The sequence below is a fragment of the Saccostrea echinata genome, unplaced genomic scaffold, assembly GCF_033153115.1.
Source record: "Saccostrea echinata isolate AGI-Se365-2 ecotype Australia unplaced genomic scaffold, CSIRO_AGI_Sech_v1 ptg000054l, whole genome shotgun sequence".
In the NCBI taxonomy this organism is placed as follows: domain Eukaryota; kingdom Metazoa; phylum Mollusca; class Bivalvia; order Ostreida; family Ostreidae; genus Saccostrea; species Saccostrea echinata.
This window is the reverse complement of record NW_026889803.1, coordinates 42,015,345-42,087,433: the sequence shown is the minus strand read 5'-3', so window position 1 is coordinate 42,087,433 and position 72,089 is coordinate 42,015,345. Positions and strand designations below refer to the sequence as shown.

The following is a 72,089-nucleotide window of genomic DNA, read 5'->3' as shown; positions in this document are numbered from 1 at the left end:
ACAGTCTGTTGAGAGACTTCTAGTTTGCAAAGACATATTACTTTATAATCCTCTAACTTGAAATCATTGATCTGCCCATTTTATTACAGACTTTATGTTGATGAAGTGGATACAGTTTCTCATCTATCCTTTATTGAATTAAAAATTGTTAGTCTTCTCTACAAGCATTTTATTTTTTTTCACTGCAGAAGGACATAATTGAACCTGTGAGGGCAGCTCTGGAATACTATACGGACATGCAGAAGGCGTTGGAGGAAGAAAAAAGGAAGAAACGAGACACTGTCAAACAAAGAATTGACAAAGATGTCATCAAAAGCAAGATACAAACGTGATACCAGTTTATCTTAATATAGGGTAATTTGACAACTGATGAATGGAAAAAAATCTTTGAAGACTTTATACTCATTAAATACCTCATCTCTTTGAATTGGTAAATTGAACTGCTGTAGATAATTTTTTTTCCAGTGTTCATTTAAGTCGTATAGTCTTTTTGCCTTTGTAATTGTATTGTAAAGGAGAAAAAGTTCTGACTGAAGTGCTTGAGGCATGGAATTTGAAGTAATCTATTGTTTATTGTGGATTACTAATTCTTTGACTTATGGAGGCATGTTTTGCTCTTGAATGCAAATTTGCTAGCATTTTTTTAAAAAGAGATTTTGCTGATTTTTTTTTTTTTGTTTTGCAAATTTGAAGCAAGCTGAATATATTGCTTTTGGTGTAGAAATTATCATATTGATTCTCCACCAGTTTTCATGTTGTATACTTTGACATTATTGTGAACATTTTTATGGTGTTTTTTTTAAATGGCTTTAAATATGACTAAATTTTTACATGCTCCAAAATATTCTTCCAATGTGTTCAAAAATCGTTTTCTGTTTTACTGTTTTTTGTCTGTCAGCATAGATGTGATTTTTTTATATTCAGGAAACCTTTTTGAACTCAATAACTGCAATATTTTTTTTGCAAGAATGGATTATGACATGTTATAGCAAATTAATGTAGAATGGATCTTGACATGCAATAGCAGATCACTGTCACTTTAAGTATAAACTCTTCTCTCTCTGCATTTTAAACTTCAAGGCCAACTTTAAAATAATGTTTGTTTGCCCTCTCCCGACTCAGGATAAAAAAAATTGGGTCGGTAGGTAGGTGGAAAAAACTTTTTCCCTAGAAAATTTCAACATCAATGCTGATTTTTTTTTTTTTTTTTTTTTTTCCAGAATACATAAAAAAATTATTTCCTGGAGGAAAAAAAGGTCTTGAGTGGGGTTATTTTTAGCCAGTTGGTTGGGATAGGGCAATCAAACATTTTCTTTAAAGATGGCCCAATTTTGAAAATAATTAAGGCCCTGCACTAATTTGCAGATGCCTTAAAGTTATCACTGGTGTTTCTTATCAGTCAAACAACAAATTATATTTCCAAACAACTTTACGCTTGATCATGATAAGTAAAATGTTGTTTTGCATGTGACAAATCTTGTTTATATGCTAAATTTGGTTCAGAATGTAGTCCAGTAAGGGGGTAGGGGTTGTGAGAATCTTTATGTACTAGTATTGGAGTGAAACGGAAAAATGTGCAAGTTTTAAAAAATCCTTGCTTTGCCAACATTTATGGAATGGAAAGTATTTTTAGTCCTTCCCATGTGATCAAGTAGTTAGCTTTTACAAGAGATGAAGACAATACCATTTGCCTAGAGTTAAAAAAATTAATTTTATGAATCAGGGGAGAATTGCTCACACATGACTGGGGTCTGGATTCTTTATTTTGTATACTAAAGAAATGTGCATAGATGATTTGATTTTGTTTTAAAAAAATAAACAAAGAAAATAACAATTTTTAATACTGGAAGTTTTTTTTTTTGATAGGAAGAGGATTTAAGACTTACATTGTATAGTTTTTATAATTGGTTGATTACTTTCAAATTGATCTTTTCTTTGTAGATATATTTCTTGAGTGTGCAAATAAATCATTACATTTTCATTCCCCCCTTCAGCACAACCACCACCACCACTTCCAAAAGATTTTTTAAAGGAACTTAGCTGATTAATCATTTTTCTTTTTCTTTTAAGGAGATATAAGTTTGTACAATTTACAGGCGGAATCTCTATTAAAGCAGGAGAATACATTCAGTAATTCTTATCATCCTTTATTATTCTACTACGCATGTTATTTATTCGAATTTGTCTGCCAACTGTGTTGGTTGTCTATATATTAAAAACTTTTAGTAATTATTTTTAAAAAAAATGTTGTTAGCAGATAAACTTTCTCTTTCACAGCTTTATATAAAAAATATAATTGTTTACATTCTGTTTTCCAGGATAGGGCACAATGTCAATGTTTTAAAAGACCAAAATACATTTATCGTTATACAAATATACCATACACTGAGTAGATATTGTTTTCTTTTCTAACACTAATTTTTTTTTTTTTAGAATTAAGGTATGTTGAGAGAATATTTGTAGCATAAATGTGATATATGGCAATTTAGTTGTGTTTCACACATTTATACATTAGATTTTATATTATTTATTCTTAATTATCCGGTAATAGCATATTTTGTTTTCTTTGAAATAAAGAATTTGTTAACTGTTATGATATTTGTTTTTATTCCAACAACAATTATTTGTTTTACTTTTGACTTTTATCATAAGTGATTTGGGAATATGCCGAACTGATTCTAAACTAACGAAAGACAAACGATGTAAAAATAAACTGTCTTCTGTGTCTGTAATTCTGAAGCTGAAAAACAATTCTTAGCTGACAATTTTATCTTCTCTAGAACCATGGGGCAAATTTGAACAAAAATTGGCACAGAGTATCCTTGCGTGAAGGGCATTGAGGTTTGGTCAAAGAGTCACACCCTCTTTCAAGGGGAGATAATTAAGAATTGGTGAAATTTTTAAAAATCTTTTTCCTAAGAACCACTGGGCCAGAAAAGGTGAAATTTATGTGAAAGCTTCCTGGCTTAGATTTAATTCAAGTTTGTTCTAATTATGACCCCTGGGGGTAGGGTGGGGCCACAATGGGCAATCAAAGTTTTATTAAGGAATATATAGGAAAAATCTTCTCAACAACGGCAAAGCCATGATTGCATGGTCATATTTATATGGAAGCATTCAGATAGTGTAAATTCAAGTTTCTTTAAATAATGCCCATGGGCCTCTTGTCTGGATTAAGTTTTTTTCAATAATACAATCATTTCAATACTTGAAACTAATAGCTTCATTTCACCATGCCTCGGACACAAATTAACCATGCACCGAGCATTGTCCATTGCATGGATAATTAAAGAAAATAATACCAAACCGACAGCTGTTTTTGCAGAAATACTACAGCAATATTTTCAGAATAATATACTTGCAGTAAAAATCTCTCTACTACATGTACGTGGCATTACCACTACTTTGAAAGAAATGGCAACTCATTACCACTTCTTTCACCCTGAGTTCTATTCAATATGTATTCGAAGTACAATCATTCTGTTCAATATATTTCATTTAGCCTGTAGCCAAAGTACAGTATAGTCAGTTAAACGACATGGCTTACATTGATAGTTTTTGGTACATGGCAATGCATGTTTAATCATTAATGGTTACCAAAATTCGTAAAATTAAGACTTTCCGGAATACAATCGCGGAGCTGCCAACATCGTAAAACGAAAAATCGTAAGAATAGGTCCTGGGGCCATTTATAGACCCGGCCACTTGAAATTTTTCCATTTTGTTTATGTTAAGATGTTTGCTATCATAAGTAAGCATAGAATCGGAAAATGACAGTAATTAAAGTAAGCACTGTACAGTGTAAGTAATATGACCTTTCTTCTTCATAGCGAATAATAAAGACAGACATATTAAAAATGCTGGTATTTCAAAGTTCTGACGAAGAGAAACGGAAATAGTAACTTAGGATAAATTGCAAGGCGTATTTTAGACTCTCAAACTTAAGCCTTACGCCAAAATCGTAAGGGTTTGCAGCTCTGGAATTGTACATGTTGTACTTTATACGTGCACAAATATAAGATGCTGAATAATGGAAGAAGCATTGTAAAATAACGTATACGTATAAATATAGCGTTAATGAATACTATTTAGAAGCGGTAATGAGTATGTATAGTTGTAATGTAGCGCTCCCCAACGAGTTGTGATTTGTTTGGTGCTTCTTTGGGGATCAAATTTTAAAACTAAATTTTTGAAATTTTTCTTTGCCAAATGATAGTTGACAGCTTAAGATATCATATCTAAAAAATTAAGTTAAATCTGGTGGTTAATTTGTGGTTAATTTGTTGACCCCCCAGCCTCCTTAAACCGCTGAACTAATTTCCGCCAATTTTGGTATATGGCATCTATAGGTTAAGGTAAACAAATTATGAACTTCGTGGTACCTGTCCCCCTGGGACCTAGGAAGTGGGGCTAAACCCATCAAATTTAAGCAATCATTAAAAATTTTCTTTTCTTCTGGACATCAAGCAGTGAAAATGTTGGCATGATTGTAATAAGCATTGAACCCTCTACCAAAATTGTGAAATTCATGCCGCCCCCGGTCAGTAGTTCTGGAGTTAAGGTGGGGCTTTGTTGATCAAATAGTTAAAATGTATACATTCTTTAAAATCTGTTGGATATAAAGCAAACTAAGTGCATGGTTATAATAAGCAATGATTATGATGAGCAAGGGTGTCTCTTCCAAACTGTGAAATTCATGCCACCTGGGTCAGGAGTTCTGGAGTTAGGGTGGGGCTCTGTTGATCTTATAGTGAAAATTCATGAAATCTTTGAAAATCTTCTTTACTGCTCCTGGTTACCATGCAAACTCAGTGCATGGTTATGATGTGCAAGGGTGTATCTTCCAAAATTCTTTGAAAATCTTCTTCTCTACCCCTAGTTATTAAGCAGATAAACTAAATACATGGTTATGATGAGCAAGGGTGCCTCTTCCAAAATTGTGATATTTGGCCAGGAGACAGAAGTTCTTCACCTAGGGCTCTATTATGATCATGTATGGGAATATTTGCTACACTGCTTTAAGAGAAGTTGTTCCCCTCTGTTAGTCACTTATGTTAATTAATCAATGAAAATAATGTTATTGATAGGTAAAATGAATAAAAGAATTATTCAAGATTTTTTTTATATATTACTTTAAAAGTACTTTCATAGTTTTTAATTGGCTGGTAGAGATGAAAATAACAGATGAATACAATGAAATATATGGAGATAACGAACATTATTCAAGCTCAAAAGTCCATTAAACAATACAAATTTTGGAGCACAGCAAACACGGACCTCTAAAACATCATAAGAAATAAGAAAAAATAGGTTACATATGTACACTAAATATTATTCAAAGATCAAGAGAGGCAAATAGAAATGAGCAGCTTGCACTCTGAGAATATTATGGTTGATGCTAAAGTACTATTATCTTATTATGTTTGGTGTTAGTAATAGAGTGTATATAGCACAGGCACATACAGGCAATTTTCTGAGCCAGACTAACTATTTTGTGGAAACCTGATCATCCTAATTCTCATGTTTTTAAGTTTCAGCATTATTATTATTATTTAGCATTCCATGGATCCCTTACAGTGTTGTATTATACTCAAGTGACCGTTAAGTCCCCTGGGCCTCTTGTTCATTTTACATACGACAATTAAAAGCACTGGTTTCAAAATATATGTCTCTCATTATCCATTAAATATGACACTATATAAAAAGCACATATTTCATTTTGCTAGTCATCAGTTCAGCCCAGGATGTATTTTTACATCTATTCCATCTCCATTTTCAATTTTCGCAGATTTGTGCTGCATTCCCTTCATGCATTTGTAATATTTGATTTTTACTTGTTGAGCTATGGCTAACAAGTCCCAGATTACAATGGCACCGATGTAAACAACAATGATGATCACAGCAGAACTTCCCAGAAACTGACTCAGCGGTCGTGTATCCCCCGCACTATACTTCTTCCTTAGATAACGACTTGTAGTTGTTTTATCAATCTTCAATTTCGCTATATCAACATTTGTTGTGTTGGTCGATGAATTTGACAATGCCGCTGTGCATGAGCAAGAGTGAAAAGATACGGGTAAAGTTGTGCAGGACGAATTCAGGTAAGATGTCATCCACATAGTTGATGTTTCAGTACTAGTTACAGTTAAACAAAACGAAGACGATAATGAAATCAAATATGTTGTCATTGAACCTATTGAAGTGGCAGACGCAGTACTTGTAAAAGAAGTTGCACTAGTGACCTGTGTTGATGGTATTACTGAAGTAGATGAACTTGATAGTGTCGTAGAAGTCACGCTATTACTCGATGGTACACAAGCATGTTCTAGAGATGCTAAAAAATAACCCCGTATCATTATCATTATGTTTGTTTATTGTATATTTGATAGGTTTCACTTGGTTTAACGTTTATAAAGCTGAGGTTATGTAATGACTTAAAATATGCAAAAATATGCGGAAGGTCTGTGAACCGATAAAATAGGAATCAAAGAAAGATGTGACTATCCCGATAATTAAAACTTCTATTAACTTTGGCGAAAGACAAGATTAAAATATTATGATATGTTATTATTTGCATAAGACAGACCTTTATGATGATAAATAAATGATAATGTTTTGTGATCATTACATTTTATAAAGTAATGGATATAATTAATGAGTAATGGACTTATTTTCAATAGTTATTATTGTAAAGTAACTCCCAACTTCTGTGCAGCACGAAGATTTTTGGCCAACCTGACAAATCTGCTCCGACTTCAACTATGCCATGTTTTCAGACGAAAACGCAAATATCTGACTGACAGAACGTTAGAAAATCTGATGATAAACTGCAACTATTATATGTAAAATGATATATATCCCTAAATGTAATCCCAATCTGACTTGAGGTTTATTTACAAATAAAGTGTGTGTTCATAAAATTTCATTATGTAATCCATTACTTTAGAAAAATTCATAATTTCGATAAACAGTGTCGCCTGGAACTGAAATTAAGATTTCTCCATTTAGTTTACATATTAATCCTGATATCACTTGCATTTCAAAATACTGTCCGTCTTACTTTGATTTTTAATTTGAAATGAAGTGTTGATTATTGAAAAATCACTAAAGGAGACTTCTGCTCAGACTTTAAGTCAGTAACTTAGAAATGTAATGTATTAAATTACTGTTACATTGGATTGTTTCCATATTGCACAATTTAATTACCACAGTTTTGTTTTGAAAAGAAATTAATTAAATTACATTTCACTTTACTAGAGTAATGAATTACATTTTCCACTATATTTTAAACCCAGTTTACGATTTCTATGTCAATTTGTACAACTGAAAGATGGAAAGAAAAAGATATTTCTTAACCTCCAAATACCTCAGTGTTAAAGATATTTTTTTTAATAAATTAAAGTTTAAATATTTTATTTAGTCAAAAACCTACCAAGAGTCCCTCCTTAATTCAAATCTCCCTCTAAATTAAGTAAGAATGGCAAAAGTTTCAAAGTAATGAAAGACACACGTAAAGGATCCATAAAGACATAACACTACTGTTTGATAACCTTTTCTGGTCTGTAACTAGGTCAATTAAAAAACACCATTTAATGTAAGTCTGGAGTATGTGAAATAATGAAGTTTAATAAATATAATAATTAAATTCATACTCACCTAACTCACAATAGCAAAGAGATGGGTATGTGGAGCCACAATTCCTATTATGCCAGAGATGTGGAGCAGTCACAGACAGAACAACGCAGAATTCCAGAAAAGAGATAGCATCAGGCTGTCCATTTCCATAATCCCAGTTAAAAGTGTAGATAGGTACTCCATCCCATTGGGTAAATTGATTATTTTCTGTCCATGACCTAAGGCCAACGAAGACATCACTACCTGGACTGAAAATTACAGTAGTGAAATAAGTTACATCATATAATTATATTATATTATTGTTCATAACATTATATTATATAAAAATGTTATCTTAAGGATTGTGATTGCATATATGATTTTTATCCAGTTATCCCTCACCAAAAGGCTCGAGGATAGAAAAAAAAAGAATTGGATGAAAACATATCCAATCACAAATCTTGGGAGGTTTTTTGGAGATCAGGTCTTCCGACAATCTGTCGGAATACCTATAGGTACCAATTGCGCCCCGTTCTTAACAGTCCGCTTTTTTGTATTCATATGAAGCAGAATTTATTCAAAAACTTATACAAGAAAAGAAAACACTTGCTTTGGCCGACAACTCGACATTTAGAAATATCGACGACGTATTATCAATTAAAAATAGTTACTTACATTCAAAAGTCAACTCGATTTATCCCAATGAACTTGAAATAAAAGTTACCACAGAGTCTGGCACATCTGTTTCATATTTGGATATTTTACTAGAAAAGGCGTTAATGGAAACCTTACAAAAAACTTTATGATAAACGTGATGACTTCAACTTTTCTATCGCAAACTTCCCTTACTTATGTAGCAATATACCCTTGTCACCTGCATATGAGGTTTATTCTCCCAGTTAATTCGATACGCAACAGCATACTCTACGTACGCACAATTTCTAAAAGGAGGCAAGCTATTGACAAACAATTGATGAAACAGGAATATGTATATTAACAGTCTCGTTTAAAAATTCTATGGTCGATACAATGACCTATATATCTTTAAGTCGAATGCTGGCTGAAGTTTTTCATACTAACTGTTCCTTCACTGGTACAAAAGAAGAAGACTGGGAATTTCCAAATTTCACGATAATTTTTCTTTTTTCTTTTTTTTTTTTTTGTTTTGTTTATTATTATTTTTTTATTTTAATTATTTTTGTTTATTTTTAAAAATGTTTTTATTTTGTTTTCCAATGAATTCCTGCGTTTCTTTCTTCTTTCCACTCAAACCTCACAGCATATTTCAATAACAAAAAAATATTACAAGTTTGTGACACAATTTTATATCATTTAATCATACAATAGAACAATTATTGCATTTCCTTAGGTAAATACATGTATGATGATTAAGGAACCACCCTTGAAATACAAGCAGCAATAATATTGTACAACATAAATCATATCACAGAGGGAAAGTTCAACCCTTGAATATGACCTTCAGTGATGGAACTTCGCATTTCATTACCTCCAGTGATTGTCCATACTGTCGCTTAAAAAGCTTAGGAAGGTAGAGCCCGTTTCCATATACGCCATGAAGCCTCCAGAGGCAGTACATGCCAATGCGCCGTTATCCGCAGTATCACTTGATGGCGTCACCCAGTAACAAAAATTCAGTGTTGCGTAATGTTTGGCATTTGGACTTTGCAACATACAGATAGAGTCGGTTTGATGGGTTAAAGGAACTGTAAATGATATTATGTGCATTTAGATATCATAATATGTTGCGTTAGAAATAATGTAGGAATGACAAAGATTCAAAAGTTAACGTTTTAAGGTCTGATGACAAGTTCCTCAAATATCTGTTTTGTTTCTCCCTGTAAAATATAAGAAATATTCATGATATTAACATTATCTTGTGATTTCTACACTGTTTTCAACCTGTCTTAGAAAATAAATACAACAAAAATGTGATATTGAAAATTCAAGTGATTTCAAATAGGATTATATAGGAAACACCACACTCTGGTATCTAGCACAAATGCCTGGTAAGGTGCCTCAATTTTTTTTAGGGGAAACTTGTTAAAGTTGCAGTACTTCAGTGACAAATTCTTGGCTAAAATTATATATTATTGAGGAACGTGTCGTCTGACCTTAAAAGACACCTATGAACCTATCAATGAGATAAGTAAACAGGTCATTCTTCGAGCAGGACATCGATATATCTGGCTTGCTGAGACTATATTTATGTTGAAGAATAAACAACTTGGATTTTACCAGTATCAGTCATTATGATTCTAACAAAGATATTAATTAGTTTTAGTGCTAAAATATAAAACATCAATACGTAAATGGTTCTTTCATTGTTGGCAAACATTATCTATGTTAAACTTGACCTTTGTTTCATTGATTTAAAAAATTGAAATTGAACAAATATTCCTCTTCACTCAGTATCATCTATATTGTAACAGGTACGGTCTGGAGACTCTAAAAATAAATTCATATCATTATGCTATTGATTATATATGTGACTTGGCTTACTTTTATTGCTGACACAAATATTACTTGTTAAAGGTGCTTAGACACAGATTTGAAGTTAATATTTTCTCAAATTTTCTGTATAATATCACGACTTATATATTGCAATAGCATTTCACACGAAAATATAATTAAAAACTTATTTTATCTAGAAATTATTGGAACTACGAATTCCTAGACGCGTTTGATTAGCACATCATTGCACTTTCACAAATTTTATCTTTATCCCTAATATTTAAGAAAAGAAGCGATTTTGTTGTGTATTAATGAAAAACATTACATCTATAATTCAGAAAATTCAGAGTAGAAATGTGCGAAAGCAAACCCTCTCACTAATATCGTCAGTCCGTGCTCAGTGTTGTGTACAGAGTTTAACAAATTGAATACACCCGTGAAACGTAAACTGTTTTTGTAAACAGGGCACGAGCTCTGTTATTGTTAATGTTTACCATTCACCGGGTGTGTTCAATTGTTAAAGTCTGCACACACCACTGAGCACGGACTGACAATACTGTGAGTGGGTTTTGCTTTCGCACATTTCTACTCTGAATTTTCTGGATTATAGTTCTAATATTTTTCATTAATACACAACAAAATTGCAACTTTTATTAAGTATTAAGAATAAAATTAAAATTTGTGAAAGTCCAAGGATGTGTCAATCAAACGCGTCCAGAAATTTGAAGTTTCAATAACTTCGAGATGAAATAAGATTTTTATTTTATTTTAGTATGAAATGCTATAGCAACATATAAGTCATGAAATTATACAGAAAATTTGAGAAAATATTAACTTCAAATCTGTGTCCAAGCACCTTTAATGAGAAAAATGTACAGTCATTGTTTTTTATCGTTATTTTATTTTCTTCTCTTTTGTCTTCTTTTCTTTTCTTTCCTTTTTTTTTTTTTAATTTGGTTGCTTTTATTTTTTTTCCCCGCTTTTTACAACAAATGCAAAAACCTTTATATAACAAATGCAAAAAGCAAAAGAAAATAAATAAATAAAATAATAAATAAATAAAGATAATAATAATAAATAAATAAATGAATAAATAAATAATTTTTTTTAAAAAAGTATTCTAAATTATCCCAAAAGATAACCCTTCTGTTCTGAAGAAGGCCTACGGTTAAACTATTAAGTACTTTAGAAGTATTTTTACTTTACGTAGAGTCACTCTATGGCACGCCGATAGTGACAATATTTTCAGCACATTTTTAAACAAAATTACACGACATACCGGAAACTATTTTTATACAAAGTCGGAGAAATACATAAGAACTTATTAAGAATATCTATATACAATAAAAGAAGTTGCACAGTTATCAAATACTTACATGAATAAATGAGAATTACAAACACAAAAAATGCACGCGTTAGATAATAGCGAGCGCAGCGAGCGGCGCGAAGCGCCGCTCGTCACTGCGAGCTCTAACGACAACGCCTGGGCGAAGAGAAAATTCGGAATACTGCACATTCATTCAATAGAATTTTTTTCCGCAGTAATTCTGACCCACAATGCATCGCTTCTTGTTCTCGCTGCTAACTTCATTCACGCGGTAACAACAACTAAAATTTCACAAAAAATAAACTCACCTTAATTTAATGGATATTGCATGCAGATAGTAGATTAAACGTTCTTTGTTAAAATATGTGCACTTTTTAAACTTTGTTTATGGAAATGCAGCTAACATACGTCATGTGACGTCACAGTCTAGACGTTCCAAATGTCTCGTGCGGTTTGAAGAGGCGGATCTTAAAATGAAGTGAACAATGCGCTCGCCCCAACGGTCGCACCGTCAACATATTATGGATCCCCATTGCGCGAGAGTACTGAAGGTGTATATTACTGATTATGATTCTATAGGTTTTTAAGATAGTAGTTCTTATACGGAAATACATGTATCTCTTCAGTCCATTTAGTAATGTTTATCGAGATTTAAAACAAAGCCTTAATGAAAGTGAATAAACACAAGCATTCTGAGAGTATTGCATTACCAATATTAGTCCCCTATCGGCAAGTGTAATCTGGTTCCCATTAAAAATTAAAAATGCCATAATTCCGTCAAAAATCAATGAAGCGGAACGAAATGCAAACTTGATTTAAAACGCATCAAGGTAAAGGCACATACCAAAAATCAGCCCAATATCTGCAAGCGTTTAGAAGAAAATGCGGAAAACCCTTAAAAATTGAAAAGGTCGTAATTCCGTCAAAAAACATTGAAGCGAAACGAAATTTAAACTTGTTCTGTAACTCTTCAAGATACTCTTACATACCAAAAATCAGCTCAATATCTGCAAGCGTTTAGAAAAAAAGTGCAGAAAACCAATTGGGACAGACTGACAGACAGAGGGACAGCTAGACAGACAGACGGACGGACGGACAGACAGCTAGACAGACGGACGGACAGACTCAAAGGAAACCTATAGTCCCCTCCGGTTTCACCGGTAGGGGACTAATAATACTAAACAAAGCATAAGATATACATGTATTGAAGCATAGTTAACCACAAATCAAACTCTTCGCCGCCACCCACTGCGTGCACCTTTGATAATAGTCAAGGATGCGGACGTTTTTTTATACAGATTCATTCCTGTTGGTTCTTGACCGATAGACAAGTGTACGCTAATCGATGACAGCAATTTAACTAACCAAAAATATCCTTCGTTTGAAGAATAACAATATACGAAGATCATTCAAAACGTCTGGTCTTCCCCATTAAAAATTCAATGTACATCACTTCAAACATACTTGTTATTGTTAAATGAAGTCCTTATCTACCGCATCATCATTGTACAAAAGAACCGTTTGAAGTTTTATGAAGTTTTGAAAATACCTCACTCGTGATAATCTACTGCTTTATCATAGATAAAGAAGTACAAAGTGTAAAAATGAACATACCAAAAAGTCTCTCAGTATATGTGCTTAACGTAAAAAAATAAAATAGTAAATCAGCAAGAAGTACACAATGAATATTGAAACCGAAAACCGTCATATAGATCACTTTCTAGGTGGTTCAACAAATTCAAAGATGGCTTTACAGGTGATATGGGAGACCATAAACGGTTAGCAATACATAAACATATTAAAAACTAGAGGTTCTGTGAGCACTGCCTCTGTCCGAAAGTGAAATACGATGTCACAATCTCGTAAAGATTCTTCGAAAGTCTCATTAATTTTATCTAGTGCAATAGGAGGAGTTGTGGATAAGAGATGGGTACCTCCAATATTATAGAAAGTATTGCAGAGTCCATGTTATGTCATGGAAAGCCCCAAATAGCTGTCGAACGTAAAATAGGAGGATCACATTGGCAATACATGTATATGTAATAAAGATTCTTTGAAAGTCTCACTACATTTTATTCAGCGGTGTAGTAGGAGTTACGGATGAGATTCGTAATAGAAAGAATGGCAGTGTCCATAGTTTGCTATGGGAAACCCCAAATATGTGTCCGAACGAGAAGCAAAATAGGAGATGCACATCTATTTTTAATCAGTAGTATAGAAGGAGTTGCGGATATGGGATGGCTACCACAAACGTAACGGACGGAAGGATTGACCCCTATTACTATAAAAGACTCACTAGAAAATAGAGAAGGTACACCGTTAGGAACTTCGCTTGGACAAGAGGGGTTTCAATTAATTCTTGGTAGAATGCAGAATGGAGAATCAAAAGCAGAAAGTTAATCATGTTTCGTGTGCGAAAAAAAAAAATAATCAAATTATATGAGAAGGAACAATCGACTTTTTTCAGATGTTAGTTGCAAAGCACATTTATCAAAAAAGTATGGACGACAAAAATTGAATGCGTACGTCCAGTTCTTTTCAAACCCTGTCTGAGAAGAAAAAATGTTTTATGAGCTATTTTATTTGAAAGGGGGACCCCTATTCCAGAGAACAAGAACATCAATTAAGGGAAATATGTACAAATGCATATTTCACAAAAACTTAATCAGCAATACAAAATCAGAAAATAAATGGTATCAGGGGTCTTCTCTTGTTGCATATTAATGCCCCAGCCCATAAGTCCAAATTAGTCGCCGATTTTCTCAGGAAAGAGGCTAATGTCATTCCTCACCTTGATTATTCTCGAGATCTTTGCCCCTAGTTTTTTTCTGTTCCCAAAAACTTAAAGACATTTATCTAAACGACACGACAACTCTAGAGCATCAGTTGGATTTGAAGTAGAGCATATCTAAGGAAGTGTACAGAAAAACATTTAAAGAATTGGATTTCACGTTTGAAAAGCATATCAGATAAGTGAAAGTACTTCAAAGGAACAAATTAATGAATTGTAAACGATTTCATACCCTTTCTATTTTGTTGCTCAGAGGACAGAACTTTTTGAACGACAATCATGTCGTACAGAGATGTTCCTAGCCATTTTGTAACTCAGCAGAATCGATGTTCTAGTACTATATGTAGGACAATCTAGTCAGTCTTTATGATGCGTTCCGTGTGGACGCAGCTCAAAAAGCCAAAACGAGAGCCGCGACAATTTGCCCCAAAAAGAATGCAAAGAATATACCAAACGAATCAGATTTTGGAACGCAGTTCGCAATTCGCAATTCAAAAGTGAACTGCATTCTAGAACGCAGTTCGCAATTCAAAAATTAACATATGTCCCCGGGTCTGAAATTTTGGGGGTGGGGTACTAGGGGTCAGTTACCACTTCTGTGAAAATATGGTGATGGTACCATCTCTAGTTTCCGAGATATAGCCCTCCAGTTTTTAGGCCTACTATATAATACTATATGAATAAACATCGGGTTCGGGGACATCGAAGTCCCCTGTCCCGGGGTCTGAAATTTTGAGGGTAGGCTACTTGTGGTCAGTTACCACTTCTGTGAAAAAATGGTGATGGTACCATCTCTAGTTTCCGAGATATACATGTAGCCCTCCAGTTTTTGGGCCTTTTAAATGTAGACCTCCTATAAATAGCAGGCAAATCCCTTCCCATTATTCTCTCTCTGGGAAAACCCCTGGATTTTATACGAAACTGTGTTTAGCTACCACATGTAATACTAAATGTATAAACATTGGGCTTGGAGACATTTTAATTAATATACACAAGAACATTTTAAAACACTAGTCTCATAGCTTCCTTGATATTACAACTTTTAATATTTTTATTGCGGTGGATATGTTACATATTTTGTTTCAGTTCTGTAAACTTTTTTCTTTAACTCTAAAGGCATCACTTAACACCTAAAGGGAATACTAGACAATGAATCAATGAATGAACTACTATGAACCCATCTCCATTGAAATTAAAATTCCTCACATCATTGCAATATGACGTACATGTTTTAGTTATCATTGAGAAAAGTGATTGTCACTTTGTTTAATATTTTGATTCTTATTTCAATAATTGTTATGTTATCCATTTTTGAAATTTCATGTTCATTTATGGTCATTTCAGAATAACATTATTTCATAAAAGTTAAATAATCTGTCAACTAGAAATAAACTGAATACATGTACATGTGCGTGATAAGTAATTCGGGTTGATAGGTTGTTCACCATTTTTTAGACGAATCCGGCAATTTCAAAAAAAAAAAAGGGGGGTTAAAAAAGTGGAAGATGATATCCAATATATAGAAGATATCAATATATATAATTTAAAACGAAATGTTCTTCTAATTTTAGAATTCATCCTCCATAAATATGTAGAAATAATATCTATATTTAATAAAGGAAAATCCAAAACCTTTTTTCAAAATAGAAAATTTTTGCTAACTTTTGTTTGATATTATAAAATACATAGGCTACATTTTTTTAAAGATGTCAGACATAAATTAAAACATAAGCATATATGTAAAAATGTAAATATGGAACATTTCGGTAAACAACCTTAATAAAGTTGCTTAAAAACGGGTTTAAGATCCAAAACTTAAGTCCTATTGTTCATAGTAGAAAAAAAAACTTTATTTCAACTATTGTTTGATATTATAAAATATAGAGGTTACATTTTTTCTAAAGATGTCAGACATAAATTAAAACATAAGCATATGTTAAAATGTAAACATGGCACCTTTCGGTATACAACCTTAATAAAGATGCTTAAAAACTGCTTGAATTTACGAAATAATCATTATATTAAATTTTAACTATTATTTTATAAATATATTTAAATTCTTAATAGTAGTATAAGGGAAATTTTCAATTAGAAGTATAACTATGAACCTGTATGAAAAAAATAAATAAGCAGAAGTAATTGCCCTTGCCAAACTTCTTTTCTTTACTATTGACAAACTATAAAAGAAATGTACTATTGAAAGATATTTTTACAATATTTCTATTACACCAAATGAAAAGCAATTTTTTAAAAATGAGAATCATTCTTATTATCCACGAAGCTCAAAACCTATGACGTCACACGGGGTTGAAGATACCTTAAATATAAATAATAACTATAGACTCATGAAAGAAGTGTATATCCTTTCTAATCGTGCTTTGAGTTTGTAATACAGAGAGAGAGAGAGAGAGAGAGAGAGAGAGAGAGAGAGAGAGATTCCAAAATCTAAAAAAAAAAAAATCCGATAAAGTTAGTGTTCCTATGTGGATGCTTGTTCGGTTGGGGGGGGGGGGGTCATTTATAACGAGTTTACTTAATGTGTTTGTTTGTTTGTTCTTTGATTAACGTCCCTTTCTAGAATTTTTCACCCATATGGAGACGCCACCAATTAGCAGTAGAGAGCTGCAAATTTTGACGTATACTCGGCACTCAGGGCCATTGAGCAGTGAGGGATTGATTTTTTTCGTGCCAGCATCTTCTATGACACGGGACCTTGGTTTATACGGTCTCATCCGAACGACCGGTCTCCACGTCCCACAGTGGGATTCGAACCCGCGACGTAAGGATCATGCAACTCCTTACTCTGCAACTCTATAGCGAACGCTCTAACCACTTCGCCACGTGGGTCAGGGGTTTGGCTCTGTTGACTGTATAGTAAAAATCCAGTACTAGTATTTCTTTGAAAATCTTCCCCTCTGCCCATGGGTAGTTAGTAAACAAACTAAATGCATGGCTATGATAAGCAAGGGCGTCTCTTCCAAAATTATAAATTTTATCGCCTCTGGGTTAAAGGCTCTGGTGTTAGGATGGAGCTATGTTGAATCTGTGGTGAAAATGCATTATTTCTTTGAAACCCTTCATCTCTGCTCCTGGACATTTAGGAGGGAAAAAGAATATATATAAAACTGAAATAAAATAAGATTATTTTTACAAGGTTTTTGAAATTCTGCACCATTTGGTCAATTTATCATTTTGTATTCTACTGACAGAAGTTATTCCACTTTGTTATTCACCTATGATAGTTAAACACTGTAAATGTAATTGAAGGTCAACAGAAGAACAGAATTTTACAATTTTGACAAGAAGTATTTTCTTAAATAATGTTAGGTAGACATTCAAATAATAGCTGAATAAAAAAAAGGCCAATGTGAGAGAGAATGAGATAGGTTTACTAACAGTGCTCAGGAACTATTGTGTTGTTTAGCCTGCATGAGAATAGTCACAAACTGGGCAAGTACAGGCAAGTAAATAAATCAATTTTTACATTTGCTCTTGAAAAATAAATTAATTTTGTTGCTGATCCCTGTTCACTATGTTCATATTTCTCTTGTTTTGGAGCAACACAGCTTTATTTATCGGCGTCTTTGTTTTACTTCATGTTCAATCTCCTGATCCTTTATATTGTGACATTATACTAAGGTGACCTAGGACCATTGAGCCTCTGTTCCAGAAATATTTCGGGAAGTGGTTAGTTTCATTTGACGACTAGATCCCCACTAAAAATTTCAATCCTCTATGTTACGGGTTTTTCAATATTTCTGAGCGTGATGTTTAAAAAATGCGGGTCCTATCGAAAGGATCAAGATTCGAGGTCGGATCTTAAATCGTAAAACACGACGGTATCACCATGTTTTTCATAAAGGTTTTTTTGACAATAATACCCAATGCGTCTCGAATATGTTTCATAGTATCCAGCACTTAGATTTATTCCTGTTGTACAAGTTCTAAGTCGGAAGTCAATTGGCTTCATAAAATTCCCAATGAATAACACAGGTGGACCTGGGCCAAAATGCAAACCTGAGAAACTTTAGCCCCGCTTTTATTTAAAAGAAATTTCTCTTTGTTTTTTTTTCCAAGAAAAACTGTGATTCAGTAAGTATTATAGACCTTTCTCGAAGTGGTATCTGAATCAACACAGCATACGCATGCTTTGATATCAACGTGACTATATTGGAACTGAAGTTCTGGAAAAGAGTTTTTTTTCTCTTTTACTTGTAATAAGATTTGATCTCAATTTTAGCCAACTCCATTACAAGATTAAACAAGAGGCTCAGGGGCCACATCGCTCACCTGAGCACTGTGGCTAGGAAAAAAGAAAAAATCAGTTTAGTATTGAAAAGCTTAAATGCATAAGTGGTCCCAACCTACCCTAAAAGGGAGTGGGGGTATAATTTGAACAAAATTAAATCTACACTTACTAAGGATGCTTACATAATTTTTTGACTAACTGTGACATTTTTCTCTACAAGTTTGAACTTTCATTGTGGCCCCACCCTACCCCTGGAGGTCATGATTTGAACAAATTTGAATCTACACTATCTGAGGATGCTTCCATATAAATATTACAAACAGTGGCTTTGCTGTTCTTGAGAAGATTTTTAAAGATTTTTCCTATATATTCCTATGTAAAACTTTGATCGTTCATTGTGGCCCCACCCTACCCCTGGGGGTCATGATTTGAACAAACTTGAATCTACACCACCTGAGGATGCTTCCACATACATATGACCAATCATAGCTTTGCTGTTCTTGAGATGAAGATTTTTGAAGACTTTTCCTATATATACATACACTTATGTTATACTTTGATCGTCCATTGTGTCCCCACCCTACCCCTGGGGATCATAATTTGAACAAACTTGAATCTACACCACCTGAGGATGCTTCCATATAAATATGTCCAGTCATAGCTTTGCTGTTCTTGAGAAGAAGATTTATGAAGATTTTTCCTATATATTCCTATGTAAAACTTTGATCGTCCATTGTGGCCCAACCCTACCCCCGGGGGTCATGATTTGAACAAACTTGAATCTACACTACCTGACAATAATTCCACATGAGTTTCATCTTTCCTGGCCCATTGGTTCTTGAGGAAAAGATTTTTCAATAATGCCATTAATTTTTTGTTATTTCGTAATTATCTCCCCTTGGAGGAGGGCGTGGCCCTTCATTTGAACAAACTTGAATCTCCTTTACCCAAGGATACTTTGTGCCAAGTTTGATTGAAATTGGCCCAGTAGTTATGGAGAAGAAGATGAAAATGTAAAAAGTTAACGACAACGCCAACGACAACGACGACGACAGACAACGGACAAATTTCGATCAGAAAAGCTCACTTGAGCCTTCGGCTCAGGTGAGCTAAAAAGGGAATCAACACAACTTGGATATGTCTCAAGATTAAGGGTTAAATATTGTGCTCAATCTGCAATGGACCAATAATTCTTGAAAAGATTTGATAAATCCAATATATCTTTCAGTTTAAAACGAGTACTTAAAATTTCAGTCCCCGGGGCAGGGGACTTCGATGTCCCCGAGCCCGATGTTTATTCACTTATTTTTATGAAGTAGCCATAAAAAGTAGAGGAGTGGATCTCGGAAACTAGAGATGGTACCATTACCATATTTTCACAGAAGTGGTAACTGACCCCAACTACCCCACTCCCAAATTTCAGACCCCAGGACAGGGGACTTCGATGGCCCCGAGCCCGATGTTTATTCACTTAGTATTATATAATAGCCATAAAAAGTGGAGGGGTGGATCTCGGAAACTAGAGATGGTACCATCACCATATTTTCACAGAAGTGGTAACCTACCCCTAGTACCCCCCTCCCCCCCCCCCCCCCCCCCAAAGATTTCAGACTCCAGGACACGGGACTTCGATGTCCCCGAGCCCGATGTTTATTCACTTAGTATTATATAGTAGCCATAAAAAGTGGAGGGATGCATCTCGGAAACTAGAGATGGTACCATCATCATATTTTCACAGAGGTGGTAACTGACCCCTAGTACCCCACTCCCAAAATTTCAGACCCCAGGACATGGGACTTCGATGTCCCCGAGCCCGATGTTTATTCACTTAGTATTATATAGTAGCCATAAAAAGTGGAGGGGTGGATCTCGAAAACTAGAGATGGTACCATCACCATATTTTCACAAAAGTGGTAACTGACCCCTAGTACCCCACCCCCAAAATTTCAGACCCCAGGACAGGGGACTGGATGTCCCCGAGCCCGATGTTTATTCACTTAGTATTATATAGTAGCCATAAAAAGTGGAGGGATGCATCTCGGAAACTAGAGATGGTACCATCACCATATTTTCACAGAAGTGGTAACTGACCCCTAGTACCCCACCCCCTAAAATTTCAGACCCCAGGACAGGGGACTTGGATGTCCCCGAGCCCGATGTTTATTCACTTAGTATTATATAGTAGCCATAAAAAGTGGAGGGGTGGATCTCAGAAACTAGAGATGGTACCATCATCATATTTTCAGAGAAGTGGTAACTGACCCCTAGTACCCCACCCCCAAAATTTCAGAACCGGGGGCATATGTTAATTTTTGAATTGCGAACTGCGTTCTAGAATGCAGTTCACTTTCCACTATATTTCAAATTGAGAATTGCGAACTGCGTTCCAAAATCTGATTGCCGGTCGGGCACCAAACGACCACCTTATTCAAGTTCTAATATTGTTAAAAGTGACTCCCATCAATACTATAAGCCAGTTTACATTCATATTGTAGATCTGACAACAATTCAATGTTTCGGTTGTGTGAAAACAGGCCAAGAATTGATTCTTCTAATTTAAGAATTAATTAAATTCTGTTATATAAGTATAATCATAATTATTGATGAATCCACTTGAACGAGAATCCACTTAAATCATTGTTGATTCATTTCTTTATTTTACTGTTTATTTTCGATTAAAATTGTAGAAGGGTTTGGGAATTCCCTAAGATTATATAAATCAGTGATGAGTGGTATCTGTATACATGTCGACATATAAAATTGAGAGTCGTGTCTGAATATGATTTAATCAGTAAATGATTTGAATAATTTCTTTGAAACTGACAAGTAAATGATGTTTTGATAACTTTTAATTAAGTTAAGAGGTCTTCAGGATATTCCCTAAGGTCGTGTGTTTTTATATAACTGTTTAGTCCATAAATATTCTTCAAATTTGGAGTATCTTTATAGAGTGTGTCCTATTTGATTATTTTGTTTTTGTGCCTTTCTCTACACAATTAATGTTTGACATTATAGAATACCGTTTTTATTTATCTATTCATTTGCAGAGATCTTGGTCCAAAACAAAAAGATCTGAACAGATAATTATATTAAATTTATGTTCAAACAACTTTGATTTTCTACGCATATAGTTCTCAATAATACACACGTCATTTGTTGTAGTCATTTTTACTGCAAAACAAACAAACAAAAATAAACCAAAAAAATTAACTAAAAATAAATAAACACGATATATATTTTTCGTGGTTTGAGGGAAAATACTCAAACTATGTGCAGTTTCTCAATTGATTCGATACGCAAGAGCATGCTCTACGTATGAACAATTTCTAAAACGAGGCAAGTTGATGAAACAAGAATATCAACAGTCATCATTTCGTAAGTTCTATGGTCGATACAATGACCTTGTCAGCAAATACAATCTGTAACATGTAACATGCAACATGTAACTATCTCGTAATAACGAGATAACAAACCCCTAACCCGTTATAACGAGATACTAACTTGCTCATTATAATTATCTCGTTAAATAATGAGATAAATGCAATAATTATTACATGTATGTCGTTATAACGAGATACTTATATCTACAGTAAAACTTGGTCATAGCGAAGTTCTGGGGACCAGCGAATTTACTTTGCTATATTCGTATAATTCGCTATATCCCTATAACTAATTCGTTAATGTATGTACAAAGCGAATTCGCAATATAATAGATTTTTTCCTTCAAGTATGACTACCAAATGACGTCATCACTAAACGAGTTTTACTGTAGTTAGTTAACTCGTTACCCCGTTACAACGAATTAAATATTTTTTTTATCTTATCAGATAGGAGCGTGTGCGCTTTTGTAGTGTCGTGCATTGTACTAATAGCCATTAAACATTTAAGGCTTCAAATTTATTGATAACATCTAGAAACTGTCAAAAAATGGCAAACATTTGGGAAGTCAGTATTTTTACATCGAAATGAACATGTTTGTACATAATATGACCGCTTTGGTAAAAACATTTTCCAACAAAGAAAGCGAATATTCGTCTTTATTATTTTACCAAAAAGCAATACTGCTATTTAAAAGAGTTTTGGCAGCACTTTGTGTTTGAACTAATACATGTAATTTGATACTAACAGACTTCTGAATTACACTACGTTAAAATATTTACTATTCCCATCACTAGATGGATTAGTACGCGACAGTTTGACATATAAATTAAGAACAAATATTATTTTAAAACCTGTTAGTGAATGTCCATTAATGAATTACCTTCATAGACATAAAGCATGATATAAATCAATCTTTAAACTCTAATTTACGAAATGGACCAATGTTTAATTTATATATACAACGAGAAAGTTTTGTAATTTTCATTTACTCTCTGAAATTTAAGCTTATCTAAAATTATATATGAAGATTCAGCATTATGTGTAAGTTTTTTTGCAAAGAAAACACCTTCTTTAATAATAATAAAAAAAATTACATGTTGATGTTTGAAATACAGTAAAAGCTGGCAACGAATAAAATTGTTTGAGATAAAATTATATCAATATCGACGACATGGTGCAGTCCAACTCCCGAATTTCTGCGTATATTATAAAAATTTTTTTTGTCTCAAATCATTTCAGCGTTTACTGTATCTAAAACATTGACATTAATTCCTTTCTTAAAGAGGATGTTTCTTTGAATAATCTATAGTTTTCTATATTTAACTATAGTTTACTGTATCAAAGACTGTAAGTTTTTGCTCTGATAAAACGAAGTTCTTAATGTAAAACAAAGTATTCTGTGAATTTCAAATTATTTCATTTCATTTTCATTCATACATGCAATTTTTTAATTTTGAAAAAAAATCTTGTAAAATTACTCGTTTTTAAAACAAATTATTGATAAGAGAATCTCAAAAATATGTAGAGAGAGAGAGATAGAGAGAGATGAAATATTGCAGAATGTGACAGTGATAATGAGCACAAAGACTTTGTAACTGTTGTGAAATAATTATTTTGATAAAACACTTCTTTAAACCTAAACAATCAATGCCTTTTACTGTTCAGAATCATTTTATAAAGTTTCCACGACCATTCTTATGGATGTGTTGGAAGGATTAAATAAGTAGTTTTATAAATAATTTTGCTGCAGCATTATTTAGCGTCGTCTTTGTCATGAATTTTCAACATTTTCAATATAGAAAGAAAATTATTCATTGAACGACAAGTGAAAACAATAGGAGTGATTTGCATCTAAGAAAATCTTTGACATTCAAATGTACATATAACATTTCTTTAAATAGCTCTGCACAGATATAAAGATGACACCCTCGACAACACTATATTAGGTCTTTAAATATTAGATAGTAATTCTTACCATGAATTAACGACATCATGATGACTATCAAGGAATTGGTCAGACTATCCATTTGTAAGAATATGTTCCAGGACGGTTTTAATTTACACCCTGTAGATGAACCTATTCAATTAGAAATTGTAAACACAAATGGGAAAAAAGGTTAAGAAATTTGTTCATTGCTTTGGACAGAACCTTCATTCATCCGCACTTTAAGATTTTATTGAGACATATAAGAAAGAACAATTTTAAAAAATACGATGGAAACATTGTGTTAAATACAGAGATTATACTTGTTTTTTTCTTTTAAACGTGATAACGCGCTAAATTAAAGCGGTGTATGAAAAAAGTTAGCGCTAATCTAATTCAAATTCAGCAAAGAAAGAGGGCGTACAAGGCGAGGACAATCCCCCGCTCTGAGACAATATAAGTCCACGGAAAAGTTATATATTTTACATGTACTAAAATTATTAAAGTTTTCATAAAGTCATCTTCAACACATTTTATTCCAGTATTTATGCTGCTTTAAATGTCCATCTATAATAGTGTCTTTTCTTCAACAACCGTCAAAATTTCGGGTAAAAATGATAAATTAATTATTATTACTTACCTTGAGTCAAATATGTATCTATCTTTTTACAATCAACTTCGACAAAAGACCCCGATCTTTCTTCTTCAAATATGTACATTAGATTCTGGGTATCTTCATGAAATCATCCCAATTTCTGGGGGGAAAATATCTGATAAAAAAGCAACTTGGATTGAGCAGTGTTTACTTTGACAAATGGGTGTTACAATGATATCGATTATATAGGTTGATTTATGCATTATATGGCTTTATTTAAAAAATCAATTGAGTGCGGATTGAAATTTTGATGCAGTGATCGAGTGCACGGCAAATATTTTTTTTTTCCAGGAGAGATAATATTGACTGTTAAATCAAAGCATCAATTTATACATCATTTGAACACAACCTTTGATCAGAAACCTTGAGTGTTTATTGAAAGACAATCGAATATTGTATCCATCAAGCAAATCGAAAAAAAAGTCCCATCCATAGTAAAATATGCTTAACATTAAAAGGTAAATAACTTATTTATAAAGCTCAATTATAATAGATAGGTTTAAATTTTTTTTTATAGCAACAATTGTTCTCTTTAAATTTTAATTAAAGATACGTGCTTTCCTAGTGAACGTTTCCCTTTATTATTCTCATCTTGTGAGTTACTTATCGTGATATTTATATCTTATCTGGAAAAGACAAAACAATGACCACCTCTTCATGACTCAAACGAAAATTTGAAACGCAATATTTATTTTTATCAATATTATTTGTTTCTATTAGTTAGAATGCACACCTTGAACCTTAAAACACATAGAGAAGCAGAACTTGTACCTATGATCGCAGGAGGACAAAGATTAATTTTGATGTAAATACATGTACCTGTATCCATGTATCTCAAAAATATTGTCGCGTTTTACTAATAAATATCCACTTTATTTCTTCTTTCCTTTAAATCAGCGGCCTTTCAACACAAATACTTGCTATTTTGTCTATGTATCTTTATAGGTTTTATTTATTTATAAAGAAAGAGTAAGTACAATAAAACATGGCACACCGATAAAATGAAACCTGTGAATATTACATACTGATTGACTAGAACGAAGACAATGTATAAGAACCGAATTATTATATGCTTGTAGCCTTAACGGAACCTCACCGGAAATTGATAAGCTCTTTGTAAAGTCTAATACCAATCCCGGCTTTTCAAATCTTTTCTTTTGTTATCCTAAATATATCCTTCCTAAGATTGTGACCTTCATTTTTAAAAGGTTACTTAAATCTATTTTAACTTAAACATCTTTTCTTCGTCTCTAGCTCCAATATCCTATAAATCCGCTCAAATATCTTTCTAAAGTTTGAAGTACAAAAGTTATTTTCTTGATAATACAAGTGTTTAAGTGTGCAGTAATATACTTAGTATATGGACACACAGTTTATTGTTGATTGCTCCATAATCATTCAAAATTCTTTAAATAACTAACATACCAAGTTTTTTTTTTTATCTAAAATGAAATGGTCTTAAATGATACAAAACTATATATACACGAAAATGCTTGAATTTAAATAATAATAATAATAATAATAATACATGTAATAATAAAGAACAAACAAACAAAAACAAATAAGCCTACTGACAAACTGTCAGAGATATCAAAAACGGTTTTAAAAATTGAAGAAAAAATACAAAAATAATTAATATCAAATCAAGCTATTGTAAACTAATATTATCAGAAGGGTTGGCAAAAAAATGTGGGAATAGTTCAAATTAATACTTTTAATTCCCGGGAATTATTGGAAATATGGTCTATAGCTAAATGTGACATAATTTTAATCACATCTATTTAACTGTTATTCACTATGACGAACATTTTTTCCTGTCTCTTTTCATTGTCATTATATGAACATTCTGAAATTTTTTTTTGACTGTTTTGTTTTGTTTAATACTTCATATCATTCGATCTCCTTTAATAGCAAGTACTTAAACCGATGAATCAAAGACAATTCCGTCTTGGTAAAGGTTAAAATTCCCGTTCTTATTTGTGGAGCTGCCATGGGAATATTATCCGCTTATTTGTTAAATTAATGGATGTGAGGCGTACATTGTACATTTTCGGGAAACGAATATATATTAAAAGGATACAGCAAGTGACAAGAAATAAAATTATTATTTACTCTTAAATAAATAAAAATTCTATCACTCTATGAATTGCAGGAAAAAACGTTTCAATGACAGTTAAATTCATTTTATTACAACCACTGTATAGTTAAGGCTCGTATCGTGTGCTTTCGCTTGCCTGCGAGACCATTTGTCTGAAACATTCCCGTAAAGGTGCCAACACGTGATATTTATATTAGTAGATTGAAAATATATCACGGTGACCTTGACAACAGCTTTAGTCGTTTATATTTTCACCAATGTTAGCAACACTTATATTTTACCTGAAGTTTTAATATCTGAATGGAGAATGGAGATTTTAAACAAGAGGCTTACATGTACAGACATAGGTTACCTAAGGATCTTACGCCAATGGCATTTTTGGGTCAACCTGGAACTGGTCTGCATTTATTTGATAAAAAATTACAACTTAACTGTTAAGGACTTTGTAACAATAATCACATTCACGTAGTTTCTCTTTTGGAAGCTCAGGTGTAAAGAAAATATGTCTATGAAAAAAAAACTCAACAATTTAAAACTCTACCCAGATTTATGTATACAGTCAGACACAAAGAAAAGTTGCTTATGATCTGACACGAGTCAATTCCCCTGCCAAGTGAATAGCCAGATAATTATGAAGCTCAAAGAAATTCCAGAAACAACCACGCTGCATTAAATTGAATTTCGGAATGTTCCAGACAAAATACTAGACAAATTATGTTCTAGAATACAGTACATACACAACTGCATATGGTCAAATATGCAATACAATTAAACATTATGTTCAAGTAATTAGAGCTGAGATAGTTTTCAAGTGAGCTTGAAATAAAAGATACCACAGAGTCTGACACATCTGTTTCATATTTTGGATATTTTACTTGAAAAAGACGTTAATGGTAATCTAACAACCAAGCTTATGATAAACGTGATGACTAATTTTTCAATCGTCAACTTCCCTTACTTATACAGCAATACCTTCATCACCTGCATACGGGGTTTATATCTCTCGATACGCAATTAAGAGCATGTTCTACGTATGAACAATTTCTAAAACGAGGTAAGTTTTTGACAAACAAGTTGATGAAACAAGAATATCAGCACTTCTCGTCATTTCGCAAGTTCTATGGTCGATACAATGACCTTGTCAGCAAATACGATTTATCATTAAGTCAAATGCTGACTGACGTTTTTCATACTAATTATTAGGCCATTATTAAACACTGAATTGTCGACGGATTTTTCCGTTATTTCCAGATCATGACAAGGAGCACACGGTGGGTGTGACCGGTCGGCAGGGGATTCTCACTCCTCCATGGCACCTGATCCCACCTCTGATGTTTTAGAGGTCCGTGCTTGCTATGCTCTATGAATTGTATTGTTTAATGGACTTTTGAGCTTGAATACTGTTCGTTATCTCCATATATTTCATACAAACATTGGTTGTCGAAGTTGGTTCAACAGTACAAGAAAAGCTAAATAGTTCAAAGTTTACGGACGTCGCATGACGAAAAACGTACCACAACAGACAAAATACGTCATCTTAGTGGAAAATGAATACATCTTGCTCTAAACGTTCGATAGGTATATGATTTTTTTTCTGTTTGAAGAAAATAATTTTAAACAACTAAAGAAAAAAGATTTCATAAATACGGCAACGAAAAATTACAGGTGATAATTAAAGACACCAAAGATCACAAACTTCTTGAACAAGGGAGCAAATGTTTGTCACCTATTGTGCGATGATCTGTTGTATAAATGGCGATAATCCTGTCTTTGGTCAGCGATCAGTCTGACACAGACAGCAGACGTTTCCTTATGTTGTTATGTATCATGATGTAAACCGCCATAGGTATGTCAAAAAGCAAGCAATAACGCCAACATTTTCAATCATACAGACATCACTGTGTAGCACACGATCTAGATGTCCAATGACCTCATTTGATATTGTTTGCCATTAAGAAACGGTAATAATTTTAACACATTACCTTCACACTTTTCAATGATATACACTGTGGTTCTAAGAGTATTTCATTTTTTGAACAACGTAGGTTGGAAATAAACACATATTTTAGGTTGTTCCCTAGATTTATATTTAGGAGATGGAAACATTGTTCTATGGTTCTATTTCTATCATATATAATGTCCCTGCACGATTAGTTAACGGAGCGTCTGTACTGATGGACGGTATAAATATCGTAATGACAAATAGCATCTTGCTATAGGGAATAAAAAAGTTAGCCTCCTATCCATGCACTGTGGAAGAGTTGTAATATTTGTTGTTTTGAACAAAATGATGTTTGCTAATACTCTGGGCTTACAAGTCGATCCATTTAAAAGGACACCGATATTACATATTATTTTATCTCATATTGATTGTGATGGTAAACTAGATTATATCAAGAGACATTCATTTCTAATATTCTTTATCCACAAGGGATTAACACACTTGGCGTTTATCTTGACACATGCAATCAATCACTCCAATATATCAAACTAGAGAATCTATCAATATAAAATAATAAGATGAAACCTACATTTTCTTTCCTAAAAATAAAAAAAACATCAAGAAGAAACCATCAAACGTAAAAAAACTTGATATATCAGGATACTTATTATAGGTATTTTTTTTTTCTAAGATATTGCGATACGTCGGGATACTTTTCTCTCACTGTACACGGCTGTCATGACACAGCCCTACAAACTATTAGATTTAATCCCATCTTAATCTTTTCTGTATTTTAATAAAATGATTCAGAATGTTGTCTTTTTTCAATTAATGAAGATCTGATCGGATTCAAAATTTCAAAAGCAGCTAGTTGTTCCCCGCTTTCACTGAAAGTGGGGGATATTAATATGGGTCTGTCTGTCTGTCCGTCCGTCCGTCCGTCTTTCTGTCTGTCTGTAACACTTTTGTTTCCGCGCGATATCTCGAGAAGTCTTGAGGTTTTGCAATGAAATTATTCATACATTCTGTTTGTGTGTAAAACTTTTATTTCCGAGAGATATCTCAAGAAGCATTTGAGCTTTTGCAATGAAATTTTATACCATAACTCCCCGATGGCTCCACCCGCCCCTCTTAAACTGTCCCGTCCCCCACGACCCCCCTCTAGATCCGCGCATGCTCTTCTTTTTTCCATAAACAGCTAGGACACTCTGAATTAGCTTGTTTCTAACTGTTTCTTGTAATTTCGATTTCTTTATGTTTAATGATACAAAAGATATTTTATTGATCAGTTAATCTTCACTTTTATCTGCCGTGGTTGAAAAACGTTTGTATACGAATAATATCGACAGGAAAATTTATTCTTTTACTTGATGAAAAGTTGTTTGGACAGAAAGATGATTTAAAAATAATATGTGAGAATTATTTACTATGATTTGTAGGGCGTTGTTTTTCAGAATTATATGGATAATACACGAGTCACGAAAACAATGGATGTCACTGCTTGTATCTTTTTTCACCTTGTAATATTTATACATTGATTTCATAAAGGTGGTCAAACGCCACTTTATGTCAAAGTCATAGAGTCTAAGAATTTATTATCCTTTGAAACAATATTTTTTTAATTATGAATGTACAAATGTTCCGGGAATTTACATCCATTTTTCGTGTTCAACATGATAGTAACATTTGTCAAAAACATGCGATTTTTTGCTTCACATGCTTTTTTCCGTTAAAAGCTTCTTAGAAAAATTACAACCACATGGATTTTCATTTTCTTTTATATTTTAGAGAACAGTACGACTTTGTACATAATTAGTTGCTAGGTTTAGATCTAAGTCAAATATATATGGACCCCTCTCGTATATAACGGTCAAAGTTGTCAGACACGACATTTTATGAGCGCGCGCATCACAGACGGCCCATTGGAGCGCGTGCTAGCTAAATGAGTTAACGTGAAGTCGCGAGCCCCTATCTTAACACCGCCTGCTTTGCATTTGGGGACAAAATTGGAATATTGTGTCCCGGTAATAGCAGAATTAGCATGTTTGGTGAATATGTACACAAAGAAATCTGTGAAACGATGTAACACATACCATGGACACGAATTTGATCTTATTGCACTAAACCTGCCTGTTTACAGACCTCTATTTTGCAAATATACATGGGAAAAATAGAGTTCTTGTCTCTGAATTGCTTCATACCTTTTTTTTCTCGGTGCTAATTTAAGTCTTTTGAAGCAAAGCAACTATTGAATAAATGGCTTTATAACGGGTATTTTATTTGGGACACACTAGTGATTCTTCTTCATTGTTTCATTATGTACTTTCTTTGGATTCTTGTACTTTGTATTGTGGAGGTCTGTGGTCACGGGAAGTTATGGGAGCCACCTAGCCGTTCCTCTATGTGGAGGAGAGGATTCGATTCCCCAGTGAATACTAATGATAATGAACTAAACTGTGGTGGATATGAGGTAAGATGAAAGAGAGTGAGATGCTTTCAACTTTAACCTGTTGCTGAATTTCCTATTTCCATTTTAAAATTATAATTATGCCTAAATCTGATTTAATGCCAGCACATGATATCAATGATTTTTGATAGCAGTATTAAAAATATATTATTTTAAGTCAAAAGTTTAACTGTTAATCCTATTCTACATTTTCACTTTAAGTAGCTCAACATTTTAATAGTGCTACTTGAATTATTTAGAGAAAGTTGTCATAAAAAAATTATGAAAACTGTTCAAGGCTTTCCTTTACAAATGTCCTATTTTTCATATAAACGTTATGAAATATGAAAGGTATGTAAAACTACGACTCCAAAAACAAAGTTAATGAATAAAAGAAAACTAAGCGCATCAATTAGGATGCCATGATGTCAAGAGTTTGTTGACTTGTGTTATTGGTTCTTTTGAATTCGCTCCATTGTCTTGGGGAGAAGTCACTAACCTATCCGCGTTGTGTTTACTGAATTTCTTAACGATTTAACAAATTTATGCTCATAAAAAGTTGTTTTTTAAGAATTCAATTAGAAATAACAAAGTAACAACCTGTGAGTAAATAAACATGGTGTTTAGAACATCTAAAAACTAACAATTCACGTAAATATGAGTAAAAGTTTTTGTTTTAATGTTTGGCTAGTTCAAAACAATTATGCTTGTTTTCCAAACGAGAATCTAATGCATCTGTTTGGAGAATAATCAATTCGTAATTAAAGTACTACTATAGTATTCCACCAAAACTCGTGTCGAGTTCTATATGAAAAGTGATTTATAATATTTCATCAAATTTGACAGCACATCTAACTCATAAGAATTTTTGTATTTTGATACACTCATATTTAACGATGATTCTATCATTTTAACAGCATATACAAATAAAAGTAAACTTAATCCTTTTTACAGTGAACTATTTTCTTTATCTGACACAAAAATTCTTAAATAACACAATGCCAAGAAGCATCGGTTGTTTCCTGGTTATTTCTTTTAATATATCACAAGTTGCAAACTTCTATGTTTTAATGAAAACCGTTCTTTACATGTAGTTCTACGTTATCAGCATATCACGTCCAATTCTACAAACTGTGCTTATAGGCAGAAACCATTTATATTTAGCAATTCCTCGTATCACATGCTCTGTTCACAGATTTGTATTATTTGAAGTTTTTATGAGATCGATCACTGTTCGTTATCTTCAACCCTTTTTCATGTATATCCATACATTTTTTTTCGTAGTTTTGTATGTGTAAGTACGTGTGTGTGTGTTTCTTTTTTTTTCTTTATCAACAAAATATATAAAATCAACGACTTGAATAAAAAGACAATACAAGAATTGATTTTTGATACAGTAAATTTATTCCGTAAAGTAACCCTTCCAACTAAACCATGATCAGTTTGGGAAAACTCAAAGGTTACACAGTATGTAATACAGCGCCCCTTTTTAAAATTTCAGTATTTTTTTAGGTAACCATTTATTGTAATCATTAGAAGTAAAATGTTCGGGGATGACTATAGATCTATACATAGGGGAATTAATGTTTACTATATATAGAGAGATAAACACCCCCCCCCCCCCCCCACCAGAGTGTTAATGTAACTTTTCGCGGAAAGGTTTACTTTCTAAAAGGTATTCCTAAAGGAAATGTTAACTAAATTTTTACTTAAGTATAATACTGTTCCAAAAAGAAACACATTATAGGAATAATACGTTGAATAATATGAAATAATTATGTTATACATTTTTTTTGGATGTATATGATTCATTCGAGTAAAATTCATTATTTCTTACGATATTGTTTATCTGAAAGCCATTCTATAAAAGAAACAGACCAAAAAACTTGATTTTGCAAAACAGTAAAATTTGGGTTTTTTTAAAAACAATTTTCTTTTGTTGGTTTCTGACCCACATCACTCAGGTACGAAAGGTCTATCAAAAGCTGGGGTTCTAGATTTTTTTATTCTGGCCTGGTATATTTTTGAAAATTGATGCTTTTTTAAAATGCTGCATCTGAATGATGCATATCGCAAAAAGGAAGTTGAGCGACTGAAAGCAGGAGTACCACAGTCTACAATTGCAAGAAGTTTTAATGCTGCACAAAGCACCTTAACGAACCTATCAAACAGATACCCACAGCATGGTACAACAAATGATCGCCAAAAAATATGACATCAGCAGCACAGGGTCGCTACATCAAGGTTCGCGTAATTTTCACCAACCTTCCATAATAACGTCATCTACAGCATAAGCTATCACTGAACTGCACAGAGTATCAAACAAGGCCGTTTGCAATTGACTATGGGATGCCGGAATTAGAGCCAGAGGACTTGTTCATATTATTGTTCTGACTCCACAACACCCCAGATACCGACTTTAAAGGTCTCAGACACACAGAGTATAGTCACTACCACACCGCTGAAAAGTTTGGTTTTCAAAACCAAATTTTTTATTACAAAGTCAAAGTGCACAAGCTTCGTAATGAACGTTTTACAGAAAACTGCTTCCGGGAGGTGGATAGATTGAGTGGTGGTAATGTAATGATGTGGACAATGGTATTGTATACAAGCAGGACTGATTTGGTTCATATTCAGAAGACTTTGACATACCATGTATTTCCAACAATGCAGCATCTTAGAGGCGTATTTTAATCTGACAATACACAGCCACATACGGCTCGTTTGACAATCGCATTCTTGCAAAGCCAGAGCATCCTGTTCTGCCTTGGCCATCTAAATCGCCAGATTTTACCCCATTGAGTATGCATTGGATAAAATGGATAGGCATATCCGCTAAAGACAACAGCTGACCCAACCTCTACATTTAGAGTTGAATGGCATTCCTTTGCAGTTTTTAATGCAAGCATTTGTGTCCATTGGGATTACGTTTTAGTCATTGCTGTCGGGGGGGGGGGGGTACCAGATATTGATCTTTAATGAAATTGAATTGCATGTTAATGCTTGTAAAATTCTTCATTAATTATGACAATTAGATTGTAGACCTATTGTTTACCATATTACATCATTCTACTAAAATCTGGTCACTAAATTTTACTATGCACTTTTTTTTTAAACATTATACATGGTAAATATTCCATGCGCGTGTTTGCAATGCGGAAGGTAAACTGGTATGTGGAACATTTTACTATGCAATGCTGGAACTGAGAGAAGTCTCAAAAACGTCATCAAACCGTGCTCTTTACTAGAGATCTTTCATCCGCAGCAGATATTGTGCTTATATGTATATGAGGAAATAGCATACAGGAAAGAAAATTACAGAATCAGGTGTTAACAGAATGTCACCTCAGTCAAAAAAGGCTCATGTCCACTTTTCAGGACAATTGCCTATTCACTGGTTTGTTTGCCTAAGCGTTAAGTCATTAGTTTTAGATGTGCTCTCCGGTGACATGGATGACTTTTGCTTGAAACCCAAGACAAAGCCTCACAAAGAATATCAGTCATTCGTTTTGACCACCAAAACCACTAATTGTTAAAAGCGTCATAGACTTCATTGCATGGGGCTTCATTGTTCATTACCATTAATGACAGGGGGTCTTGGATGTAAACTCAGTTTGAACCCTCCCTGAAATTTTTGACTATTTTACATAGAAAGTGATCAGAAAATACTTCGCATACTGATCCAAAATGATAAATGTATGACTGAAATAACTGTCGTGCTGACCCACACTGATATTTGTAATGTTTTCGAAGGTAGTAAATGACCAAGATTTACACCAACTCAGGAATTAGATCTGACTTTTACTATGCAGTTGTTGCCGATTTACTGCATTGTTCTCTAAACACTAACAACAAACCATTACCTATCAAAGTAAATCTCATTTTCTGAAGACAAATGAGGAATTCCACGCTGGTGAAGTCAATAAAATCAGGGGGTTTATTCCAGGGAAAATAAATGATTTCTTAAAATATGGAAAACATAAACAACGCAAATATGAAATACAGGTTAATGTTCGAATACTTGACAAGAACTAATTATAAAATTAATTCATCTTGCTTGCAAACTGCTCTATTCTTTGTTATTTGAACTGCACACCGGTATTTAAAATGAAACCAAAATCGTCTTTAAAGTAAATTCATAAAGATACTGAGGTAGGACAATGGTTTGCGGACACAAAAAAAATTTACTTTGTTAATACTTTGAAAATGCATTGTTTTATTTTAGAACCATTGGATTCATCAAGGGGGACGATGCGGAGTTTGTGGCGACCCATACCAAGACCACCCCAGACCCAACGAAGCAGGCGGTAGATATGCTACAGGGGTTATTACGCGGAAATACAAGGCTGGTGACGTCATAGATTTAGCAGCAGATCTCACTGCCAACCATGTTGGTGTTTTCGAATACCGTGTGTGTCCTATCCGAGATGTAAATATTCCAGCCACACAGGAGTGCTTCGATAAGTATCCTGTGTTAATAACAGAGTCTATAGATGGTCGCTACCATGTCAACGCCTCAGAAAATGGCGTAATTCACATGAAAGGTCGCCTTCCACCGAACCTGTCGTGTGAGCACTGTGTACTACAGTGGCGCTATAACACAGGTAAAGCATAATACTGAATAAGTTTGCCAAATAAAATCCATTCATTTTATAAACAGTAAAGTCGATGTGAAATTAAAAAAAATTTAATAATTTCGTTAACTAGTCCGGTATATTACGATAATGATCAGTGCTTTTGTTGATTTTAAATAACTGAATGTAAGACTTCTAATCTTATTTAGGTAACCGTTGGAACTGTGATATAAACGATAGATGCGGACATGGATTAGGTCCTCAGGAAGAATTTTATGGCTGTGCAGATATCTCGATAACAGAGAATCCAGACTTTCTAAAGGACTCCAGATCTAACAAGAGACCGCTCCATCTTTTTGAGCCACTGGAAATTCAACTGAGAAATACTTTGGAAAATTTCAGATCAATTTCAAGGGATTATCCAACGGAAAAATCTTACTCATCAGATATTTACCCGACATCTATCGACAAACGATTCATTCCTGTGATGACAACAGAATTGCCAGAGGCAGTTTCGGATTTTACTGTTTTGCCAATAAGAGGTTTTCCAATGCCGCTGGAAATTCAGCCGGTGACTAAATCTGCATTTCAGTCCGCATTGGGTTCTAAACGTACAAAGATTAAATTTAAAAAACCATCTATAGACAATCCTGAGATGACTACATGGTCACCGTTAACAGTTTCAGATTACACTGTTTCGTCAATAAAGGGTGTTCCAGTGCAGCTGGAAATCCAGCCAGTGACAGTAAAATCTGCCATTCAGTCTGTCTTGGGTGCTAAACGTACAAAGATTAATTTTAAAAAGAGGCCATCAAATACTGAAATTGATCCATTGGACATCAAAACAACAAAACACAATGGACAGAAGGTAGCTGTCCTTGAGAAGTTGTCCGATATGTTGTGGTCGATGATGAAGTCACTCATGGTGCAGTCAAACAAACGAAATGGGCAAAATATAGCATCTGTAAAATGGGATCCTTTGAAGTCTTTGGGAAAATCACCAATCCGAAACACCGACTTTAAAGATCGTTATCAATTTGAACTTAAATCGCAATGGCCGCCAGCTCGACCTATGATTGTAAAAGCTGATTATGGCATTGATGACATACTAGAGGGAAACCCAATAGTACTTCGTGAAATATCACCCAAAGAATATTTGAAAAGCCCTCTCCTTTCAAATAGAAATTTCAGATCAGCATTTCGAAGCAGAATGAGTGAATTTGATAAATTCCGGAAACATACACACAATCTTGACTCAAGGCTATTAGAACTTCAAAGGAAAAGAGGCAAATCTACTACAACTCAAGAAATTGCTACATTAAAAACTCTGGTTTGTACAGGTGCAGAAAGTTTTATATACGTCGAGGGCATCAACACATGGTGTACAAGAAATTGTAAGGCGGGAAATTGCCCTCGACATATGTGTAGATGTATGAACAAAAGGGTAAGAGCAACTACTAGTTCAATGTTAACAACTACAGCAGCAACAACTGAACTACCATTCAGCTCAACGAAAAAGCCAACGTTACCATTTTTATCTGAATTTAACCAGAAAGACCCCATAAAAGAGAAAATATCGAAACAACATGGGAACGTAAATTTCTTGTCTAAAGAGGCATACATGGATCTTTACAAGCAAAACCCAAGAATATTTGGACAAAAAATCAAATATGTTAATAATACGAACAAGTATCCTTCAAGAAATGCAAAAAGTAAAGGTACGCCAACGCGCGTCCAAAAAACCTCCACTACAAAGAGTCCCCAAAAATCTATTATATGTCATGGTGTAAACCGCTATGGTCAGCAGAAAGCCATCAAAGGTTGGTGTACTGAAAACTGTAGGAAAGGATTCTGTCCAAAACGAGTGTGTGTTTGCAAGTATGGATAGACGATTTTCTCTATAATTAAACTAAGAATTGTTTAGTGCTTAACTTGGCATTATTTAACAATTTAATGATGCACAAGAAAGTATAATGTGTTTATTTTGGTGCATGGTAAAAGTTTCATAAGTTGACTGATACAACTTAGTGTGTGCATACCTTACTGGTCAGGCTAATGACATGAAGAAGCAGTGGTCTAGCGCGCATGGAATTTTGTGTGTCGACGAACATAATCTTTCTACCATATTTTCGTAAAGGAAAAGCCATAAATTGCTATATACGTATAAGCTTTGCTTCAAATCGAAAGCCAATGTCTCTGTCACGATCTAACTTTTGAATTTACCTACGTAGATGTACTTACAAAATTAACACAACTTATTTCTGCATTGTTCTTTCCATAAATAAAAGGTTGAAATTTGTAGTAGAAGGCGTTACCTTTTTTAAAGCCAGAGTGTTAATTATGCTCATTCAATGAATTCAGCGACAGAAGCATCTATATGTTACATTTCTCTGGATAATTAAACAATTCACCATATCCCTATTTTTCATGTGCATGCACAAAAATACTTCTGGTAGATGGCAAATTAAAGAATAAAAATAAAGTACAAATATTTATCATGATGTATAGTACATGTACTTGTATGTATATCCTCAGGGAACCTTACTCAGATATATTGTAAAAGTATACTTCTGTTAGTTTGCAAAAGGTTCATGTCACAACACTTAATTAAACGGTCAACTGTTATGTCTCAAGCATTGGTATATTTATCAATATAATTAATGTCAATAATATTGTAACATTTTACAGTTTCATAATGACGTCGTATAATAAAACTTATACACATTACAAATTGCAGAGTTTTTTTCCCATACATATTTTTATAGCTCCCAGATGATACGGATGATAAAGTTGAAAGAATCGTAGACAAAGTCACTAAAAAGGGTTAAATATTTTCATTCTAATTTTCAAAGCTGAGTCTATTCAAACATAGGTTATTCACTAACAGGCCTAGGTATAGCAGCATCATAAAATTTCGGGTTTTAATCTAATAATGGTGGAAAATAAAGTCATTGTGGACCAAATTGCAATTGAAAATGCCCAAAAAATTGAAAATAAAATAAAAAAAATTCCACTAAGATTAGACAAATTTCTACCATTCTCGGTCAATTTTTGATGATTCACGTATTTTTTATTTCAACTTTCACTGTGCATCGACCACAGAACTTAACCGAAACAATGAGTATAAATCTAGAATTCCGAAATGACAAATGATGGACGTCAAATAAGAAGAGTGAGCTCTTTAACCATTCATTTTAGTTTGTTTTATAATTTAGTAAACATACTATATCATTATCATAAAACAACTATTCTACAAATTGCCTTATGCAAATGTTAAACCCACCTGTTATATGTAAATATTAAAATATCAAACTTATATACTATACATATCATTTAATGTCAGGAACTTACTAATAGTTGTAAAACATCCTTGCTTATGAATATTAAGTTAACAATCAACATTTATTTACATCACTCATATAGTAAAACAGTGGTTATAAAAAAGGATTTTCCGACATAAAGAAGTAAAGATGAGAATCACATAACGGCCTTAAGGAGGGATTCTTGTTTGGTTTCTGACTAAATGAAATATTGAAAGTATATTTGCTTAAAAGTCTTTCATATTTAGATGTTAGGGATTTAAGAGATCATATTTTCTTTCCTTCTCATAATCGGTTCTTCGGATGAGACCGTAAAAACCGAGGTCCCGTGTCGCAGTAGGTACTGGCAAGAAAAAGATTCCTAACTGCTCAATGGCCCTCAGTGCCGAGTATAGGTCAAAATTTGCAGCTCTCCACCGGCAAGTGGTGGCGTCTCCATATGAGTGAAAAATTCTTGAGAGGGACGTTTAACAACAAACAAACATAATTGTACAGCTTTAGATAGAAATGGTAAACTGAGCTGAGGCGGCGTATGAAAATATCTCCTTTTCTGCTCCTCAAAATTACTACAGAATAATGTAATAAAATTAAGAAATTTCGTAGTTAACATTTTCAAACAATCAAAGGCTTAAATCAATTGTCTTAAGTAACTGAAATTAATAATTGTGGACCAAAGTTTTGAAATATATCAAATGAGTATGATTTTCAAAAAAAAAAAAACAAACAAACAAAAACAAAACAAAAATAAAACAAAACAAAACAAAAAACAGTCTCTTTAGCTTTTGAAAGCTTCAAATCTAAGAGCAGATTTAAAAAAAATCTATAAACACTTTTTTTCCCTCTTATTAAACGGTCAATAATTTTTGGTATCATTTTGTATCTTCATATGATTATTTCACCATATAAGAAAATAAGAAAAACTTAAATATATGAAGCATATAATAATAACTAATAGTGCCGAAGAAAATAGAGGAAATTCGGGTTGATTTGTATATATTTTAGTTAAATTATTATCTCTATTTGGTAGTTTTTTTCAGATAGATTCTATGTGGTGTCATCTTTCTATGCAAAGGGTAAATAAATGAAAGTAGGCATTACATGATTGGAAACAGTATTTTTTTTTATTCTTAATGTCAAGGAAAATGACAATGACATTGAGCTGACCCTGCTCCTAGTCCGAAATATCTGACGTTTTCCAGGCTTTTTTTTCACGATTTTGATATTTTACATGCCAGGAAAACCTGGCACGTAAAATATCAAAATCGTGAAAAAAGTCTGGAAAACGTCAGATATTTCGGACTAGCCCTGCTCCTAATATTAAAAGATCAATTTTAATCTAAGTAATACCATCACTACTTGATATCTTTTTCTTGAATCTTTGAAAATTTCATGAATTTTCAAATACAATATGAGAAGAACCCATCCTCAAAGTAAGAATTCTTTTTTTTTCTTTTCTTTTTTTTAATATGTGAAATATATATCTATATGTAACAGTTGATAAGTTTATTCGTTATGATATCCTTTCAATTTTAACTCTTAAGAATTTCCAAATATTCTTCATTATTGTTAACGTAATAAAAATATTGACCGAACATGACAATATGATTTGTTGGACCTGAAGAAAAAAATTGTTTGCCCGCAGCTGAGGGTCCACGGCAACATTTTTGTTAAAAGACTTTCTTTTTTAAAATAATGTGTTATCAATGTTTAATAAAACTCGTGTAACAAAGATTGTCTTTAATATTTAGTTTCAACAATGTTGACAAATCGGAATGTCATTTTTATATGAAAGGAAAACTCGGGTTCATTTCGGGGACTTCCGTCACACTCGAAATTATCACTTACATGTATCAGACGTGACGAAACGGGCCAATAATTTTGAAGTCAGACAGATATCAACGTCATAATTGGTGCAATATATAACTTTTAGGGCTTAGCCTACTTCCCTTAAAAATTTGATTCAATGTGGGCTTTATGATATCTGTAGTGGAATGTATTTTTATCGTGAAATCTTTCTAAAAGTAAAAAAAAATGCAAAATGTATTTAATAATATAAAAGATTCAAATGTAAAGCGAAAGCAAATAGTATACGCTCGGGGACATATAGAACTTCACTGATTCTATATAAATTTACTTCCTCTCGTACGTGTAATAAATACACAAGGTCAAGATGAAGCCTGGACCGACAGAGAAGTTTTCAGATATCATAGATGACCTATTAACCTTCTAAAACCATATCTTAATAAAAACATCTTCTTTCAAAATATTGTATACATTAACTTCACAGAACATGCACCAAGCGTTTGTATACCTAACATTTCCTGAAGTCTGTCCATTAACGCACGGCTTAATCATTACTCATAAGTCAACCCCCATATATGTGACAGGCTGGACATTAAATTTGTGGTCAGGGACCTGTTTTGTATCAAAAGTGTAAAAAAAAAAAAAGGTCAAATAGCCTCAAAAATAAACCATCATCAAGTTTACCGGTAAAAAGAATATAGGTCAGGTGTTAAACTAATTTAACAATGAAAGGCTTCTGATGATAATTGTCATTCCTCTCATTTTAGAAGAATTTTGTGTTTTTATTTTTGGTAAAAATAAAACAGACATAAATAACTACATATATCTCTGACTAAAAAACACAGATCTTTCATGTTTTATTATCGTTAACACAAAAAATGCATTCAATTCATACAAAATCCGTTTTATAGAAAATTAAAAATATTCATGCATGTTTCATGCTATAGGTACATGTCCATGCAGTTATATTGTATCATCATATCTGGAACACCAGGGATATGGCAATTGATTGAGCAGTCCCAACCACTTTTCTTTAACATGTTTTAACCTCTCATCTTTAATCCTCTGATTTCCTAGAGTATATAACCAAGGTTGTACTTTACCTCAGGATACAGCCTTCCTATTTTACCATCAACAGTGGCATTTTATTTTAAATAAATAGAAAAATGACCATTACCTATACATGGATTTATGATTTGTTGGTTTAAATCAGCATCTTGAAACTTTCTGCAGTAATCATATTAAGTAAAATTTCAGTGGTTAAGAAGGGGTAAAGGAAGCAAAATGAATTCTTGTTAGATTTCGGAATATTTCATTGCTAACTGAATTTTCCCCCCAAGGTATTTAAAGTGATCGAAATTCAGCAAATAGATTTAACAGATGATTTACACCATTCAACTTTCCAAAGCAACAATTCATTCATACAAACTGATCGAGTCTCATAGTACTGTCAATCTCCACATCTCACTTAAAAAAATTTATAAATAGCTGCAATTTGAGAAGTCTGTATTATTCACATGAGTTCTATCATGTTTTGGCAATGGATATTAACACCACAGTCACGTTGTCAGCACTTAGTCGAAGGACTGCTTCGTTAGCTAGCTTCTGACAGGCGGTCTGACAGCGAACTTCTCTCAAGGTCTTACCATCCGTCTGTTGTATATTTTCATCCTAGGCATAGCAGAAAATTTTACGAATTATTTCTGATTAGATATGAGTGCTGTTATGATACTTTCTTGTTGAGTCCATTTTTTTTACAGAAGCCACAGGTAAAATCTGAATTAAAAATACTGGCTTTTATTTACATATATATAGTACAACACTAAGTTAAACTTCGGTATCTCGAACACTGATATCTCAAATACCATAGGTATGTCGAAGTGATTTAAAGTCCTAGACACTTATTCTTTAAGTATTTTGTACTCAATATCTTAAATCCTCGGCTATCTCAAACTTTTTACTTGGTCCCACTGAGTTCAAGATTTGACTGTATGTGGCAAAATCATACACAGGTCAAAACTGTAAAGGTTACTCTCAAAAGGAATAACAGATCAAAAGATGTACATGGGTAACTAGGCCCTCAAATCATGGAACCAAGTACACGGTCATTTCATCCTTCAGATTGTATCACTCAGTGTCTGTTATACAGATAGTAACAGATGGTCCTCCATTTGAATGGAGTTTATTTTTTTCAACAACATTTGAAAACTACATTCAACTGTGACAGAATGACAGCATGATATGTAGTTGAAGAAGGAAAGAAATTCTATTATAGGTGGGTAACAATTTTTTTTGCATTTTGCATATTTACATAATATAACCTTAAAATTCAAAGATTTGATTAGAATTTATGGTTTTCATACCTCCAAAATTTTGTTTGTGAAGCTGATACATTCTTTAAAGGAAAAACATTTCCAAAGTCCATCACATGCCAGCACAATATATCTATAAGTACAGATATCAACAAAAATAGTTTAGTGAATCATACAATGGGAAAATTTACAATGAACAGGGGAATAAACACACAATGATATCAATATTATCCCATCTTGAGTTTTGGTGAGCATCAAAGGTATGATGTTTCTGATTTTTCTTCAAATTCATTTTTTTATGTACACTGTATTTGGTATACAATTACAATTATATATACAATGTAAATATACAAATTATGTATACAATTAGCCGTAAAATTTTAACATTAAATAAAAACGCATTATTTATGATATGATTACTAAATGTAGTACATTGAATACGATTAAATATGAATATGCCCAATTGTTTGGAAAGGAAGTGATTGATTATATTTTCCTTTTACCTATCTTGGTCAGTAAGTTGACATTTCTTGACATCAGGTATACATGACACTCCAAGCTTTTTATACTGACCATCACCAATGGAGCGTGACACTTCCAATACTCCCAAAACCCGGCCATCCCTGAAAAAAATTATTGAACAGCTCTACTATCATCAGGCATCTCTAGATAAAAGTTATGAAACAAGACATTCAAATTATTTTATATATAAGGCAGGTTTTTTTCGAAAATAACATTTCTTTATAAGTGCAGTCTCACTGATGGTAAAAACTTCGACAGAACTTTGACTGACATAAAATTTTGATGATTAACTAAGGTAAGTATTAAGCCTCTATCTTGTATGAGTCACAAAATAGGTATAAAGTTTAAGTGGTTGTCTGCAGAAGAACAGAGAGACCAACAAAAGAACAATATTCTGCAAGTTTGTTTATTGTTTAACGTCCCTCTCGAGAGTTCTTCACTCATATGGAGACGCCACCACTTGCTGATGGAGGGCTGCAAATTTTGACCTATACTTGGCACTCAGGGCCATTGAGCAGGGAGGGATCTTTTTCATGCCAACACCTACTGCAACACGGGATCTCAGTTTATACGGTCTCATCCAAAGGACCGGTCTCCATGTCCCATAGTGGGATATTCTACAAGTCTTCAATCTCAATCAAAACTGTTAATTATAGTATCATTATAGTATTATATGGCAGTAAAACAAAATATTAATAAGACAGCTCAGATGTGAAATTACTTGACATGGCCTCCAGCTTTCTGAATTCTGATTCTCTCTTCATACACTGAGGGACTGTGCTCTGTTGACAGAGGTATTGGAACATAAGAGTTGTCTTCCTTACCTCTGCATAAAACTGCCTATCAAACAAAATTAAAACATGAAGCACATCTTTTGAAATATAACATACATGTAAATGAACACAATTGAAATATACCAGTGTATGAGTTTTGATAAAAATATCTTGAATAGTTTTTTTTTTTAACAAACAGTGCAACTTTCTAAGTATTAAGGTTATAAGGGCAGGGGACTGCATCAAAAGAGGGCCGTACCACAAGTGTTAAATGCATGACAATGTTTGATATAAATATGCATTTGATTGTTTTTTACCAGAAAGATACACTCTTGGGCATTACAAACAATGGAACAGAAACCCCTGCCTCCTTTGTAAAGCCCAAAGAACAGTTGAAATTTACTCCACTTTCCGTTAGCTTACCTGACTGTCACCTAGCCAAGCTATAAATGCTGTATCATTGACCACAACTATAACTGTGGCTGTTGTTCCGTCTTTCCAAGCTGGCTTTCTGTAACATTGTCAAATCAAGTGCCATGTTTTTATAAAATTGTTTAATGTCACAATATACATGAATTTTAAACACAAATTTTAAAACAATATAAAGTAAAATTGAAATTATACATCAATAGAAAAATGCAATGGTTCTGATTGTACATACATTTTAGTTGCTTCTTTCAAAAATTCATCATCTGTTTTCTTAAAGGCTTCCACCATGGTTTTCTTCAGATCTTTTTCTACTTGTGAAATGTCACCTATAATGAACATGGCAAAGTATGTAAAAATAGAGGAGCGGATGCCACAGAAATGACAAAAGTTTATAATTATATAATATCTCACTTTGATATTAAATAGGTGGAAAATATTTAATTGATATACACAACTGAAAAGGCAGGGTGGGGAACATTACCCTTTGGAAACCTATCCAGAAGAAATTTATGCAAATTCTGGGATGCAAACCTAGAAGCCCGTGCTCCGCCATGTCCATCATAGACTGCGAAAAAAGCAACTCGATACCTGTAAATGTCAAATTAATCAGTCTAAACATACTGTGTATCTCCTTTATGTGTATTACAACTTCTAGTGCTCAGACTAAGTATGACATACACTATATCATGTTTGTATGGAAGCTTTCTTAGGATTTTTTTAAAAAAAAATTAATTAGCAAAGATTAAAATTAACTTACACAGATGGATGAAGGTTTGGAATCTGTTGTGTTATGTCTTCTAATAATACATGTTCATCCTGCATCTCATCTCTTTCACCTTGTCGCTCAGCAAAGAAGGGAGACAATCTGTATTTTACTGTAAAACACATTGCTTATACAATACACATATATATTATGACACTATGCTAAATTCAGATTTGTCAGGTAAATGATCTTTGAAATCACAGTTTAAGGTCTCATACCTGACGTTTTTAATTTTGCTGGTTTGTCTTCATTATTTTCCTCAGCTTTTCTTTTACAATTGTTCACACTCTCTGTCTTCATGGAGTCTAAAGTAGTATTTGAATTGTTTCTATCTGGATTGTCTTCATAGAGATTTACAGGAGGGGATTTACTAATGCCTGTGGTACATGGAATTTATAAACATGTACAGTATGTTAAAAAACCATATCATTAAAAAATTATTGGCTATACCAGGGATTTACATATTACAGCAACTTCTTCAGTGCCATGTTTATATGCACATAACATCACTTACAACCTTGCGACTTTTTTTCAAACTACATATGTTTTATCCAAAGTAAAATTTTTGGTCTTTGTTAAATGTAATCTGTTCTTTTTGTTAATTGAGATAGTTTAGGGCATACATTGCAAAATAATTTAAAATCTATGTAAACAACTACCAAAATTCAGCAAAGTCTCAGCAATACTGCCAATCAGGGGAATATGTTGATTTTGAAAATGAAACAGAATGTACTAGGATAAAGAGTATAAAAAGTGTAAATGACATATTTTGAATACTTTTTTAAATTTGCATCAGTTGGCTATAGAGACCCCTGGTTATGCAAAAATCTGTGTCTATGGTTAACAATAAACCAACACTTTTTTTCTTCTTCTTTTTTTCATGTATGGGAATGTCAGAATGGATTTTATGACTAACTTCTTACATAATATATAAAGATGATAAAATAATCATTTTAATTTCAATGTTCCATCCAACACTAATAAGATTTTACAGCCATTTAAAAAAATATATATATACATTAATATTATTATTATTAATATTATTATAACTATATATATACTAAATACAATAAAATAATGTCTTTTACACAGAACATGATTCCCTCCAAAACTACTCCCTGCCAGGGACTACTCCCTCTTTAATATTCACAGATTGTTTTTAAATCAATCAAAATTCCTAGCAGAGAGTTCTAAGACTGAAGAATAGTTAGTCTATGGCATAATGTTATTAGCAAAGTTAGCTATGAGCATATTTAATTCTGATAAAATTAGGTTGAGTCTAATTAAGCTGGGTAAACCCAGCTATGTGCTTAGAATCAAGCAACCTGATGAGTGTACATGCAGAGATGGAAATATTGCATTCCTGTTCTAAATACCTGGCATAGAAAAGGACTACATGTACACTTTTACAATCAGGTTCAGAAGTTCATTTCACCAGCATACCTCAATCAAAAGCTAAATATGTCTTTGAATAATCCACTTTTGATACTACCATCTCCAAGGATGCCATGCTGAAGCCAATCAATATTTTTCTGGCTCAACTGGTTCACCAGGCATGATGCATGGGCAATACCAGCTCACACTCAAGTGTGTTGCCAGTCATCACCAGTTCATCCGGGTGCCCCAATTCGTCAGAATCAAGTATGCTATATAACCAGGTCTGGTGCAATCTCTTGATTTAGCTATATTAGTATATAGCTTGAATTAACTTATTTAACTATATAGCTTAATTTAGCTATTCAAGACAGCTAGATTTGGTAATCAAAATAGCTTAATTTAGCTTTTTTGTCATGCTTTTTTCTTAAATGTGCAATTTTTTCTGCATCAGCCATGTAAAAAAAAAGTCCAAATTTGGTGCAGTGAAAGTTGTCATCTTTGAACTGTTTTGAAAATAGTACATGAAAGAATCACTTATCAAATTGCATCTCCTTGAGATACTTTGAAACTAAAAGTTCTAAAAGTTATGGGGCTATATAAACAAATGATTTATGACCACACATTTACTTCTTGAATAAAATTATAAAGGATGCCAATTAGCATGGTCTAAAGGATAATTTAATTGGTAATGATTCAGTACAATCTGAAGTAATCACACTTAGCCACACCACACACTTAAAGCTAAAAAATAAAAATACGAAATTGAGTGTAGATAAACATGATATATATTATTTACGTTCAGATAAAAATTTTCACCCATCTTAAACTTGAATAATCTCATGTTTCCATAGTTAAACTTAAAACTGTGTCTGTTATTTAAATGCGGAGTCGTTAAATAAATCAGTTATTGTTTTAAATTTCTAATATCTTTGAAACGTGATTGACTTAAAATGTATAATTAACAGGAAAGTCCTAGCTTTATATAAAGTAATAAAACAAATATCAAGATCTTTTTAATTTGAGTTAGTCTGAAGTTATAAAAAATATACCATATATGACTTTAAATGGTATACAGTCACCCAAACAATGGAATTAAATATTTTAGTTTAAAGTGTTCAATAGCAACACTGTTTATTTAAACAATTATTTTGATTTGAATAGTTCTTTTTATAATCTAAAGCATAAATATGAGTATAGGCAAATAGTTTGCGACTTGTTGTCCATTTCTTATTTTATAAAAATATTTTTGTGAAAAACTGTACTAAAATACTTCATTGAGATTGTTGTAATTCTCGAGATTGTGCTGGACCTGTTAACATCAATACCTTATACTGCTAACCACTTATCTCTTTAGTAAAGTGATCATTTAAGAGATAAGGTATCATTTTTAAACATCTATTGGGATATAAATATGGGTTGGTCACAAGATCAAATTATGGTAAAATTGATCTCGTACCAACTCGTATTTTTATTACAATAGATATTTTAAGATGATACCTAATTACTTCCATTTACATTTGTGACTTATTTATATCTTATATTTGCCTGATTGTAATCTTTAACGCGTGAAAATGTTTTATTTTTACAAACTCAACGGCACGTGTTTCTATTCATTGATTGCGCGTCGACCCTTTATGACGTTACTGAGAAATTACGTCGAACGTTTATGACGTGAGGAACCCGTTGTTTATACGGATATAGATACATATAAAAGAAAACATTTGTAAATGTAAATATTCAGGTATAGCCGTCAACCGTCATGTTTTGAATTATTGAAAGTGAAAAGTACTAGTTCTAATAGATTTTATGTAGGCTATGCATTTCTTCAAAGAGAATAAGCGGGATCAAGTTCATTTACTGAGCTTTCACCATAAGAAAATGCAAAAAAATAAATTTTAGTCAACCTGGTTCAGGCAAGTCACCAAACAAATCCATCTTCTACTGCAGCAAATGTGCACACACAAAATCAACACCGGAAACATGTATTGCTTACAACATATATTGACAAAAACCAAAACTACAAGAATTGAAATTTCCGGAGTCGGATTTAATTTTAAAATAAAACTATAATGATCACGGTGTAGTACCTAAACGGTTGCTATCAGAAAAAATGCGCGTACATTACTGCTATCTAAAAATTGTGCGGTTGCTATTGGAAAAAAATGGACGAAATGGTAAGTATTTTTCTTCGCTGGCTCAATAAAATGGTCAATAATTCAATTATCAAAGTTTAGCTGCTTATTATTTCACCCTTACGGAACGTAACATACCTTTTAAAACTAACATGTATCTCTAATTTTTTTTTATGAATAAAAGGATTGTTGATGTATAGAACGAAAACTGTCATAAGTCTCGGACACACTTACATGCACATAAGACATATATTTAATTAGCGTCAAAATGTTTAGATATTTGATAAAAATGAATCGACAGATCGGTGTATTTTTGTAAAACGTATTGATTATTTCATAGAATAACCCATTTCAAACGGTTTCTTAAAAACAAAAGCGTTTTCATGCGGAGAAACTTATGTTACGGCTACTATTAGACAACAACACCGGTTTCTATTGGAAGTGTCTTAAGTTTTCAATTTTTCTTTAATACACGTCCTTAATTAAGTCCATAAACATCTATTATGCAATAGTTCAGAAAACTATATTTGAAATGTTCATTCTATATTCTTTTAACCCTTTCGACGCCAAAGCGACATAAATGTCGTTTACTGTGTCAACGCCAAACCGACAAAAATGTCGTTTTTCAATAAATGTTTTACATTTTCTTTTATTAACCATATACCTTACGTGTAATTTAATACAATAATATCTATATTTTGACAAAAATATAGGTCATTATTTGTACATAGGTACTGGTCTAAACATGACGTCATATTTCTTACGTTGAAGTTAAATTATGACGTCAGTTTAGGAGTACGCTAGAATTGTAAATAAAGTATGGCGCACTTTCCGTTAGCATCCTTATGGTTCATTGTTGCCGGAAAGTTTTACACTGATTTTCCCCGGAAATATATACATTTACATGCACATATTTTTTTTTCAGAGAGAGAGAGAGAGATAGCTCTGTGCACATATATAAGCATTTTTTTTTATATAAGTGGTTTTTTAATCTGAATAACACCTTATAAAATGTTTTAACCATTTTAATTTTAATCCCTAGTTATTCATATTGATATACTCGATTAGACAAGCTCAGGGTGTATAGCGTCGATTTCCAAATGGGTGTTGGTTGGGGGGAGGGGGGTTAACCATGCAGAGATAATTGACAAGCAAAAAAAAAATTCCGAATGAAAAGGCAACCGCTAATAATTCAAACTGAAAAAGAGACATCATCGTTGTTTGAATATAAATACCGGTAACAAGGGATGCTTGAACCTACGTTTAAACATTAAACAACAACAAAGAGGAGGGGAGGGGGCACACAGCTATACTAAATAAACACACAATAAAACGGAGGAGTGGGTACAAAAAATCTAAATTTTGTTTAAATAAAAAATTGAAATAATGGATTAAATGCATTAAAAAATATTAGTCCCTGAAAATAATATGAAATTGTTCTGGTAAAAGCCAGTTTGAAATGAACTTGCAACTTGTTTAGGAATTGAATACAGCTAAACAGATGTGGACTTTTTCCAAGAGCATTATACTTAGAGTTGAAGAAAATGAGAATTAAATCGACAGTGACTTTTTGCTTTAAAAATATGTATGAAACAGAACAAACAGTAGATTAAATAGTAGAGTAGGCTGTAAAGAAATTATTATTAAACTTATGATAAATGTTTACATGGCAACACTGATTGAGAATAAATCAGTGATAGAAGAAAAAATGTACTATTACATATAACAAGTGGTTATGGATGTCATTCAAATGATATGAAAAAGTTCAAAATCATAAACCAAACACTAGTATGGAAACTGTACATTATGGGAAAAATAAAAATAAAAGCAACGTTGATGTTTTGAGCAAAAACAAAAAAACAAAAACAAAAACAAAACAAAAAAAAAACAAATTAAAAAAAAAGAAGAAAAAACAAACAAAAACACCCCCCACCACCACCAAAAAACAAACAAACAAACAAACGAATAAACAAAAGAAGAATTGAGATTCGTTCAAAACTTTGATGACCGTGAAAAATGTAAGGAATCATTTTTTAAAATTGACTATTGAATTCGTGTATGTAATAATTAAGCTATGTTTAGCATTGAAATCTTGAACGTCAAGTTTCAACTCTGATATCTCGACACCCCGGATATCTCGACATTTTCTGAAAGTTCCGTTGAATTATACGTGACTTTGAGGAAAAAGGATATACACACACCTTTCTGCCTTTAAAGGAAAAAAAACGTTTTTAATCCTGTCCTGTGGTAACAGGCAAAAATACCCGTCATGTTCTGTAATTTCGAGATTCCACTTAGCCTATGAAGAGAGTCGAGTAGAGCAGGAGAGTTTCAAACATAAAATGGATATTGCTTACCTGCATCGCCTTATACAAAAAAATTAAAAACGTGTTGGACGTATTATTTTCAATTCTTGCTTGAGACATAATTATGTTCCCCAAACGAAGTTGGGGAACATATTGTTTTTACTCTGTTTCTTATTATTATTATTATTTTTCTTCTTCTTCTTCTTCTTCCTGGGTACTTTTTTGTCCGCGAGTGATCTCGTCAACTACTCATCCGATTGAGGTGAAACCTTTTTAGGGTTAATAGGCATGTTATGTAGATTTGCGGAATCAAGGTCATTTTGAGCGCACGTGCATGCACGTGCGTGCGCGTGCAATGCGTAAAATGACCAATATACTTGATATAGCTGTAACTTTTATATTTTTTGATGAAATGCATTGATACTCAGAATATAAGGATATATTAAAAGTGTAAACAAGATGACATGGTCAACATGCACATGCATGCACGTGTGCGCACGCGCAAAGCGTAAAATGACAAATATACTTGATATACTCGTAACTTTTATACTTTTTGATGAGATGCTTTGATACTCAAAATTTTTATATATATTAAAAGTGTAGACAAGACGACATGGTCATCGTGCACATGCATGCATGCATGCATGCACGTGCGCGCGCGTGCAATGTGTTAAATGACCAATATACTTAATATAGCCGTAATTTTTATATTTTTTTATGAAAAGCTTTGATATTAAGAATATACAGATATATTAAAAGTGTAGACAAGATGATGTGGACATCATGCTCATGAATGCACATGCGCGCGCGTGCAATGTGTTAAATGACCAATATACTTAATGTAGCCATAACTTTTATATTTTTTTATGAAAAGCTTTGATACTAAGAATAAACCGACATATTATAAGTGTAGACAAAATGGCATGGTCATTATGAACATGCATGCAGGTGCGCATGCGTGCAATGCTAAGATGACCAATATACTTGATATAGCTGGAACTTATTTATTTTTTGATGAAATGTTTTAATACTGAGAATATAAAGATGCATTAATAGTATAGATGAGATGACATGGTCATCCTGCACATGCATGCACGTGCGCGCGCGTGAAATGCAAAAAACTATCAATATACTTCATTGGCTTATTTAATGAAGCTTACAGGAAATAAGACACCAAAAGGGTGTTGGGGAGCGTTTGGGGAACATCTGTAACGGTCCCCGTTACAATTATAACTAGTTATATATGTACATTTCATTGCACCGAAGTATGAAAAGCCTTAAGATGTCAGATTAGCTGATGTCACGGAGGAAGATGACTGCGTAAAAATATATTCCAGTCTTTCAAAATCTTCAGTTTCAATTTCAGATTTCGTCAAAATTGTAATGCAGCTGTATTTCACTTTGCTCAGAAAAGTCCAGCTATGTTAAATATGCATAATATAGAAAAGCTCCAAGAGCAGAACAACCATCTCTTTGATCAAACTCTACTTAAAAAAAAATAATAATTTTAGAACTTTCCGTAAATCTGAGTTGGAAACCAGACAATAAAATCTCTCGCGAGATTTTTTTTAATTCCAGGAATCCAGAAAGGTCATTATTTCAGATCAAGCGCAATGCTACAAGGAATTCTATTTTTCCTAGGATTGAAATTTCGAACTTTAGTAAGCTTAAACATGACACGTGACTGACGGCTATATTTCTATGTCCAGCAGGTGATAGTAAGTATATGGCAATATGATCGCGAATTTCCAATTCATTCCGACATTAAGACCGCGGAACATTTACTGTCAAGGTTTGGAAATACATGTATGCAGATTACGTCATTTTCATCTATTAGAGTCAAAACATTTGAGCGGGTAATTATAATAATTCAGCGCGGGCGTCTGGATTAAAATTCTAGTTCGAAATTCATTTTAAATTCACCTCAGCTACTCTTGTACGCACAGTGTTAGTGATAGATATAGAAGATAAATAATGCCAATTTCGAAATAATTAATATAATATATTAATATATATTATGTAATAATTATATTATATAATAATATATAAATCAGAGTTTTCTGTCCAATGTTTTTTGTTTAAAAGAAATAATAAGAGGACGAACATTTGTTTCTTGAGAAGGGGGGGGGGTTAGATCTTAGAAATAAGCAGAAAGTTTTTGAGTTTGGACAGCCCATATCAGTGTCGTCTCGATCATCAAATATTTTAAGTGTAACAGATGGAAATGAGGTACATGTAAGCTGTATATTTCCAATCTTGCCAGTTAATGTCGTGCGGTCTTAGAAATCTATTTTAAAGAAACCAATTTCCTTAGTGTTTCATTTGAGATTACAGTTTCGGCCCTTTTAAGATATGATGTACGATTGCTGTGTCCAAGTGATAAGCGCCGATGATCGAGAGCACAGGTTAAAAAAAAAACAGAAGACAGCTTTTGATATAACCTGATTTACTTGGGAAAAACTAAAAAATTGACTAATAGTTTCAATTTTCATGTATATGAAATAAACTTTCACAATCTTTTGAATCATTATGTGCCTCTTTTTTTATGTTTGTATTCCATACCTTGGAAGAAATTGATTTGTATGAACAACATGGTTGTAGGAACCCCCAATAATTGTGCCGATATTATAGTATCCCAACTGAAAATGTATGCTCCCCCCCAATGAAAATGCTTCCTACGGCCCTGAATAATAAAAACTTATTTAAAAATATTCTATCAACGTATTTTAAAAAAAATTATATTAAAAAAATCCGCTTGGAAGTAGAAAAACAGACTTTTATAATTACTTTTTATGAACGGAATAAACTTAACCAAAAAAAGAAACAAACAAACAACTACCGTATTTTACACATCATGCATCTGAATCAATTTCCCGTTAGAATTCATCGGTGATACAGAAAATACTTGGAGTGTTATTATCTTCTCTTTTAAACAAAGTTGGAGGGGGAAAAAGTAAGGCGCTTGTGGATGTGGGTGGGTGGATGGTAGAGTGAATGCGTGCTTTTAACCGAAAGTAAAAATTTTTTTAATATCGAGATCGATTTGCTTTTTTGCGAGGGGATGGCCCACTTTACGCGCAGACCCCTTGTTTGGGTTGGATTTCTTTTTTTCTCTATGGGATATCTGCGATTTTTTTTTTTTGGGGGGGGGGGGTTTAATGTTTCAAGTGCGCCTGCTTTATATCCATTTTTAATTGGGCTAGATTATAAAATATAAAAAGAATATTTTGTGTGAAATTGTTATATTTTTCGACTGAATATAAACCGTTCCCAGATCCTAAATGTCTAGATCCCCCTCCTCCTTAATTAATGGGTCTGCCTCTTAAAGTGTGAACTAAGGCGTCTTTTCTTAGGAATAATTACATACTAGCAGCTTAGAAAAAGATATCAAATATTTTCTCAAGTTTTTATGTGTCAAAACGATTAGGATTATTAAATAATTTTAAGAATGTTTAAAAGTGAACTTGAATTGCTGAACGCGACATCAGTACGTTTTCTGTGACTAACGTCAACGTTGTTTTAAAGTGCCTTTCTAAAATGCGTATGAAATACTGAAAAAATCAGATATTTTTAAAAGTTATATATATTTGCACTCAGAAAGGGCCAGGCTATTTAAGGGCCCCTTTTCTCGTGACGGCAGTCATACATTTATAACATTTAGTAAAAATACTATTTGAAAAAGACTAAACGTCGCTTTTGGTATACATGTATGTAAAGAATTTCCTTGTGAATTCTAGCTACAGGATATATATAATATCTGCTAAATTTACTTTATGGGGATTAAAAATTATTGGAATGAATATGACTATATTATGCGCATTTTCCTTGAAAACTATGAACATCCTATTACCTTGCTTAAACAGGTGCTTGTTTCATTATCAATTTGACGCTTTTTTCTGAAGCAAATTATTTTACGTCTCAGTTGACGTCATAGTACGGCATTCATGACGTTATAAACGTAACTATATTCGGCGTCGAAAGGGTTAAATAATTGACTTGTTTATACTACCTTGATTTCGATCCTATAAGGATAAATTGGTTTATTTCAATATCTATATGTATGGTATGACTAATAATAATAGTATAGTGTTTGTAAATACCTTGTACATTTACTAAGTATCCTGCACGCAATAAAATTGTTAGTCTTTATATTATGTGCACCTTTCATTGAATTTATTAGATTTCACCTGCGTAATTACGCCAGATTCACAAATAAAGGATCGCTCATGTTTTTTTGTTTTATTTACGTGTATTCATTTATTTATTTATTTTATTTTTTTTTTTTTTGGTGGGATATAAACTATAAACTTTTATCCAATGAGTTATGGTAATATAGTTTCTTTAGAATGGACTTGTCCCAAACACTTTTCAAAAATTGAAGGCCAGACCAGCAGCATCGGATCCTATGTGTAAGCAAGGCAACCATAGATACACCATCCTTACAAGTTTCATCCAAGTGAGCGGCTCGCTCGAATAACAGACCTTACAGGCCCGTAGGAAGCAATTTCAGTTTGGGGGGGGGGGGGCACAGCCAAACATTTTCAATTGGGGGGGGCACTATCAACTACCAAAATTCCTTGACAAGCAAAAAAAAAAAAGGTCATCGGCTGTTTTATTGAGGGGACACAAGCATATGCTAGCTTAGTTTTCTATAGTATTCTATATATTGGCAAAATTATGGGGGGGGGGCACCCCCCCCCCCCCGGTTCCTACGGCCATGCCTTATTAAAGATGCTACTATATTATACATCCAGTTCAATAAACTACTTTTTTAAATTCAATTTTTGATGTACGAGTACAGTATGGTCAAACACTCCTAATGTCCAAAAAATATGTACATGTATTGAAAATACGAAAGTGGAATTGCACACAATTACCCCCCCCCCCCTTTTCTGTTTCGAAAAAGACTACATTTGTCTGTAAATAATTGTAATGCCCTCTCCTTTAAATGTACATAATTATATATTACTTACTGGATAGAATATTAGCCTTTTTCATGTTCGGATCTCCACCTTTTTTTAAGGGGGGGGGGGGCAAAGCCCACTCAAAAGAGACAGAGAGAGAAATATAAGAAAATTGAAAAGCAAACAAGTAGCTCAGTCTTCTCCATCTGAAAGACCTTCTTTCGAGCCCAACCCTTCTATCTGCATAAATTTAATAATCCAGAAAAATCACCCAAAAGGGGGAATCGGACATCCTCTCCATTCAAGATCCGATGGTTTGAATAATTCGTGTTAATTGTATTTTCTGATGCAACAGCGTACCAAAGCACTACCGTCAAAGGTTATACTGAAAATTTACTAGATATTATTTAGGTCTAAGTATACATATAGGCTACAAAAATTTAATAAAAAGAAATAGTTTTCGAAAGCTATGCAAAGCTTTTGAAGTACTGATGGAAAATTTCTTTCATTTAATTAAACTTATGTTTCCTTCGTATAGCTTTCTTTTTGACTTTGTATAATGATGTTTTTCGAAGATCAGCTCTTCTTGGCAGAACACAACAAATTCGAGTTAAGTTGATAAATGTCAATTGTACATGTAGACATTGTGTTCCATATACTCTTTGGATGTTTTAAATATATTTACTATGCACTATGCCTGTGCAGCCATAAGATTTTTAATTTTCTCTTTCTTGATTGAAAAACAAATTATATTTCAAATAGCAGCCGGTGCATTATATTCAGTTTATAGCCGGTGCCTACATATCAACATTTCCCATAGTAACCGTAACTTAAGAAGATCGTGTTTTGTCCAAAAATCTCTTTCAAAATACACTTTTTTTATAAAAAAAAAATATCATATACACGAATTATTATAGATTGACACATCTTTACATACCAAAATGAACTCAAACTAACCTATAAATGATGAAAAAAGGCATGGAAACTTGGAGTATATTGACTTGCGAATGGGTACATGCTTCGGAAATTTTACTATATTTAAATTTTTAGAAGGTTGTTCTACAAAATACATCTGGCATCATTTAAAGAACTCCCTTAGTTACTTGTTCCGTGCACAAGGATTTTTCTGAGACTAAATCGATTTGGGGTCACTTTCTGACAATTTTACCTCTTGTTCCAAGTTTTTCCGACATATTTATTTCAGTTAGTAGCCGTAAAATTTACGAATAGAAACAATGAACGCTTTTTTGTTCTGATAGCAACCGTTTAGGTACTACACCGTGATGATATTCAAATGAATTATTTGCAAATTTTTATGAAGGAATTAGAATTATTTTACAGATTTCAGAAGGAAAATAAGGAAAATTTTTACCAATGGAAAATCAATGTCCAAACCTGCTTGAGAAATCAAATCAATATTAAAAAAAAAACAAAACAAAACAAACAGTTCTTTTTCTTTTTAATTCATTTATATATTCCTTTCACTTTCAACATGTAAACAAAGCAAACATGTAAACTCTGACAATATCGGCTATCAACAGAAAAAGAGTGTAGAACGACTAAGAACGTGAACTTTAACATTGAACTCGTACTACTAGCTAAGTAGTTTAATTTTAACTACAGAAAATGATAATTATAGTAACATACTAGAAACTCATTGCGAGCAATGAGAGGTCTTCCGTCCGATTCTGAAAATAAAAACGAAAATTCACGCTGAAAAAGTGATAAAAGAAATTCAGCGTGAAAATCCAAGAAAGCTAACCGTTAACCATTCACTTTTTTGCATCACTTCCTGTCACGACCGGAAGTAACGGCGATACAAGATTTTCTCACGATTCAAATAAACTGATGACTGACTATCAGTCCTTAAAGTTTTAGACTTCAGTCGTTTACTGTTGCCGAGCAATATTGTGAGAACAAATTCTAATTTTGAGGACAGGTAAACACTCGACCGGAAGTGAATTTTATAAAAATCTCTGCAAACTTTTTCAATCAAAAAGATGAAAACATACATAAAACTCCTAGAAGACTCTCTATTAACCCTGTAAATCCGAGAGAAAAATATTGAAAAACAAAAAAGTTGCAAATTTAACATTTTTGAATTCACTTCCGTTTGCGACCGGAAGTAAGAACGACGAAAATTAATGGTCGATCAATATATCTACATTTGATGCTCTATCACCTCAGCAAGTTTCATATTCATATCTTTAGCCATTCTCTGATGATACTGTTTACTTTCTTTTATTCTTTATGTATTCAACTTTTTATTTCATGTAATTCCATATACAGGCATGTCCATGTAATCTTTTTCTGCACTTCTATATACTTCTGCATCAGACCATTTGGCTACTACGAAAGGTTGGTCACGATACATTATTTCGCGCGAAACGTCATGGGTAAATATTCGCGCATTTCCTTTGGAATGTATTTTCTATTGAATGGTGATAGCTTCAATGAAATTTCAAAATGTATGTTCTTATAACCTGAATATCGAGCTTGAGAAAGTATATTTATCATACTGTACTTATTATATATAGTATGGATAAGTAACACTAAAGCAGTGATTTAGGTAAGATTTTCTACAAGTTTTATTTTCCTGTTTACCACCAAAGTGGACTATCCCGATTAGTTACGCATTCATGAAAAGACTGGAATGTTTCGTCCAAAAACATGTCTCGTCCTGCGACGGTCAAGGAATCTGATACCATTTATGTTCAATAACAACATCTTTTAGAAAAAAAAATATTTATATCAACTTCATTAAACAATCTTTAAAAAAAAAAATGGTTTTCTTATTTTTGTCTTTTCTGTTCATTTAATATGACACAAGCCTGCATGGGAAAAAACAATGGCCACGTAATAATTACTATATATTGATTGCTTTAGTCAGGCAAGTTTCTTGAAAAGCTATTACTTATAACCATGGTTTAGGATCAGTTTTTCCATGGTGTAAAACAAAAGGTTGTAGTTATCGTATTTCCACTTGTAGTCATGTTTTTCTACTTTGAGATACAGACAAGAACAATTATAGTAGACGTTTAAGGAAACCCCGGATTAAAACTCTAGTTCGAAACAGAATTGCAACGTAATTGTGATGTGACAATCCAACAATTCCTTCACCTTTCTTTGATCCTTATGGTACTTTCATTCAAACAAACGCTCGGCTGACTCCGTAAATTCCGACCTACTTATCGGAGTTTACGGAGACAGCCGCCATTTTGGACCCGCTTCAAATTTAGAAATGCGAATATCTAGAGTTTGGATTGATCAATTCTAAAATGAATTATATATTAAGCATTTTCAGAAGAGCCTCTATTAACCTTACAAAAATAAAAGAAAAACATAGAAAAACAAAAAAGTTTAAAAATTCGACTTTTTAAATTTGCATCCGGTAACGACCGGAAGTACTGACGACGCACAAAAAGGTGATTCCCCTCATCTAGAAGACATAACCTATCATCTCTAACAAGTCTCCAGTTCATATCTTAAACCATTTTTGAAAAAAAGGGGGGACAAAATCTCATTTTAAAATCAGAAAACTGTCAATAACTTGGCACCGGAAGCGAGTTTTCCAAATTTTCCTTCTGATGAACAAAGTCCATTAGACGACGCATAATTCCTGAAAGTTTCATTTAAAATCACTGAATAGTTTTTGAGAAATCGCCTGCACAAAATTTTGGGGAAAAAAATAATAATAATAATAATAACTAGAAACTCATTGCGAGCAATGAGAGGTCTTCCGTCCGATTCTGAAAAAAGGAAAACTCAAGCTGAAAAAGTGATAATAGAAATTCAGACACTCTGGAGATTTAACCCTGGTCGTCAGCCTGAAAATCCAACGTGCTAACCATTAACCATTCCCCTTTTTGCATCACTTCCTGTCACGACCGGAAGTAACGGCGATACAAGATTTTGTCACGATTCAATAAACTGATGACTGACTATCAGTCCTGAAAGTTTGAGACTTCAGTCGTTTACTGTTGCCGAGAAATAGACCGGAAGTTGACGTTTTATTTCCGGTGGAATCTAACATATTTCAAAACAGCGAAAGAGATGCAATAAAGTGATGCAAGTTTTAGTTTAAAAAAGAAAGAAAAGAAATAATATGAGCGCATCCTCTGATCTAAAAAATAAAACAGGTTTTGTAATCCTCAGAAATAGTTCTATCATTTAATAGTTGCATATTTAAGATCAGAGGTTACGTCCTATATTAAATATCGAAAAATAGCTTTAAAAATTGGCTGTTTTGTAGAAATTTTCAGGATACTAGGAAAATGACGCATTTCATGACGTCTTAATGCATAGGCTAGCCAGAAAATTACGTCATTTTTGATAGATACACAGTCATCAAAGGTCTAAATGATATTTAATGCATTGTCAATAAAAACCAAGCAGTTTCAGTTTTTCTGAAATTCACAGGGCCAAAAAAGGCCCTAAGTGAACCTTGTTCTTTAATATTGAAACTACTACACTAGCGCAATGTACCAGCAATCATCGATGTTTACCTTGCACTCATTCCCTGAAGTAACAAGTGTCAGGCAGGTTAATTTTTTTTCTTATAGTGCGGAATTATAGGATGAAAACTAGCCAGCTAAATTTTGTGCAAGTGCTATTAGATTTACATCGGATTTGTTACTTGAGTTTTAACAATAACTGATAGCAGAGAAAATAATCTGTAACAGATAAAAACTAAAAAAATAAACTATTGTGTTTACTTCCTTTATTCTTAATGCATTCAACTTTCTATTCTATGCAATTCCAAATACAGACATGTCCGTGTAATCTTTTTCTGTACTTCTACACTACTGCATCAGACCATTTGTGAAAGGCGGGTCAAGATACATTATTTCGCGCCAAACGTCACGAGTAAATCTTCGCACCATTTCTTTGAAATGTGTCTTCAATTGAATAAGTGTACGTGATAGCTTCAATGAAATTAAAAAAAAAATATGTTGCTATAGCCTGATTTTCGAGCCTAAGAATGTTTATTTATCACACTGTACATATAACAAATCGTATACGGGCAAGTAATATAAAGGCAGCGCTGTTTTCTTACACATTTTATATTCCTCTTTACCCCAGAAGTGGACTATTCCAATTAGTAACACATTAATGAAAAGACTGGAATGTTTCGCAACAATACACGTCTCGCCATATGACGCTCAAGGAATCTGATACCTATTATGTTGAGTAACTTGCATCTATAAAGGAATATTACCCTACTAAAATCAAAGAAAAGTATCGAAAAACGTAAAAGTTAAAAAAAATGACTTTTTTAATTCGCTTCCGGTTGCGACCGGAAGTAATCACGACGCACGAAAAGGCAAACCCGCATATCTAAAAGTCATGTTCTATGCTCTCCAACAATTCTCCAGTTCATATCTTTAACCGTTCTTTAGATCTCGCGTGGATAAAATTTCATTTCAAAATCAGAAAAATGTCCATAACTTGGAACCGGAAGCGAATTTCTCCAAAATTCTTACAAATGTAACAGTGACATTTTATAGCGCATTATCCCTGAAAGTTTGATGAAAAACCACTGAATAGTTCTCGAGATATTGCGTGCACAAGATTTGTCTAAAAAATCTATTTTTAAGATGTCTTCTGATGGATAATTTTAAAAACAAATTATATATTAAACATAAGGATAAGAGTCTCTAGTACCCCTCTTAAAATCAAAGAAAAATATTGAAAAACGAAAAAGTTGAAAAAATTATCTTTTTTAATTCGCTTCCGGTAGCAACCGGAAGTACTCACGACGCACGAAAAGGCAAACCCTCATATCTAGAAGTCATGTTCTATGCTCTCCAACAAGTCTCCAGTTCATATCTTTAGCTGTTCTTTAGATCTCGCGCGGATAAAATTTCATTTCAAAATCAGAAAATTGTCCATAACTTGGAACCGGAAGCGAATTTCGCCAAAACTCTTTCAAATGTAACAATGGCATTTTATATCGCATTATCCCTGAAAGTTTGATGAAAAACTACTGAATAGTTCTCGAGATATTGCGTGCACAAAATTTGTCTAAAAAATAATAATAATAATAACTAGAAACTCATTACTAGTAATGAGAAGGTCTTCCGTTATACTACTTCCTGTTTGCATAAACATGTCTTTTCCAACGTCGGTATAAGCCTAAAACTGATGTAGAAACAAAATAACTTAAAAAAAAAACTTTTTTCTTCATTTCCTGTCACGACCGGAAGTAATGACGACAGACGATTTTTACACGATGCAAATGAACTGATGACTGACTATAAGTCCTGAAAGTTTTAGACTTCAGTCTTTTACTCTTACCGAGCAATTGTGAGAACACATTCTAATTTTGGGGACAGGAAAACACACGATCGGAAGTGAATTGAATAAAAATCTCTGAATTTTCTCATGACATTTGTAGTATCTACAGCATATGTATAAAAAAAACATTTCAAATACTTATCTGTAAGTGATATTCATGAGAAAGCTAAACATCGAAATAACATAGTTTATCTCTTTAAACCGGAAGTTTACAGTTTTTGTTTCCGGTGGAATCTAACATATTTCAAAACACGAAAGAGATGCAACAAAGTGATGCAAGTTTTAATTTTATAAAGAAAAGTTGAAATTTTCGATTTTTTGATCACTTCCTGTGACGACCGGAAGTGACGGCTGACGCGTCTAACCCTATGTGTTTTGCCTACTCCTCAAGGTCTATTACTCATTTAAGTTTAATGTCTTAATCTCATGCCGTTTCCGAGATCTCGCTCAGATAACTTTTCATTTTGAGGACAGGAAAAACACGCGACCGGAAGTGAATTTTACTAAGATTTTTGACGTTACTCTAGACATTTGCAGTCTGAATAACATATCTAAAAATCTTTTCAAATACTTTATCTATAAAAGATATTTAAGGGAAAGTAAATTACTCAATTTATGTAGTTTTCCTCTTCTAACCGGAAGTTGTCGTTTTTGTTTCCGGTGGGACTGACATATTTCGAAAATACACATAAGATGCAATAATGTGATGCAAAAAAAATTCAAAAAAGAAAAGTTGAAATTTTCGATTTCTTTGATCACTTCCTGTGACGACCGGAAGTGACGGCTGACGCTCTGAACCCTATGTGTTTTGCCTACTCCTCAAGGTCTATTACTCATTTAAGTTTGGTGTCTTAATCTCATGCCGTTTCCGAGATCTCGCTGAGACAACTTTTCATTTTGAGGACAGGAAAAACACGCGACCGGAAGTGAATTTTACTAAGATTTTTGACGTTACTCTAGACATTTGCAGTCTGAATAACATATCTAAAAATCATTTCAAATACTTTATCTATAAAAGATATTTAAGGGAAAGTAAATTACTCAAATTATGTAGTTTTCCTCTTCTAACCGGAAGTTGTCGTTTTTGTTTCCGGTGGAACTGACATATTTCGAAACTACACATAAGATGCAATAATGTGATGCAAAAAAAAATTCAAAAAAGAAAAGTTGAAATTTTCGATTTCTTTGATCACTTCCTGTGACGACCGGAAGTGACGGCTGACACGCTTAACCCAAATGGGCTCGCCTACTCCTCATGATCTATTACTCGTATAAGTTTGGTGTATTAATCTCTTACCGTTTCTGAGATCTCACTCGGAAAAAATATTTTTGAAAAAAACGGAAATCGGACATATCTGACGACCGGAAGTGAATTTTGAAAAAATGAAAAAAACGCCTCGGGGTATTTTCATTCTCTATCAACCCTGAAAATTTCAGGAAAATCCATCCAGTCATCTCTGAGAAATCCTGCCGACAAAAAAAGGGGAAAAAAATAATAATAATAATAATAATAAACAGTACAATCACTATAAGGTCTTCCGTCTGGAACAGAAGACCTTAATAATAACTAGAAACTCATTGCGAGCAATGAGAGGTCTTCCGTCCGATTCTGAAAAAAAGAAAACTCAAACTGAAAAAGTGATAAAAGAAATTCAGACACTCTGGAGATTTAACCCTCGTCGTCAGCCTGAAAATCCAACGTGCTAACCATTAACCATTCCCTTATTTGCATTACTTTCTGTCACGACCGGAAGTAACGGCGATACAAGATTTTGTCACGATTCAAATAAACTGATCACTGACTATCAGTCCTGAAAGTTTCAGACTTCAATCGTTTACTGTTGCCGAGCAATAGACCGGAAGTTGACGTTTTATTTCCGGTGGAATCTAACATATTTCAAAACAGCGAAAGAGATGCAATCAAGTGATGCAAGTTTTAGCTTAAAAAAGAAAGAAGAGAAATAATATGATTGCATCCTCTGATCTAAAAAATAAAACAGGTTTTGTAATCCTCAGAAAAAGTTCTATCATTTTATAGTTGCATATTTAAGATCAGAGGTTACGCTCTATATTAAATATCGAAAAATTAGCTTTAAAAATTGGTTTGTTTTGTAGAATTTTTTCACGATATGAGGAAAATGTCGCATTTCATGACGTCATAATGCATTGGCTAGCCAGAAAATTACGTCATTTTGATAGATACGCAGTCATCAAAGGTCTAAATGATATTTAATGCATTGTCAAAGAAGTTTCAGTTTTTCTGAAATTCACAGGGCCAAAAAAGGCCCTAAGTAGACCTTGTTCTTTAATATTGATACCACTACACTAGCGCAATGTACCAGCCATCATTGATGTTTACCTTGCACTCATTCCCTGAAGTAACGAGTGTCAGGCAGGTTAATCTTTATTTCTTATAGTGTGGAATTATAGGATGAAAACTTGCCAGCTAAATTTTGTGCAAGTACTAGTAGATTTACATCGGATTTGTTACTTGAGTTTTAACAATAACTGATAGCAGAGAAAATAATCTGTTACTGATAAAAACTAAAAAAAAAACTATTGTGTTTACTTCCTTTATTCTTTATGCATTCAACTTTCTATTCTATGCAATTCCAAATTCAGACATGTCCGTGTAATCTTTTTCTGTACTTCTACACTACTGCATCAGACCATTTGTAAAAGGCGGGTCAAGATACATTATTTCGCGCCAAACGTCACGAGTAAATCATCGCGCCTTTTCTTTGGAATGTGTCTTCAATTGAATAAGAGTACGTGATAGCTTCAATGAAATTTTTAAAAATATGTTGCTGTAGCCTGATTTTCGAGTCTAAGAATGTATATTTATCACACTGTACATATTACATATCGTATACGGGCAAGTAACATAAAGGCAGCACTAAGTTTTCTTACACATTTTATATTCCTCTTTACCCCCAAAGTGGATTATTCCAATTAGTAACACATTAATGAAAAGACTGGAATGTTTCGCAACAAAACACGTCTCGCCATATGACGCTCAAGGAATCTGATACCTATTATGTTCTGTAACTTGCATCTATAAAGGAACATTGCCCTACTAAAATCAAAGAAAAATATCATTGAAGTTTATTTTTCTCTCATTTGAAATTGCTATATATGTTATTCAATCAACATGAGAAAGTAACAAATTCTACTTTCAAAATACAATTCCGCAACTCTCCAATTTATGATACAATTGCATAGGTATCTAGCTACATATACATTTGCACCAACATGTTTTCCTCATTTTGTCATATCACAATTGCATCTATGCACATTAATTAGTGCAAAATTAAACTGCAAACTCTTTATGAGGGAGTAAAAAGACACGCTGATATTGTGCCGTCAAACACCGCTGCTCTGACGTCTAAAGACATAGCCCCCCCCCCCCTTAAGATAAAATCTTATATTTGAGCCCCAAAAAGTGAGAAAAAATTCGGAAATTCTTTGGATTGAATCCAGATCGCCCACTAGAAAATTCAACATGCTAACCATTACACTATCAAACACCGTCTCTTAAAATTGAAAAATGATAAATATTCAGAGTATGGGTTAATCAATTTTTAAACAAACTACATATTTAGCATTCTTGTAAAACTCTTTATTAAGCCTATCAACATCATAAAAAAATATTGAAAAACAAAAAAGTTCAAAAAATTACCCTTTTTAAATCACTTCCTGTGACGACCGGAAGTTACGACGACACACGAAATGTTTCCATCACACATCTACAAATCAAATTCTATCATACCTGAAAGTTTCAGACTCCTACCTTTAACAGTTTCTGAGAACATTCATGGACTAGATTTTTAGTGGAAAAAGTGAAAAATCGTAATAATTCCCGACCGGAAGTAAATTTTTCCAAACTTTTTCAATATTTCAAAATGGCATGAGATAACAAATCATTCCTGAAAATTTGGCTGAAAATGAATGAGTAGTTTTTGAGATATCGCGATTTGAAAAGGTCAGAAAAATAAAAATGAAAAATAATAATAATAATAATAATAATAATAATAATAATAATAAGAAACAGTAGAATCACTATAGGTCTTCCGTTGAAAACGGAAGACCTAATAATAATAATAAGAAACAGTAGAATCACTATAAGGTCTTCCGTGAAGACGGAAGACCTTAATAAGAAACAGTAGAATCACTATAAGGTCTTCCGTGAAGACGGAAGACCTTAATAACAACACATGCTAAAACGCCGCTTTCTCTAGTCAAAATGTGTTTATGCATCTTTGTATAGTTATGACATTCACCTTTTACTACTTAAGAAACAGTTGTCAGTTTCCTTGCGTAGTTAATTCTGGGATGTTCATACAGTCCCTGAAACGTTCTACTTTAAATTCCCATTTTTCCGTTCGCTCACCGTTCGTTCACCGTTCGTTCAGCGTTCGTTCACCGTTTGCTCTCCGTTCACAGTTTTGCGTTCTGCGTTCACCGTGCGCTCGCGTTCACCGTTCACAAAGCGTTCACCGTTCGCTCTCCGTTCGTTCACTTTGCGTTCACCTTGCCTTCAGCGTTCACTTATCGTTCAGTCTTCACTGTCATTCGGAACTCCAAAGTGAAAGGACTTATCTTTTTTGTAAGACTTAGTAAGGATTTACGGGATTTGAATTTAATAATTCACATATCGTGTTTAAAGGATCATTATTTTATTGGAATAAATTATCTTCAATATGTTTTATTATATTTCCATTTCTATTTGTTTTCTCTGTGATAACTCTTTGAAAGTTAGGAGAGTTGATTTCTTGATCATTCTAACGGAATGCAAATTTCGCCAAGCGAAAGGTCAGAAGCTAAGAAAGCCTAATACGCATGTAATTCTCGTGCGGCTGTCTTTGAGTCTGACTCTAAGGAGGCCTAATATGCATGTAATTCTCGTGCGGCTGTCTTTGTGTTTGACGTCAGTGGGCGGGGACTATTGAAATTGACATGTGAGGCCTCTTGTAATTTAAATCTATTAGTCTAAATTTTAAAAATCTTAATTTACAATTTTATTTCACAATGAAATGGAAATATAAGGAATCACTGTCTAGTTAGTAGAGTATGCCAGGGACATAAACGATAGTTGGAAACGGGGGATAATTTATGCATAACGGGCTTTGCCCGTTATGCAAATTATCCCACGTTTCCAACTATCGTTGATGCCCTGGCATACTCTAACTAGACAGTGATTCCTTAAATTAATCTAACTTAGCTGTTAAATTATTATTTAAATGCTGTTATAAGTATGTACCTATGTAGAACGATGCTGAAAAATTAAATTTAAATACGGGCAATATAGGGGTACTTCAATCACTGCAACATTTTGCTGTTATGTTAAAGACGACAAGTTGTTAATGGAGAGATAATAATCCATGTCAATTAATTTAGCAACTGCAGGAAAATTAGAAAATATTTATTACTAACACGTTTTTTCCCCAATTATTATAGAAATACATTATTAGAACTAGTTCTGAGAATTATAAATAGTACTGCGGATATCCAGTTAATTTAATATCTTTGGAGCGAATTAAATTGATAGTGTGGTTAAAAAATATTTTTTTAAATGTAATTTACTACAATTCATATATAAATTCTACTGTTAGAGAGAAAAAAATCCTTTCTTCACAATAACATTCAATATTATTAAGACCCCCCCCCCCCTTTCCACATAGATCGGTCACTTAGTCAGTATTTCCAGTATATTTTAAATTAATATTCAAAAAGAAATTAACGCGTTTTGTACCACAAAAATTTCAGTCTCAGAACAAACATGCATCTAAAAAAGTCATTTAAAGGTGCCTAGACACAGATTTGAAGTTAATATTTTCTCAAATTTTCTGTATAATATCATGACTTATATATTGCAATAGCATTTCACACGAAAATAAAATTAAAAGCTTATTTTATCTGGAAATTATTGGAACTAAAAATTCCTGGACGCGTTTGATTAACACATCCTTGCACTTTCACAAATTTTATCTTTATCCTTAATATTTAAGAGAAGAAGCAATTTTGTTGTGTATTAATGAAAAACATTACATCTATAATCTAGAAAATTCAAAGTAGAAATGTGCAAAAGCAAACCCTCTCATTAATATCGTCAGCCCGTGCTCAGTATTGTGTACCGAGTTTAACAAATTGAATACACCCATGAAACGTAAACTGTTTTTGTAAACAGGGCACGAGCTCTGTTATTGTAAATGTTTACGATTCACCGGGTGTGTTCAATTGTTAAAGTCTGCACACACCACTGAGCACGGACTGACAATACTGTGAGTGGGTTTTGCTTTCGAACATTTCTACTCTGAATTTTTTCTGGATTATAGTTTTAATATTTTTCATCAATACATAACAAAATTGCCACTTTTCCTGAGTATTAAGAATAAAAATTAAAATTTGTGAAAGTGCAAGGATGTGTCAAACAAACGCGTCCAGAAATTTGAAGTTTCAATAACTTCGAGATGAAATAAGATTTTTATTATATTTTAGCATGAAATGCTATATAGCAACATATAAGTCATGAAATTATACAGAAAATTTGAGAAAATATTAACTTCAAATCTGTGTCCAAGCACCTTTAACAATAGTAGTTCAAAATATACACGCGCCGACGGGAGTATGTTTCAAATTCATTCGAAGTGTTTATACCCAATGTATTTTATTTATTTATTATTATTTATTTAACTTCTACTACAGTGTAGCACTTCGCCTTTGGTGTGACGAAACTTTCACACCTGCACAGTGTCGAATGATTTTGATTGACAAGACAAGCACGTGGACTTCGTGTGAACTTGAAGCAGGAAAATAAAAACTGATTATGACTGTCAAACAAAGTGAATTTTTTGATAAATAAAAAGGTTACTTTCACTGCCTGATATATTTAGATAAAAATTAAGAATTTTTATTTATACAGGTACATGTACATGCATTTTTGGAAAGGGGGGCTAAAATGGAATCTCTCTCTCTCATTTGTCTGTTTAATCAAAATTATGACATGTATCACTTAAATACCAAGTTCTGAAATTTTAATCTATAACAAATAATGTGAATGCTTCTTTGTATCACCTTGTCCGAGTATAATCACGGGGAATTGTTTATAGATACATGTAGAAGTCTGCTGAATAAATCATCATTAAAAAAAATGAAAAGACACATAAATAAATTATTGCATTAATTTTTTTTAAATACGAGTGTATACATGCAATACGTCCACAGACTAGCAAAATATTTTTTAATTTTTTTTCTTATTATTTTACACGGAACGGCCTAGACACGGAAATACATGTACGATTGTTACAACCGTTGTAATTCATTCTATAAGTCAGTAATGTACTCTTTGAAAATCATTATTTGTAATGGTTTTATATATCAAATAAGAATAAACATATCTATTTTACAACTAGAATAATTTTATCTTTTAAACTCCAGCGTTCGGTAACAATGACAATGTTTTACAGCGATAAAAATCGTGTTATTAAACAGCTGAATATAAACATCATACATATGTGCAGAAAATATTGTAAGAAACTTAATTAATAGTTTTACTAAATGTGCATGTTTCATCTTTCTTAGGACAATTTTTGAATATTTATTTATTTTCCGCCTGACATTAGAATACAATATAGATACAATGCACGGAAAAGATCAGAAGCATTCCGAATAAATCGTTCATCTTGCGTTTACCGTTCACTTTGCGCTCGCGTTCGCGCTCCGTTCGCGTTCTGCGTTCGCTCACCGTTCAGCGTTCACCTACCGTTCACCAAATTGCGTTCAGCGTTCACACATCGTTCACTCACCGTTCGCTCACCGTTACGTTCGTTCTGCGTTCGCTCACCGTTCAAGTGGGAAAGTAGAACGTTTCAGGGACTGTACGAAGTGAAGATGCCAATGCAGCCAGTAACTCAAAAAGAATCAACCACATCATTATGCATGGATCTTCACTGGGGAAAAATGTGATATGAAGAAAACAGTGATCAGGCTAAAAATCCAATCATAAAAAATATATACAACTTGAAAGCAGACCAAACATGGACCTTTGGAAAAACCAGGAGGTAGGTTCAGATGCCAAAGAGGAATAAACATACCCTGTCAACCGGTCACATGCACCTGCCAATCTAATTAAAATTAGATCCTCCATTCGCTCCCCGATTTTTTGTATGTCACGACATATAAAAAAAATCGGGGAGCGAATGGAAGATCTAATTTTAATTAGATTGATGCACCTGCCATCGAATTTTGTCGATATATATATAAATGTGGAATTGAAGGTCAAACAAAAAAATCTTTTCGAATAGGTTTTTTTTTCTAACTTCATAAGGCCTATGCACAGGAGGCACTTGTATCCACAACAGAATGTCGGTAAACATTGTCTTCAAGTACTACATCGGTATTGTAAATCAGAAAATCATGTAACTCCTTATTATCACCTTCAAAATATTTCATTGTGCCATTATTGCAAATGAGGGATGAAAAAATTCTTACATATAATTAAAGAGGTATTTCTATCGTAAGTTGTTTTGTTTTGGAAAACTTATGTTTGCAAGTATCTTTGTGAGGAAAAGGATAAATTTTAACGGATGTGCAGATTTGATTCAGGACAGGTTTATCAACAGTGTACGCTACTTTTGTTTATCAGAGTGTTAGAAATAGGACTAAAATAGACATATATACTGTTGCTTTCTGGATTACCAAAAGACTTGATTCTATTGATAGAACTAAACTATGAAAAAAAATTATTTAGGCATCACAGAAAGATGTTTACAATAATTAAATCTCTGTATGATAAGGTAAAATGTTGTGTAAAGTTTAATGGTGTATTCACCAACTACTTTCAAAGCGAGGTTGGTTTAATGCAAGGAGAAACTTTATATCTTCTGTATGAGCTACAAACCAGTTTCATAAAAGATGATTGTCCTAGTTTGGACATACAGGAGATTATTTTATTTTTTAAAGCTATATATGGCGTATCTGAGCTAAAAAATAAAAATACGAGATTGAGTGTAGATGAACATATTTGTTATTTACGTTCAAATAATTTTTTTTACCGGTTTTGAACTTGAATAGCCCCATGTTTTTATAGTTAAATTGGCTTTAAACTGTGTCTGATATTTAAATGCGGAGTCGGTAAATAAATCGGTTATTGTTTTAAATTTCTTATATTTATGAAACGTGATTGATTTAAATTGTGTAATTTACAGGAAAGTCCTATCTTTATATTAAGTAATAAAACAAAAGAGAAATCTTTTTAATTTTAGTTAGTCTGAACTTATAAAATATTAGCCATATATGACTTTAATATGCACGCAGATGATATGGTTCTTATTTCTGTTGCATGGAATTTAAAGGTCAATTAATACAACTACAACAAAAATTATAGTGTATAGAAACAGAGGTAAAATACATTAAGAAAAGAAATATGGTTATATAACAATGAGTTATGATATATTAATTGCTGTTGAGTTTAGTTATCTTGGTATGTTATTTAATTATAATGGTATATTTTAAAAAGCATAAAAACATACTACAGATCAGGACAGAAAAGACTTATTTTCAATTTGTGCCACTTGGTATGTTATATACCTATATTATACTTTCATGTAAATCTGTCTCCATTTAGGAAAGATATTGGCTACACTCTGTGACTGGAGTGTTCGGGGTGAACTCAGATAT

At 33.0% G+C, this 72,089-nt stretch overlaps 3 protein-coding genes across 4 annotated transcripts in view; 2 read left to right on the top strand and 1 right to left on the bottom strand.

The window, feature by feature from the left end:
* LOC133205330 (high affinity cGMP-specific 3',5'-cyclic phosphodiesterase 9A-like) overlaps nucleotides 1-2,591 on the top strand; it is a 49,646-nt gene extending 47,055 nt beyond the window's left edge. For both annotated transcript variants that reach the window (XM_061341117.1, XM_061341119.1), the window contains exon 13: nucleotides 189-2,591. In XM_061341117.1, coding sequence (XP_061197101.1) covers nucleotides 189-332 — 144 coding nt within the window. In that variant the 3' untranslated portion in view covers nucleotides 333-2,591. The remainder of the gene's footprint in view (nucleotides 1-188) is intronic.
* A 28,179-nt stretch (nucleotides 2,592-30,770) lies between these two features.
* On the top strand, nucleotides 30,771-37,371 carry LOC133204893 (uncharacterized). The gene is made up of 3 exons (XM_061340636.1): nucleotides 30,771-30,923; nucleotides 35,125-35,503; nucleotides 35,683-37,371. The coding sequence occupies exons 1-3, from the start codon at nucleotides 30,771-30,773 to the stop codon at nucleotides 37,359-37,361; spliced, it is 2,211 nt and encodes a 736-aa protein (XP_061196620.1). The 3' UTR covers nucleotides 37,362-37,371.
* A 4,069-nt stretch (nucleotides 37,372-41,440) lies between these two features.
* LOC133205200 (integrin-linked kinase-associated serine/threonine phosphatase 2C-like) lies at nucleotides 41,441-48,739 on the bottom strand. Its single transcript, XM_061340959.1, has 10 exons — nucleotides 48,677-48,739; nucleotides 45,614-45,772; nucleotides 45,390-45,507; nucleotides 45,114-45,220; nucleotides 44,865-44,958; nucleotides 44,627-44,714; nucleotides 44,152-44,270; nucleotides 43,412-43,531; nucleotides 42,960-43,041; nucleotides 41,441-42,267 (listed from the first exon to the last, which is right to left on the bottom strand). Exons 1-10 carry the CDS (start codon nucleotides 48,705-48,707, stop codon nucleotides 42,124-42,126), a joined length of 1,062 nt encoding a protein of 353 aa, XP_061196943.1. The 5' UTR covers nucleotides 48,708-48,739; the 3' UTR covers nucleotides 41,441-42,123.
* Nucleotides 48,740-72,089: the final 23,350 nt, after the last annotated feature.

Bases quoted from the DNA above. Each gene is read 5' to 3' on its own strand.
- LOC133204893 (XM_061340636.1), top strand. From the start codon at position 30,771: ATGTACTTTCTTTGGATTCTTGTACTTTGTATTGTGGAGGTCTGTGGT. The intron at 30,924-35,124 runs GTAAGATGAAAG...GTTTTATTTTAG, and splicing joins TAAACTGTGGTGGATATGAG to AACCATTGGATTCATCAAGG. The intron at 35,504-35,682 runs GTAAAGCATAAT...AATCTTATTTAG, and splicing joins ACAGTGGCGCTATAACACAG to GTAACCGTTGGAACTGTGAT.
- LOC133205200 (XM_061340959.1), bottom strand. From the start codon at position 48,707: ATGGATTTGTTTGGTGACTTGCCTGAACCAG. The intron at 45,508-45,613 runs GTATGAGACCTT...TGTGTTTTACAG, and splicing joins AGCAAAATTAAAAACGTCAG to TAAAATACAGATTGTCTCCC. The intron at 43,042-43,411 runs GTAAAAGGAAAA...CTGTACTTATAG, and splicing joins CAACTTACTGACCAAGATAG to ATATATTGTGCTGGCATGTG.